At 37.1% G+C, this 72,089-nt stretch overlaps 1 protein-coding gene across 22 annotated transcripts; it reads right to left on the reverse strand.

The window, feature by feature from the left end:
* Positions 1 to 25,725: 25,725 nt before the first annotated feature.
* TPM1 (tropomyosin 1) lies at positions 25,726 to 56,026 on the reverse strand. 22 transcript variants are annotated; one of them, XM_074294918.1, is made up of 10 exons: positions 55,515 to 55,868; positions 54,414 to 54,539; positions 54,080 to 54,205; positions 39,710 to 39,843; positions 38,365 to 38,482; positions 37,370 to 37,440; positions 36,478 to 36,553; positions 35,948 to 36,010; positions 35,563 to 35,632; positions 25,726 to 26,663 (listed from the first exon to the last, which is right to left on the reverse strand). In XM_074294918.1, exons 1-10 carry the CDS (start codon positions 55,626 to 55,628, stop codon positions 26,581 to 26,583), a joined length of 981 nt encoding a protein of 326 aa, XP_074151019.1. In that variant the 5' UTR covers positions 55,629 to 55,868; the 3' UTR covers positions 25,726 to 26,580. The 22 variants fall into 22 exon arrangements, with proteins under 22 accessions (XP_074151019.1, XP_074151005.1, XP_074151006.1 ...); XM_074294906.1 differs by lacking the exons at positions 25,726 to 26,663; positions 54,414 to 54,539 and adding exons at positions 32,707 to 32,929; positions 34,260 to 34,338 and having other exon boundaries at positions 55,515 to 56,026; XM_074294910.1 differs by lacking the exons at positions 25,726 to 26,663; positions 36,478 to 36,553; positions 54,414 to 54,539 and adding exons at positions 32,707 to 32,929; positions 34,260 to 34,338; positions 37,034 to 37,109 and having other exon boundaries at positions 55,515 to 56,026.
* Positions 56,027 to 72,089: the final 16,063 nt, after the last annotated feature.

Below are 72,089 nucleotides of genomic sequence, written 5' to 3' on the forward strand. Positions count from 1 at the left end.
GGGGATATGGATCAATAACATTGGAATACCACTATTTCTCAAGGGTTTCTCAATAGCCCTGAGGGGAAAGATGTAGTTGCTCCTTATGGACTTCTCTTGCTACTGTGAGTTGGAATCAGAGATCCCATAATTTGGGGTTCCACCAGCTATCCTTGAATGAATAATTCAGACACTACCCTAACTTACATGCTCTCCTTCCAGAATCAGTGACCTCAGATAGTATATATAGTTTAAAGGATTTGATTATGAGTCTAGGTTCAAATACACCTGTGTATACACAGACATACACAAGCCCCATGCAGCTTTTTGGGAGGTGCATTTTCTGTCTGACTACCTTTATGAAGGTTGAACACAGACTTTCATAGAGGTCATTTGTCATTGCCAAATCCATTATTCCACATTTGCCACCAAAAGGTAGACTTTTCTCTGGAGTAGCACCATGAAAAACAAAGGCACTTTGAGGAGTGGAGAGCAAAAGTTTGTTTAGTTTTGTAAACCTAGAGCCCATTTTATGCTGCTGCAGGTTTTATTTACTTTTGCTTTTTGGCCTCTACTTCAGGTACACTGAAACCAATATCAATGTACACATGAAACAGAGGCACGTGTTCCCATTGAGCTGCTTATCCACAAAACACCCTGCCTCCCCAAGGCCAAACACCCAACACCAGCCTGCTTTAAAGGCCAGCTCCTCCAAATTTAACATTTTAATGACAGGTTCACCCATTCAGAAGCCACCCCAGAAAGCACAGCAGAGCTGAGAAGAGAAAGCCCCATTCTTCCCACCTCTTAAACTTGGCCTCCCAGGAACTTGTCCTACGGGAAATGAATTTAATTGTAGCCTTGTCTGTTTTTCTCTCCCACAGCTTCTCAATCAGGAAAGAGGGAGTGGTTTCATGGCAAGTGAATCAAGCCCAGAAAGGGGCTGGCAATCTCTGCTTCCCCAAGGAGGGAGAAATCAGGAACCCCCAGTTAGAAAAATATTATTGGGGGGGGGAGAAAGAGAATCTTGGGTATGATAGGCAAAGTGAAAGATAGCAATATCCTGAGAAAAGAAGCATGGGATCCCAGAGTTGAAAATCATCTAATCCAACCTGTGTCTGAACAAGAATTTCCTCCCAGAGTTCCACACTCCACTTTGGGTGGCTCCAGTGGACATCTAGCTAGTGCAGTTAAGATAATGCTGGGTGGTTGAGATAATGAAGATTCCTCTTCATGAGTTCAAATCCTACCTCAGAAACTTACTAGTTTTATGACCCTGGACAAGTCACTTTACTCTGCTTGTCTCAGTTTTCTTATCTGTCAAATGAGCTGGAGAAGGAAATGGCAAACTACTCCAGTGTTTTTGCCAAGAAAATCCCAAATGGGGTCATGAAGAATCGGATGCAATTGAACAACAGCAACAAACTGTTAAGAAAAAAAAAAATTAGGTCTAAATCTGCCTCTATGCACCTTCCACTCTTGGTTCCTCCTGATAGAATTAAACAGAATAAATCCAATCTACCTTTCATACCTTTCTGACATCTGGAGGAAGTTTTCATGTCCTCCCAAAGTCTGCTCTTTTCCAGGTTAAGCTTTCTTAAATTTCATGAATGTCATGTCCTTCACCATTCTGTGTGTTTCATAGTTTATCAATGCCCTTCCTAAAATGGGGGGCTCAGAACTGAAAACAATATTCCAAATGTGGACTAAACAGGGCAAAGAACAGCAGGTTGACCACCTTAAAGTCCTAGAAATATGCCTCTTTTAATGCTGTCTAATATTGCATTAACTGAGGGAGGTAGCTAGACTGGCAGAATGGTTTGATCACTGAACCTGAAGTTAGGGAGATGTTTGTTCACATGTTGCAGATGCTAGCTGTGTGATTCTGGGCAAGTCAGTTAATCTCTGTTTACCCAGTTTCCTAATCTATAAAATAGGAATAATGATAATATCCAAATCCCAGATGTTGTGTGACCCAAATGAGATAATATTTATAAAGTGCTTTGTAAAGCTTAAAAGTGCTACATAAATGCTAATTATTATTATTATTATTGACTGCCATCTCATATTGTTGATTGTTCTATATGTTTGTCAGAACAATTGTTTCCTAGTTGTTTTTTTTTTTTTTTTTCCTGAGGCTGGGGTTAAGTGACTTGCCCAGAGTCACACAGCTAGGAAGTGTTAAGTGCCTGAGACCAGATTTGAACTCGGGTCTTCCTGAATTCAGGGCTGGTGCTCTCTCCACAGCACCACCTAGCTGCCCCCTGTTTCCTAATTTTTAAAAATTATTTTTTGAACTTAGATGGAAGAGTATAACAATAATAAATAAATAAGTATAATAATTTATTCCTATCAACTCATATTTTATCAGACTATGTCAAGGAATCCTATTTATCCTTTCTGTGAACTCTTTGAAATTCGTTCTCTAGGGGCAGTTAGGTAGTACAGTGATTAAAGCACTACCCCTAAAATCAGGAGGATCTGAATTCAAATGTGGCCTCAGACACTTAACACTCCCTAGTTGTGTGACCCTGAGCAAGTCGCTTAACCCCAAATGGCTCAGCCAAAAAAAAAAATTCTCAAAAAATCTAGGGTTCATTTTAGACAATATTCAGTGTATCTCCTCTTCTGTTATAAACTTTAAAATGGAAGGATTCCATCATCCTCAAGTTTTTTATCATTTCTGTTTCCTCCTCATTGCTAGGAATTTAATACAGAACAGTTTTTGTTTTTATTCATCTTTTGAAGAATGAAATTAAACCAAACTCAGGAATTAATGACTCGACTACTTTTGGCAAAGAAAGGATTGGATGTCTGAATGTTAAAGAAGTGATAACTAATATAAATAAGGTGCTAGTTAGAGAGCTCTTAGTTGTCTTCAATGAAATCAAGTCACTTGTTCCAGATAAGCTGCATCCTAGGTGGTCATAGAAAAAAACAATTGCTGAGACAATATAAGTGACATTTACAAGATCATGGAAATAATTTTTGAAGAGGCTGAAGAATTAGAAACCAAATTGCCAACATTTGTGGATTATGGAGAAAAGGAGTTCCAGAAAAGAGATACTTTTGTTTCATCTAAATCTTTGATTATATGGATAACAACCAAATGTGACATGTTCTCAAAGAGATGAGAATACCAGACCATATTATCTCCTAAGGAGCCCTTATGGAGGTCAAGAAGCAATAGTCAGAATTGAAAATGGAAAAGCTGATTGGTTTAAGACTGTGAAAGAAGTATAAGAAGACTATATCTAGTCCCCTTATTTCTTTAACTTATATGCAGAGTACAATGTGTGAAATACCAGAGTAGATGAATCAAAAGTCAGATTTAAGATGTGGGGGAGAAATATCAACAATATAATGCAAAGGATACTAGATAATCAGATATGAAGATGATATCAGCCTGATGGGAGAAAGTAAAGAATAATTAAGAAGCCTCTTGAGTCTGAAAGAGGAGAGTATAAAAGTTGTCTTGAAGTTTAACATGAAAAAGAAACTAAGATCCTGGCAACTGGAGGGCAAATAGAGGGAGAAGAAATGGAAGCAGTGTCAGATTTCATATTTTTGGACTCAAAGGTCACTGCTGATGGCAACTGCAGCCATAAAATTAAAAGATTCCTGCTCCTTGGAAGGAAAGCCATAGCAAATCCATCCAGGCTGCATACTAAAATCACCTTACCAACAAAGGTCTATATAGCCAAAGCTATGTTTTTTTTTTTTTTTTTTCCAGTAGTAATGTATGTCTGTGAGCTTTGGACTATAAGATAAACTAAGCACTGCAGCATTGACCATAGAATCGACACTTGATCTATGGTAGTAGGAAAGATTTTTGAGAATCCATTAGGAACAAGGAGATCCAATCAGTTGATACTTAAAGAAATTAATTCAAGCTATCTTTGGAAAAACAAATATTGAAGCTGAACCTTAAGTACTTGGGCCACATATTGAGAAGACAGGACTATTTGGAAAGGCTCCTGACATTGGAAAAAATTCAAGGCAAAAGGAGAAAGGGATGGCAGAAAATGAGATGGATACCTAGTGTCATGGAAACAACAAACATGATCATGAACAGACCTCAGAAAATAGTGGAAAATAGAAGAACTTGATGTGCTATGTATGATTCAAGGGATCACAAAGAGTTAGATGTGACTAAACAAGCAAACAACAACAAATAAGCATAATCTCCTGCTGGGCAATTGGCCATAACTCTGAATCTCTCAAGCTCCTGAGGTTGTTGCTGCCAAAGCTAGAAATGTCTATTTCTTGGAGTTACTGTTTGTTTGCATTTGTCATATTTATAATATTGTAATATTGCTCAGAGAAGGAAGGAGAAAGCCAAGAGACCAACGACTCAAGCTTACCCAGGTTCTTGCTGTCATGTGATTTTAGCTGCCATTGCTGTTGGGTGTTGGGGGAAAGGTGTTTTCTCTCCCTCTTGATGGAAATTCAATGGAAAGAAAACTTCAGAAGAAATTCCAAAGTGCCAGAACTGTTTCTTTTCAGCTTCTCTTATAGACCTAAAAGTAACATTGGAAAGACCTTGCTTCCAATAGTCACTTCTGATGTAGACTAAATAATTTCAGACAAGTCACTTCCCTCTCAGTGTCCCAGACAACTCTCTAAAGGTATGTTGCAGAACAGGTGCCAATATATATCAGTGAAGGGAATTTCCACACTTGTAGTTCCCTACTATGATAGAAACACAGGTTGGGACCAAACCCACTCCCAAGCAAAAAAAGTTCTCTGTGTACATGTATGTACATGGGCATATTCCAGACATATGCCTTTATTATATACATGTATCTTTCACATTTACACATATGCACACATATATAGATATAATTTTTGTTATTACTCTACTGATTAACAGTCTTAATTTAACTATCTTAAGACCTTTTAATCAAAATGACTTATCACTGTACTAATTTTTACTTGAATCTCCTTTGATAAGTAACATTGTCCCAATATTACAAATATGAATTATTTGAAAATTATATTGTATAGTACTTTGATTATTTCACAGTTATTATCCCCCTTGAGTTTTACTAGATTTGACCCTTTAAATAAGTCAGGAAGGTTATAATATTTCCATTTGACATATGAGGAAACTGAGGTACAGAGAAACTAAATTGGCAGGCTGAATTCAGGTTACAGTGCAAGTTATGGGCTACTGATATTACAAACTAGATAGCTCATGACTTTTACTCTGGTGCTTTTTCCATCAAGACATGAGGATCAATTTGTCTTTTTTCTGCCTCCAGGTTGACTCTTATCATTGTTTTTTTTTTTTTTTTTTTTTTTCCCTCAAGGAAGAGCTATACTTGATTTGCTTGTTTTTCGTAACCAAAGGAAAGCTCTGTGTGGATTTAGTCAATCAGTGCCTTCAGGGGAGCTCCGGACTGGGTTTCTTTTGCTTTTCCTAGACAAGGGAGCTTTTCTGCCTAATGTCAGCTTGATGTGACAGTTGCCCTGCTCTAGAGGTAAATGATGAAACCTCTGACCCACATGATACAAATTCCCCAGCCAGACTAATTAAAATGCTCAGTCTTGTCCACATGATGAATATATATTTAGTCTCACAACCAAATCTTTTAAAGAAAAACATTTCTAGTAGAGGAAACATATACAGAATCTGTGCAATCATATTTTTCTCTATAAAGGAGAAAATATCAGCATATTTTAAATATCTTAATTTAAGATGGTATTCCTTTAATAACTCAAATTAAATTTAAAAAATGTTTGATTTGCTTCTAACAGCTGAGTGTTAAGGACCTTTAGTAATGTAGAATTTACATTTTGGCATCTGGTTCTTTCTTTCCTTGGTTGTGGAGATGAATACTATTATTATTCCCATTTAACAGATGAGGAAACTGAGGCTGAGAGAAATTAAATGACTTGAAGAGGGTCACACAGTAAGTAAATGATTCAGGCAGGATTTGAACTCACGTCTTCTTGACTCCAAAACCAGCACTCTTATCCATTATGTTACTGTCATTTCATTATCTAGAATCAGTTTTTTCATCTGTAAAATGAGAGAATTGGAGCCATAGCATCATAGGGTTTAGACCTGGGAGGGATTGTAAATTTAATCTAGTCCAATCCTCTTAATTTTCCATTGAGGAATCCTTGAGGAATTCCATTGAGCAGGTTGAGTAGCAGAATTAAATTCAACCCCAAATTCTCTGATCCCCAAACTACTATCCCATTCTTTATTTTAACTTAATACTGAAGGCTATGAGCTTAATTCCTATGATTCTGTTATTCTAGGGAATTTCAGAGTAACACTTCATTAAAAAATATTGAAGGGGGTATCTTCAGTTTAACATATATTTACAATTATACTTTAATACTTTGTGTTATTAAAACACAGAGCTTACAAACTTCAACTCTTTCTGGTCAGAAAAAGCCAACACAGAAAGTTCTTTAAGTTATATTAACTTGCCCACAGGTCCCACCCTATGTAATAAGTTATCCATTTAAATTGCTTGATTAGAAATCCAGAGCACAATATTTGAGCAAAAGAATGAACAAATGGTACTATCAGAATTTTATCTTATGAGTCTCAAGAGTATTTACTCTGGATTATTATTTATTAATTAATTATTTATGAACCTGTAAGTCTATGCATTTGTCTAATGCAGAAGAGCGTATAGGAGTTGACATCCAGCAGTGACATCAATATTTTAAAAAACCCTTCTCAGTCACCTCTACCTCCTAGCCCTTTCTTGAAATTGACCAGTTATAAATCTAAAAGTTGATGGATAGGGTAAGTTTTGGGATAGCAGAGGCCAAAAAAAGACCAACCATATTAATTTACTGCTAACGTTGGCAGAGAAAGTATGTGGATTTTGCAGGCAAATTCTTACAAAGTGGGGTCAGGAGAACTAGACTAAATTATTTCCTTTTTTACTCTCTGGGAATGAGTCTGTCCCTCTTCTCAATTATAATCCAAGGAAGTCTGATTGAGCTGAGTTTGTTCTATGAGACTAAATATAGAAGGTAAACCCAAGGGCTTTAGCATGGAAAGTTATGAACAGTAAGATGAAATGTGAAAGATGTAGTGACTTTCCCATACAAATGGGCCCTACTTTAAGTAAACACAATTTTTGAAATTTAAGCTTTATATACCCTAAGTTAAGGAATGGCTATTTATTTTAAAAACAATAAAATTTATTTAGGAAGGAAAACCCTCAAGTATATTTAAAATACACTTCATATATACTTTTCTAGGAAATTTTCCCATCCTCCACCCTTCCCCATTTGAATTTTTCTTAAACCAAACCAGTTTTTCTTTCTAAGTGATGTGATTAAATATAACTCAAACAACCCCACTTGAAAAGTAGGTCTATGGAGGTAGTCTTTCTATTCAAAATTTGTTTCAGGTAAAACAATAAAAGCAGGTAAAGTTTTTAAAAATATATTTTTCTCAATTACATGTGAAAACAATTTTAAAATTCTTTTTTCAAATCTTGAATTTCAAATTCTTTCCTTCCCTCCTCTCCCCTCATTGAGAAGGCAAGCAATTTGATATAGGTTATACATATGTGGTCATACAATAAACGTTTTCATGTAAGTCATATTGTGAAAGAAAACATAGACCAAAAAAAAGAAAGACTCCTAAGAAAAATATAGTTAAAAACAAAAAGAAAAAATTATCTTCAATCTGTGTTCAGGTTCCACTCATTCTTTCTCTGGAAGCAGATATCACCTTTCATCCTAAATCCTTCAAAATTATTTTGGATCACTGTATTGCTGAGAATAATTAAGTTATTCATAGTAGATCATAACATAATATTGCTATTACTATGTAATGTTATCTTGATTCTGCTAATTTCATTTTGAACCATTTCATGTAAGTCTTTTCATGTCCTTCTGAGAGCACTCTGCTTATCATTTCTTATGGCACTAGGTATTCCATTACAATCACATGCAACAACTTATTTAGCCAATTCCCCAATTAGTATACATCCCTCAATTGGTGAAGTTGGTTTTTGAAGGGCTTTGCTTCTTTCTATAATATTTCTGATGTGGTTTTTATGAACTTGGTGATGATGGGAGTGAAGGTGGACTGAGCTGGGTTATGGATTGAAATTTTTTTTTTTTCCCAAGGATACAATTGCAGTGTTTTTGGTGAATATTTCCTCCTTCTTCCTTGGATGAAGAAATAGTTACTCAGTGCCATGTTGGAAGGTTGGTAGAATGCCAAACCCTCTAGTAACTAGAAAGCTTCCTAAATAGTTAAATTAGGTTGTTCCTGTATGTTATCAAATGACAATGATTGGTTCAGAGCAACCAGATAGGCCAAATCCAATTTGGTGGTGGTGGTGATAGTCCCAAATCAAAGAAAATGATGATTGATAATTATTGGTTTAAAGGAAAATGGATACAGTTGAAATTCTATTTAATAATGAACCAAGATAGGATACTCTCAAGGTTTCAGCCAATTTAAGCTGGCAGAGGAGGCAACTTCAAAAAGGAAAATTTGCCCCACCATCCCTTGGAGCACAGCATTCTCAAACCAATGACTGAACATAAGAAGTAGTTGAAACAATGTGTATAACTAATATGAAAGAGAATGTCCTTGTCCCCACCATAAGAAAGGACCACTGGAGCACTAGTAAGTAGGCACTGCCATCACTCAGACTCAATTTGCCATGCCATTTACAAAACATATTAAAACTAGTAGTCATCATGGAAGAGTAGGAAAAAACATATCCATTTACCACTTAATCTTTTGTTATGTCATGCAATCTGGCAATCTGGTAAAGTTTATGTACTCCTCAGAATTATGCTTTTAAATGAATATAAAAATTGCAGATACTAACAAAGATAATCAATTATGTTGAAAATGTAATTTCTCCCATGTATATTTATAACTTCCCAAAACCTATCCATGGATCCTCTAAGGCTAAAAATCATTGCTCTAAATCTTAGAATTGAAAGGTCATGTAATTGAACTTTCTTCTATCATCAATAAACTGAGGCTAATAGAGGTTTAAATGAACCATACTACAGCACACAGTTAAAAATAAAATCTGGACTAGAACCATGGTCTTCCAGTTCCCAATCTAGTGCTTTAGTTCAGAAGAGGAAATGCAAGTTTCAAAAGCACAGACCACTAAGATCCACAGGATCACTGGTGATACTAGGAGAAACTGGAATTCCAGAGAACCATTTTTTAAAAAAGAGAAATAAGATAAATCGACACTGGTATACTAATAGAAATGTTTGTTTGTTTTTTCAAGCCTTTCAAATCATCTGTGATGGTAAGATGTGCAAAACAGATGTTTGGTGGGATGCAACTTAAAATACTATAAAGCCAGCTGTAGGCTTTCTTTTTGTGAAGGGACAATGTGTGATACAGGTGCAATGAACAGCTTTGGAATGAAAGTTTTAGAGCCAGTGCTCTCGGTATTTTTAGAGCATCTGTTATTATCATTCCTGGGCACATTTTCAAGAATGCAATTTAAGTCCTAGGACAATACAGAAAGGAAGTCTCTTCTCTTATGTCATGGACCTCAGGCCACTCTGAGCCCAAGTGACTGTTTAAAGACAGGGCAAAACAGAAACTTGGCTTTCATTCCCAAGTGGCTGATTCAGGCCTTGCTTGCTTCCCCACATCCAGATAACCCTTCATGAGAAAGATCCTAAAGCATAATACTTAAAACTTCTATGAGTTGTGCTTCCTACAAAACAGGGGGCCTTAACTTGTTTTGTGTCATGGACCCTTGGTAGACTAATGAGGTCTATGGACCTTTCCTAATAACAATTGTTTTAAATATATAAAATAAATATAATACCTAGAATCACAAAGAAAAATAATTCCATTGAAATAATGAGAAAACATTTTTTAAAATGTTCATAGATCCAGGTTAAGCACTCATGCTCTAACATAGCCAAGACTGCTGTATCTGAGGACATCATTCTCTTTTCTACCTGCCTAACTTGTATGACAGCCCAAAATACAGTAACTATTGCACACACACATCAAAGAAAGTGATACTTCAACACTGCAGGCAGAAATGATTTCCCTCAAGACAGATATGACTGAACACAGACAACTGACATGTGCCTCACCTATCCTTTACATAATAACTCACAGGTGTACTAGATAACCTCATTGTACGTTATAAGAACTATCCTTGGGCTGATCAGAACAAGACTTGAGATAATCTTCATTGTTTCCATCAAGAAAAAGAGAAGCCAGGCTGTTTTGAAGGCTATATAACACATCAACCCTGTTAACTTAGACATACATTAGTGTGGATATACTTCTTTTTATATACAAAATATATATGGGTAATTTTTCAACAATGACCCTTGCAAAGCCTTCTGTTTCAACTTTTCCTCTCCTTTCCCCCACCCCCTCCCCAGATGACAGGTAGTCTATACATGTTAAATATGTTAGCAGGGGTTCTCAAACTACGGCCCTCGGGTTATGGCAAATGGGCTGAGGGGCGGAGACAGAGTATGAATTTTTGTTTTTACTATAGTTTGGCCCTCTAACAGTCTGAGGGACAGTGAACTGGCCCCGTATTTAAAAAGTTTGAGGACCACTGTAAGTATATGTTAAATACAATATATGTATACATGTTTATACAGTTATCTTGTTGCACAAGAAAGATTGGATTTAGAAAGAAGGTAAAAATAACCTGAGAAGAGAAAACAAAATGCAAGCAAACAATAACAGAAAGAGTAGAAATGTTATGTTGGGATCCATACTCATTTCCTAGTGTTCTTTCTCTGGGTGAAGCTGGTTCTGTTCATTACAGACCAGTTGGAACTGATTTGGATCCCCTCATTGTTGAAGAGAGCCACGGCCATCAGAATTGACCATCATACAGTATTGTTGTTAAAGTGTATAATGATCTCCTGGTTCTGCTCATTTCACTCAGCATCACTTTATGTAAGTCTCTCCAAGCCTTTCTGTTTTCATTCTGCTGGTCATTTCTTATAGAACAATAATATGTGGATATATTTTTGTACTCATGAAGGGATTATAACAATTTTTGAATGTTGTCCATTCAGGATCTTTAGATTTTCTTCACAACTTTTTCATTTCAACTCCCTTCACAAACTAGAATTGGTTAATTGGAAGACTCCTTCCTTCCTTCCTGGTTGATCTTGGGCATTAGTATTCTGACAGTTTCTGCCAATGTCCAAATTAATTTCATGTTCCTCTTCTTCAATGTTCTATTTCTCTTACATATATAATGGAACCCAGAAAAAAAACAAAGGTGGGGAGGGGGCTCTAGGAGGAGGAAAGTCTCAGGGATGCTGTGAAAATCCATGTTCTCTCTCTCATACATTTACTAGTTCTGCCTGGACATGTGATAAGAAATGACATACTGAGAGAGTATAATAGATTCTCTTGTATAGTATAATAGATTCACCTATCATCAAAATAATTGAGTCAATAGAGTTTTTCAAAGGCAGGCTATAAGGTTATGGAAAACTGCAAAGACAAGGTCATTGTCTTCACTAAGGACTTATAAAAACTGTTTCTCAGATTTCTTCCACAGAGAAAGTTTACTGAATTGAACACAACAAATACTGAATAAGAACTTTGTTATGCTCTATGCTAGATCCTATGCCTACAAAGACAAAAATGAAATAGTCCCTGCCCTCAATGAGAAGGTATATCCGGGAATGATATGTATATAATTATATACATACACACACAAACACATCATATATATATATATGTATGTATATATATATATGTATATACAAATACATATGTATAAAGAGGTTATACATGGTAATTTTAAATTTAAAAAATTAAAATTATTGTTGACACCTACAAAATAAGCATTTCCAGAAAGAGAAAACAGAGAAAGAGAATTATACATGAAATCACAAATCTATATTATATATAAAATTTGTTTTTCTTTTAAAATATGTCATGTTACTTGTGTCTCCCTCTGAATTACTTTCTATTCTCTTCTGGATATTTAAAAAACAATGCGTCATTGATGATCTTATAATTTTATCTTTTTTAAAAAATATATTTGAAGGGGGGATGGGGTGAAACTGTGTTCCCTTTTGATCTTGGAGCCTTAGGCCCTCTTGGGAATGCATATCCCCAAAGAAGCTAAGTGTTGTTATTCAGTTAGAAATCTTGGTCAAAAAGTACCCCATTGATCTTTTTGGGGATGCCAGACCCTTTTAAATTCCAGTTGGAGATCTGGGCCGGATATTGATAAGTACCTAGGTCTGGTGACTTTGGCTTTCTTTTCAACCTGAAATCTGAGCCTCAAAATTCCTTTTTAAAGGCAATTTCTGAACTCATTCTTTGCAGAATGTCCGAAGAGGACGGGTCCACTGAGAAGGCATTCTCTTCTCAGTGCCAGTCTCCATTTCCCTAATAGGACTTTGCCATAAAAGAAGTCAGTCTCTTAGCAAAACTAGCTTCCTATCCAACAATAAACTTCCATTTTTGCCATTAATATTTTGGGATTTGTGAATTCCTTCATGAAGAACCTGCACCTCCGACCAAAAAGGGGTTTCCACAACTCTCTGACTGCCACTAACCTCATCATATTGTCATCATGACTCCTCATCTCTTCTCACTAAATTAAAAAAAAAATCTATCTTATAATCGATAAGCATAGTCAAGCAAAACAACACAAAATGTATGTCTTATTCTGAATCTCTTGTCCATCATCTTTCTTTCAAGAGCTGGAACTGGATTTTGTTCTAAGTGACTTAGTTAAACAGGGTTCTTAAATCTTTCCAAGTTGTTTTTCTTTACAACATCATTGAATGCAAAGTCATTTTTAGAGAAAATATTAATAACATGATGGCATCAGGAATGTCCTCAAGTAATTGGTGATACCCAAGTTGTGACAAAACTAGGAATTCTATGAAGCGGAGGTTAGGAAAGAATGCATTCTAAATATGTGCACAAAGAGGCAGAAGAGATAAAATATTATTTATGTGAAACAGGTAACAGGCCAGTTTGACTGGAATGGGGAAAAGGAAGAGTAATATGAATTGAGCCTGGAAAGATGGGCAGAGGGGGTCACTGTGGAATACTTGAAATGCAGGTTGAAAATTGTGTATTTTATTCTAGAGGTAATGAACAACTATTGGAGATTTCTGAAACAAGGGATGATAGATCTGTCTTAGAAATGTTCATTTGACATTTATATGAAGGATGGACTAAGGATAGAAGTTAGAGGCAAGGTAATGATTAGGCAACTATTGTAATAATTCAGGTGAGAGATGATGAGAACCTGAACTTTGAGACTTTTTGATTAATTTTTTGAGAATGTGGAGAGAAGGCACAGAAAGGATGTGGAACTCATTTGCATCAAATCTCCTGCATGCCTGATCCAGTTTTTTTTTTGTTTGTTTTTAAACTAATGAAAGTTTCTATCCCTGAAATCTTAGGAGTTAGTGGTCATGGACAACCATATCTAATTATTCCATTCCATCTTCCAGAGAGGTTTTCTTACTGAAGTCTCTGACTGAGCCTATATTTTGGTACTTAATTAGATATTGTTTACATTATTATTTATGTCATATGTATAGATTACATCATCTCCAATAAAACTATAAACTTGAGGTAAATGAGGTTTTATACTTTTCTGAATTACCCATAATGACCAAGTTAATTGCATAGGCACACCTAAGACCATTTCTGCTCTCAAGAAGCTTATATTTTAATGAGGAGATGATTTGTGAACAAGTAGAATACAATGTAAGAAGCACACACAGGGCAAAGGAAAAATTCAGTTAAATTTTGCCAATACTTATTAGATGCCTACTACATACAAAAAACATTGTGCTAAGTGCTGGAGATATAAAAACAAAAAAACCATATAGTTATATTCTCTTAAAGAGTTACCCTCTACTGGATCCAAGTGCTATAAGAAAATTTGATGAAAGAAGAGAGTGTCAAGTAAGTATCATATTAAGAAAAGCTTTACAAAAGAGACAACAAATGAGGTGAACTTTGAAGGAAGGGAATAATTTTGCCAGATGGAGGTGAAAGGGAGTTTCAGATAATAGATGTAAAAGAGGGCTTATTTAGTTTAGTGAATGGTCAGTCCAGCTTGTCTGGAATGGATGATGGGGGGAACCCTGGAACTATCCTGACTTTGGGACTTGAGAACTCCTTGAAGGGGAGAAACTCTCAGAGAAACTCTCCCCTGAGAAAAACCTGCCCCAGGAAATCAAGATAAGTAGTTTCATTTTGTTACACTCTCCACCTTCTATTGAGTTAAAGATTAGTCCAGGGACACTCATTCAATTGGAAGATTTCAGTCTGATTTCAACTCAAACTGCCCCCAGCCAAGATAAAACAAGTTTCTATTCACTCAATTCTTTGCAGAGGACCTAAAAGCGGGACCATGCCATGCCAAGGAACCTCTCTCTCTCTCTTTCCTTGGCATAACTGTCTTCAAGGAGCCCCTGCCCACTGAGGCACCCTTTTCTCAGCATTAACTCCTCTTTATCTTTCTGACAGGATTTCTCTACACCCCTTATTTATGTTTCTGCCAGGACTCCTCTATTAGACCTTTACTTTTCTGTCGGGACCATGTCACTGAGCCTTCTAGCAAAAGCTTTCTTCCCTGTGCCAATAAAGTTCTTTTTGCCAGTCTAACTTTTTGGGTTCATAAATTCTTTTACAAAGGACCTGCGCCAACCAGAAGGGGTTCCCACAACTCTCTGCCCTGCACCAAACCTCAACATTTGGTTCCCTGACCAGGAATTGAGGGGATCAGAACTTCATCATGGAGAATGAATAAAGGGAGAGAAGATGAAATAAATCTGGAAAGATAGGTTGAAGAGCCAAATAGGGAAAACCTTCAATCTTACAGTAACCCAGTTATGAGTCTTAAGGAAAAGAGATACACTCATAAACAATTCAAATCAAATTCTGTAGAGTTTATAAGCAATTTTTAAGTCATTAGCAGTGAATAGGAAAAGGATACAGATATTATACAAGCAAGCCAATTTTTCAGCTGTCCTGGTCCTTGAGAAAAAAGTAGTTGGTTTAGGAAGTCCAGAATTATAGCCAAATTTGAGACTCACATCTGTCAGAGGTAGTAAAATTTTATACTTTATTGGGTAAAGACAGCTCAAGTTTTTCAAATTAGCAGACTCCAGGTAACTATTGACCACACTAATTTCAAATTATTTAGTTAAGTTGTGTATTAGAAATGATAGGGAGATATGTATGTGTGTGTGTTTATATTCTGCATATTTCTACTTACCTGTTTCTTCTTCCCTGTTGGGGAAAAGGCACTTCCTGGACAGTCTGCCATTTTAATCTGGAATTACTAAGATTTTTCTAAAGTTACTAAGAAATTACTAAGGTTTTTGAACTCAGGAGTGACATTGATGGGGTGCAGGGAGTTGAACTCTCAAATTTTATTGAGGTTTTCTGCCAGTGTCATGAAGTATTGATGAGGTTTAGACTTAGGGTTGTCAGGGAACCAAATGAAGAGATTAGATTTAGGGAAGCAAAATGAGATTAGGGTTCCTGGTGGTCAGAGAGTTAAATGATGAGGTCTAGTAGCAGGTTCAGGGTTCAGGGAACCAATGGAGAGGTTAGGCTCCTCTGTACCCCTTTGGGATTTGGTGCATGGTAGGGAGTTTTGGGAGCCCCCTTCTGGCGGCGCAGAGGTCCTTCATAAAGGAATTTATGAACCTGAAAACCTTGATTGATTGATTAAAAAAAGATTTATTATTGGCATTGGGAAGTCAGCCTTTCCTAACTTCCAGAAAGTCTGACTTCCTTAGTAGCAAACTCCCAATAGAAAGTAAAGTAGTGGAGGAATCCTGGCAGAGAAGTAAAGTTTCTAGTAGAGAGATCCTGATAGGGGGATAGAGGGGCATAACTCTTGTTAGGGAAATAGGTGATGATAAAGAGAGGGTAACACTGGCAGAGGTTTCCTTGGCATAGCATGGCATAGCATGAAATGGCATGGCATGTTAGGACCTCTGCAAAGAGAGGGTTTTAGATTGGCTCTTTTATAAGCTTCTTTACAAGCTGGGAATTGCTCTTGATGAAGGAGATTTTCTCCTTCAAGGAGCTTCAAGTGCTTTACCTCATGGCTCATTCCCAAAGTTAGAGAGAGAGAGTTTTGGGGCTTCCCTCTTCAGTATCTCAAAAGAATTTGTAGGCTTGGAACATCTCCAAATCAAGAGACAAAGATTTTGCGTTGTTGGCATCGGACTAAATTCTAAAAGGGAGTTTAGATATTAATGAAGGGGAAGAAGCCATAACCAGAGAGAAGATGCCTAAGGAAGGCTAAGTTCCTAATGAACCAGGCACTGTAATACTTAGTAAATGAGCTAAGTTCCTAAAAGGAATTAGCAAAAAAGAGGGCTATGAGAGAAAAATAACCTCAAGGGCTTCTGTTAGGATATAGTAACTATGGAGTCAGGACAACTTTGCAATGCAAAGATTTTTACTAGGGCCTATTGCAACAAAGGACCACTTAAGGACAAGATAATGCTCCTCCCTGCTTGCCTCAGGGAGTAGTTGTGGGAATTTAACTGGAGCCTACTGCAATAAAGGCCAATTTAAATTCCACAAAAGTCTTTTTCAATGCCCCTCCATCTGGTCCACCTAGCTCCTAAGGATCTGGGGTCTTATTGACCCTGTCAACATGATTGATTAGGACATTCATTTTTCACATTGCAGAAGGTGAGTTTAGAGATCAAGAGTCTTAATTAGGAAACTATTATAATAGACTAAGTAAGGGGTGATAAGGACTTGAATTTAGTAGGTAAGGGCCTTATGAATTGAGAAAAAAGACCCAGGCTGAGGATATTGTGAAGGTAGAATTGATAGGGTTTGAATATGATTGGGTGGGAGACTAAGGACAACAAATAATCAAAGATTGATTCCAAAGTTTTGAACCTGAGAGAATGAGAGATCCCTGTTATGTCCATTAGGCAGCCAGACTGAGACTGGAGGTCAGAGGAAAGATAGGGCTGGAGAAATAGATTTGAATCACTTGCATGAGATTATATCTACTCACCTCTGTGCTTCAATTTTATTTTTTCAAGGTTTTTTTTAGCTAAGATTCAGGGGTGGACCTCCCAAGATCCCTTCCAGATTTAACTTTATAATCCTCTGACAATGAGGGAACAAATACAACCAAAGGGTTGGACTGGTATCTATGAAATATTAAAAAGAACCAGAAGAAAGCTTCTAGTGTTTGTCAGTATGTCAGATTTATGGGGAGACATTGTCAAGGACCGACAATAAGGAAGTTATTATAATAGACTAGGTATGGGGTGATAAGGACCTGAATTTAGTAGGTAAGGGCCTTCTCTAGTAGGATGAAATTTGTATTAGTAGACAAGAGTGGCTACATTGATGAGATCAAATTAAGTGTTATTCGCCAAAGAGGGGTTGACAGTTTCTCAGGCTCCAAGAAATCAGTCACCTTTGGATGTTCTTAGTATCACAGTTCCTTTTTGTGAATACATTTTCCCTCTTTTACTTGAGTTATTCCATTCTTGTCCCTACTGGATGTCATTGGAAGGTACAAGGCCATGTAATCTACTGTGTTAGTAGAATTTTGTATGAACAAGAGCTGTTTTTGGAGTAGAGAAATATTATTTCTTAATATTTCTTAAGCAGTGAGGTAGAGAAGAAAACTTAAGTTCAAATCCATCCTCAGACACTTACTATGTGAGCCTGGGCAAGTCGTTTACCCACCCTATCTGCCTTAGTTTCTATACTATAAAATTGGGATAACAATAATACCACCTAGTTCTTAGGGTTCTTATAAGAATAAAATGAGATAATATTTATAAAGTGATATGCAAGCTTGAAATAAACAGATATTAGCTATTACTATTAAAAGAGAACAAAAAGTTTTAATATGGTTTCATACTATCTAGCTTTTATATATACAATGTTTATAAAATATACATTTATTTTATATTTGTATATTATTTATATATAAAAATATTTATATAAATAATATACAATATATAAATATTAACATACAATGTATATGTTATATATAATACAAATGCAACTATATGTGTATATTTATTTACATATATGGGCATATTTTGTACAAGTGTGTGTATCTGTATCTATATCTTGATATAGATATATACATATTTTGTGGTTTTGAATTTGGTTTTATAATAGCAAATAATAAGTCTACACCTATTCCTCCCCAATTCATATCCTTAGGTAAAGGGATTAAGGAGAGTACCCAATTTTTTTTTTTTTTTTTTTTTTGGCAAGGCTATTGGAGTTATTTGACTTGCTTAGGGGCACACAGCTAGTAAGTGTTAAGTGTCTAAGACTGGATTTGAATTCAGGTTCTCCTGACTCCAGAACTGGTGTTCTATTCACTGCACTCCCTTCCCTGCCCCCCTCTCCCTTTTTCTGAGCACTAAATGTTTATTGAATTGAATTAAGTATATAAGATTTCACAGGGAAAAACTTAGTGCACAGATCATTAAGAAAGTTTCATAGGGGCAGGATACAATGTTTCAGTATTATGTAACTCTTTTGAAGGTTCTTAGTTGAATTTTTTATTAACTAAGGGTTACTTTGTTTTTGAAATTATACTTTATTATAATAGTTTCCTGAATTAGTAAAAATATTATGAATACAAGTGAATCCTTTTAAAATGTCAGTGTATCACCAACATCATTCTAAATATAAATTATCATTGTGGAAGTTTATAGACTGTCAACTTCATATTCATCAGCTTGCAAAAGTAACCAAAAAGAAAAATGACAATTGTTAATTGTTGAAAGGAATGTACACCAATGGAGGTCAATTTGGGAAGGAATTTGGAACCCCCTTAGTGACTCATTTATATCTATTGACCCAGCAGCATAGCTACTCAGATTATATCCCAAAGAGATACAAGAAAAAGGGAAAGGATCCATATGAACAAGAATATTAATAGTAGCACCAACTAGGTGCTTATCAACTGGAGATGAAAACAAAATATAGTATAATAATATGATAGAATACTATTGTCATAAGAAATGATAAAAGGAATAAATTCATAGAAATATGGGATGACTTGTATGAATTTGATGTAATAGGAACTGTGTCCCCCTGATCTTTGGGGGGGGAGGGGTGGGCCTGGATTAGAAAGGCCCACTTGACCTTTAGGAGTGGCTCCACCCTCCTGTTCCTAGGGGAAACTCCCATGGTGATCACCTACAATTCAATTGAAGATCTTGGCCTGGGACATAATTACCACCCATTATTGATTAGTCCCTCAAATTCATCTGGAGCCTGGGCCCATAGAAACCTAAATATAATCAAAGGCTGCATCCCAAACCTTGGCTAATTTCTGACCAGGATTTGGACCACTGGGAAGTTGTTTCTCAGTGTAAACCCATCTTTGCCAAAAACCTACTTTTGCTAATTCCTTTCTGTATTTGGCCCTCTGGGAAGTTTTTTTTCCCAGTGTAATAAATCCATTTTTTTTTTTTTTTTTTTTTTTGGCCAAAAACCTGCCTGCAGATAGGGACTGTGAATTCTTACACAAAAACCTGCAACACCTGCCTGGGGACTCCATAGCTATTAGGATATTTCTCAGGCCTCAATAAATTGATATAGAATGAACTAAGCAGAAATCGAGGAAACAATTTACATAATGACTACACATTGTAAAGAAAAACAACTTTGAAAGCCTTTAGAATTCTGACCAATACAATGACCAATAATTCTACAAAATAAAGATGAGACATGCTTTCTAACTCTTGAATAGAAGGTAATAGATTACAGGTCTAGAATTAGATATTTTTTTTTAAGACATGGCCAATATAAAGATTTGGAGTACTCAGAATTTTTATTTTTTTATAATAGCCTTTTTAATTTTTCCAAATACATGCAAAAATAGCTTTCATCATTCACTTTTGCAAAACCTTGTGTTCTAAATTTTTCTCCCTCCCTTCCTCCTACTCCTTTCCCTAGATAGCAAGAATCTATTATTGGTTAAACATGTGCAATTCTAAACATATTTCTATATTTGTCATGTTGCACAGAAAAAAATAAGACCAAAAGGGGAGAGGGGAAACATGAGAAAGAGAAAAAAAACAAACAATTAAACAAACACCATCACCATCAAAAGACTTCATTCAGTCTCCATAGTTCTTTGGATGCAAGTAGCTCTTTTCATCACAAGTCTATTGGAATTGCCTTAATCACTTCCTTGTTGAAAAGAGCCAAGTCTGTCACAGCTGATCATCCTATAATCTTGTTGCTTTGTACAATGTTCTCTTGGTTCTACTTACTTCGCTTAGCATCAGTTTATGTAAATCTTCCCAGGCTTTTCTGCATTACTCTGCTCATCATTTGTTATAGAACAATAATATTCTATTATATTCACATACCATAACTTATTCAGCCATTCCCCAACTAATGGGCATCCACTCAGTTTCCAGTTCCTTGCCACTACAAAAAGGGTTGCTACATATGGTTATTTTCCTTTTTTGATGAGCTCTTCAGAAAACAGACACTGCTGGACCAAAGCGTGTGTACATAATTCCAAATTGCTCTCCAGAATGGTTTAGTTCACAACTCTACCAAGAATGTATTAATGTCTCAGTTTTCCTACATCATCTCCAACATTCATTGTCTTTTCCTGTCATCTTGGTCAACCTGTGAGGTGTGAAGTAAGTTCCCACACTTTTAACAAAAAATTCTTAACATAGCTTCTCTCTCACACACCTGCAGGTGCTTGGAATCTTCTCCATTGAGAAAGAATTAAAATATCAGTGGAAGGGAGGAAGTCTGTTAGGGGAATGAATAGTGGGGAAATGGGATAGTGATTTAGTCAACTCTACTTGAATATTAACCTAAACGGTGTTGTAATATATCTATTCCTTGTTCAAGATTTTAATAGGTCATCTAAAATTGTGTTATGGTAGTCATGTCAAATTATGGGGGTGAGGGAGATGGGGAGAGTGGCTAGTGTAATATGGACATCTCTCTCTCTTTGTTGGAACAAAATTATTTCTGGTAGACTTTTGCCAAGAAATGCAGAATATAGTATTGATGAGGTGGGAAATAGGGGGAGAGATCCCCTCTGCTCTGAGATGCAGATTTAATGTGAAAAATTTCACAAGCCTGAAAATCTGTGGCAAAAAGGGAATTTTATTGTTCACTAAAAAGGAACTTTCTTAGTGGGCAAAACTCATTAGGAATCTGGCAAAGGTGAATTAACACACCCCTGGTTATATGGGTAAATGTTGGCCTGGGGCTGGGAGCTGTCTGGGCTTATCAATAGAGGATCAGACAGAGATCTCCAATTGAATAAAATCACTTAACTGGGAGTTTGAAGGCTTTTCCCAGAGTCTGGGAACACCCTGAAGGGGATCCATCCCCACCCCCCAAAAGATCTGTTTCAATGGAGGGTGATTTGAACAAGACCTCTGATTGAATGAAACCACTTAACTTCGGAAGGGATTGTCTGGGAAAAGTTTGCTTTTCCCAGGGTCTCAGAATCTCCCCAAAGGGGATACAGTTTATTACATCCAGCCCCCCCCCAAGGTTATATCATTTCCCCCCAAAAGATCTCAGTGTACATCAGTATTACTAGAAATATTTATTTCTTTGACGGAGGTGTAGTGGATAGCATATTGAATTTGGAGTCAGGAAGCCTGGAGTTTAAGCCCTGTATCAGCAGTTATTTTGCTCTGTGATACTGGACATATGCCTCAGTTTCCTCATCTGTAAAATGTAGATAATAATTGTCCCTTTTGTTTTGATAAGGAACATGTTGCACAGTGAGCTTTTCCAGGACTGCTGAATGACCTGAATGCTCTAGACAGTGAGGATTAAACTATTTTATATCTAGGAATAAACAAAGGATGATGAAACCTTTAAAAATGCAGCCTTCTGGGTAAGTATATTTTGGACTTTGAATACCTCAATCGACAACTCTGGCTCTTTCTGTTTACTACTCTCTCTTCTCAAGAAAAAAAAAGTTGTCCTAATAAAATACAAAATACATCATTAAATAGACTACGGTGTTGAAAACCAAAGTGACAATATTGGGTTTACTAAATTTTAGCAGTCACATATGTAACCTATAAGTACTGAATAACTTCCATCACATTGGATAATCCATGCATAAAAGCATCATGTTATATTAACTCATTAATATATATTTATATTAATTTAGTTATGAAGTTTTCAATCATTACTTAGAAATTATTTTCATAGATAAAATATTGAAGTTAAGTTTGGTTTTAGAACCCACTGACATGGAATGTGGCAAATTAATGATTTCTTAGCACCTGTAGGAAAACTGGAGCAAAAACTCCTAAATGTTATTGATGCATCTAAGAGTGTTATAATGCATAACAGATTGGTCTTGAAGGTAGGAAGATCTGGGTTAAAATCTCACTTCTGGCACAGTGGATTGTGTAATTCTGGGCAAAGCACTTAAGCTCTCAAGGGTCCAGATAACTCTTTAAGACTGTAGAGAAAGGGTCAAACTATATTACTAGGAGTTTCTTCACCTGGAAGTTCCTTATACCAATAAAAATCACAGGTCAGCTCCCTATTCCTTTCTGAAGACTTTAGTTTTTTTTTTTTTTTAATTGTTGTTGTTTGTTGTTTTTTAATGAGCGTAAGTAAAACAACATCATTTACACTAATTGAAAAACAACTTTTTTAAATGTCTGAAAATAGTTGTCCTTATTAGGGGATAAAACAGTCAAAAAATATTAACTAAACTAATTCCCAACATTAGCCTGGGAGTAAGAAATAAATAGCAACACAACTGATTATTTTGCCAGGCTCAAGAATCACTATTTCCTCGACTTCCTTTCTCCTTGGCTGAATAAAAAATACTTTCAGGTTACATGTTAAATGTAACCTCCCTGTTCAGGAATGTCGAGCCAGTTCCTCTCAATTTTAGGCAATATCTCAGCTCCTCCACATCAGTAATGGCCACTCAGCAATAAGGTAAAACATCTCATCTGGCCTCAAATGTCACTTCACCCTTTGGGTCATTACCTTTCATCTTGAGAGATGGAAGATTTGACAACCATTCAATAAGTAATTTTCAGAAACTGTTTGTCCCTCTCAACGGGGCCTGAATTCCTTTAATTTCTGCTCTAGGGCAGCATTCTTCTTTCCCAGCCAGTTCTCAGCAAAGAAATACAAACAGGGGCTCAAAGGTGGGGCCACAGAAGTGATTTTTATCTCTGAGCCTTGTTTTTTCCCCTCTAAGCTAATTGCTATTGTTTAAACCTGAAACTAATTTCAAAGGTTCTCCACCTCCAGTGCCTAGCTCTCAAACAGAATTTATGTAATATCTCTAGGCTGTGGCCTGAAAGTTGAGGTTTGGGGCTTTTGCAATGAAGGGTTCTTTGGGGAAGAGGTACTAATCAGATCTTACAGTGTAATGGGGAAAACCAATCATGGGGGAAAAAAAAAATTAAAGTTTTCCCAGAGTCCCAGTGGAGAGAAAGCTGGATTGAATTTAGGCCATCAATTGTGGCAATGTCCAGGTAAGAATAAAAAATTTTCCTTTATTATTTTTATTCTTGGTGCTAAATACACATTACCTACCAACTGGCAAATTGACTCTCTCAGCAGCAGGAGCCAGCTTCATTCTTGAGAAATTATTTTCCTTTGTCACAATTCTGGCATAAATTACATTCACATTGGTGAACACTCAACAAAGCTTCACTCATTCAGTGTGACACACAAAATTTATGACATCTGTCTCAGGAATGTAGCTCTGAAAAGCCTCAGTGTCAAAAAATATGCAGAATGGAAGGAATGCTCCACACATTTCTAATTTCTTTCAAAACTCGAGTCTCTAATTTTGGAAGCAATAGCACGAAGCTTGTTTAACTCACTTAATACTTTAGCCCTTTTTGTTTTCGTTGGGACATTCCAAAGTCTCTCCCAGACAGCTGCAACCACTTCCTGTAGCTTGGGGGAAAACTCAGTAACCAAGGGAGATCTCAGGAGCCATTCTAAGGGTGAAGGAGACTTTTTGAAAGTTAAGATCTGAGCAGCTGTAGTTACAAAAGGCATGGAGATCCAGGGCATTTCTGGCAATCGTAGATAACCAAGTCCTGTGCAGTGTTATTGGTTTCGGAAGATCTGGGTTCAAATCCCATTTCGGGGAGTTAGGTGGTCCAGAGAATCCTGGGCATCTCTGAAACCTTTTGAAGGTCTATACATTTAGAATTAGTTTTTTTTCTAATATGATAAATACCTATAATACAACCCATATGGACAAAAATCTCCTTGGATACATTCTCAATAATTTTTAATAGTATTATAACACAGAACCCACTGCTATTGTGTAGAGCTTCTTTTTCCACTCATGACCCCTTTTCACTTGAAAAATTTTTGTGACCCTAGATATATAGGTACATAAATCAAACATTTAATGATAATAAACCATAATTTCATTATTCTAACCTTCAGTTATGGGACCCCATGGGATTGTGAACCATAGTTTAAGAAGCTGGACTATAGTGGATAGTGTTGGATTTGGAGGCAGAGTGACCTCACTTCAACTGTGTGGCCACTTAATCTCAGTTCCATCTGTAAAATGGAGATAACAATATCTTCCAGGTCTGTTATAAAGATCAAAGAGGATAAAGGATGCAAAATGCTTTGCAAATCCTAAAGCATTTTATAAATGCTGCTAAAGAGAGCCAGGTTTAGGAATAAGGAATTCCTGAGTTCAAATCTGATCTCAGACACTCAGTAGCTGTATAAGCCTGGGCAAGTCACTTAACCTCGATTGCCTCATTTGTCAAATGGACCAGAAAAGGAAGCGACAAATCACTTCAAGCATGGTCACAAATGGTAACACACAACTGAAAATCAACTATGTGTGTCCCTGTGTGACTTTGGGCAAGTCACTTACTTGAGAAAGTGAAGCTCAGCTTTCTCATTTGTAGAAATCTGAGAGTTGCACAAAATGACATGACCTATTCCATATAATCTATGATCATATGGAATATTGTGACTAATTATAAGTTTAATTCCTCTTTAGTTGCATCCTCTTAATTTGGATTAAATCTGAGAAAGAGGGTATTTTATATTCATATTTTGAATGATTCTGAATTTAGAAACACTCTCATGAAATCATATTCATCTTCTTCCCTCCTACATCCAATTTTGGGTGGCAAGTATTTATTTACCTTGTTTTGTAGACAAGTCAACTGAGGCCCAGAAAAGATCATAGATTTAGAGCTGAAAAGGTTCTCAAAAAGGACATTCTAGTTCAATCCCCTCCTTTTACAAATAAAGAAGTTAAAGCCCAGGGAGGTTAAGAATTTCAGCTCCAAGAAGAAAAGAGATATTAAAGTGAAACTCTTAAATAGATTCTAATGCCATTTGGAAAGCAAAAGAAATTTGATGCATTTCCTAAATTATAAAGTGTCTATTACAGGGTTAAAGACATTAATGTTTGCTGTCTGTAGGTAGGGGAAGAAAACAATTAGAAAATCCTGGAAATTTGTGTTAAAGATTGTCATTTATCGATGTTCTAATATGTACACGTATGATTAAGTGGCATCTCTGCCAACAGAATCACACACTGCATATGACTTTTTAAAAGTCATTTTCCCTTTTTTTGTTTTTTCAATAAATCATTACATTTATGCTGCCTTGACAAATTTCAACCTAGTTTTCAGTTGGGCTTTTCTTGTTTGTGCCTTGTTTTAGGGAAACAATGCAATAATGTACAGAAAAATTAAATAACACAATCCAGATTCACAAAAATGGAAACAAATGACAAGACTACCAAATTTAGAAAATGTCCTAAAATGTGCATTTTTATTCCATATCATTATACAATGTTTACATAGTTATAACTTTTAAAAACTGCTTGAGTGTGTAAAATAAAGTGAGGCAAATACCAATTTTTTAATTCCCCCCCCCCCAATACGGATAAGAAACATCTTTCTCTATGAATTTTATGTAGTGCCTAAATGAATCTTTCATTTTAACATGAAAAACTGAAGATAAAAAGAAGAGTGGAAATTCATTTTGAAATGCTGCCCTACAATTTGTAATGAGCTGCAAGTGTACAAGTTAGAAAAAAGACTCAAGTCGTAAAACAGTTGTGTGGCTTACAAATCTTTTGTTGATGTTTTCAATCGAATTCAGGCATAGAAAGTCCAAATCCTCATCTCTTAATAAAACTCAGACAAATAAATTACTGTACTGGACAGAATTCTAAATTGTATAATGTCAAACAAAAGACCACAGAAGTACCTTTTGCTCAAAGTAGCACCAGTCCACACCTGATTGTGTTTCCAACATTAATCTTGTTAAATACAGAGTTGGCACTTGAAGTGGAAATCATTCTGCTATAGTGAGCATTCCTGGACTGCACATACTGTGTTGCTATACTCTCTACAAAGTGTAGGCAACATTATACTGGGAAATGGCACATTTAAACCATCATCACGCTGACCTGTCTAAGGCTTGCCCTTTTTTGGTATTCCCCTAATGCCTGGCCGGTATTTTGCAGATGTTCCTGTGACAGTGGTAAAACAAAATAAAACAAAACAAATGAAAGGGGTTTCATGGCAAGCAGGTGTTTATAAAAAATAAAAAACACAAAAAAGGTAAGAATGTGGTCGCCACTAAGGAGGTTTTCACATGTTGTTTAACTCCAGTAAAGTCTGATCCAGCATCTGATGCATACTAAGGTTTTCTTCCTTGGCATGTGCCACTTTCTCTGTTGTGGGATTAGAAAATTAAGACATCAATAGCAGCTCTTTGGATACACTGACGCTCCATACATTAAAGCATGCAAATAGTCAATCATGAAGAGCAGATTTAGATGATTAGAACCAGGCATGATCACAGCACACTAGTCATGGTTTCCAAATTGACAAGGATCTTCTGGTGACTTATGCAAAACATAGTAGAGAAGTCCCCCAGGATGCCCCTACATTTGCAAACTATTCTGAGTAAATATAAGTCAGACTGCATAAAAGGTCACTAATTATTTACCATGGGAATCAAAACACAAAGAAGGAAAAACCCAACATAACTGATTTTGCTAGGTAAAATGAGATAAAGTCATTCTTCACTTAGTTGCTAGAAAGTAGCTAGGTTGGGATCTGAATTCAGGTCCTCTGATTTGGGGCCCCCAAAAGTTTTGGAAATGACACCATGACTCAACCTTTCAGAAAGTGTGGATGAAATAGTGAGGGTTCATAATGCAAAGTCAAATAAACCATTTTTCCCTGTTAAAAGATTCTCAACAATTAAAGAGTTATATTGCATGCACACTTCGTTAGAAATAGTCATAATACTCTTTGAGGACACTAAACATTAGCACAAAATTCTCATCAGACTTCCTGATTCCACCCATTCCACTGAAATAAGCATGTCTTTCAGCCAACTTGGGACCTTCACCTGGGCTCTTTTCAAAGCCTAGGTTGCCTGAATATGGATGGATTGAATATAATTCAAACAGGGCATGGTGAATGTGAAGCAGATTACCTCAGAGCTTTGGCTCTGAGAGCAAGAGGTGATACTCACACCTGCTCCTAGTTAACAGTAGATGATCTAGAGCCATGTTAAACTATTCATGGTCATGGAAATGTGCTGAACTGGCTGTAGCATATACAAGTAATTATATAGCTTTCTATGTATTTTAACAAAATATTAGAGTGGAATCTAAGTCAAGAGACATGAATTATCCTAGTAAGAGGAAAGGGTAGAGACATCAGCCTCTCAGATAGATTTCTCTCACTTGAATGTCTCTAGAACTGACCATTTTCAACCTCTCATAATGGTGGATACTGTAATCCATAGATTTCTTCAAATATGGACTATATTTCTAGAATTCAGCCTTAATGAAATGTTACAGTTTAATCTAAAAAGACTGACGTGTCTTTCTCACTCAAGGTTAATCCTCATTCAGGGCCAGCTTTAGTTCATTAGTTAGGCGGCGGTTTTGCTCAAGTTGCTGGTAGAGTTGATCTGTACAAGTCAGCAAGCAGGTTAGAAGAGAAAAAGAGGCAGAATGAATAGAGGGTTAGTCAAAGAAATAATGAGAACAAGAGTTAACAGAGAGAAAACAATCACATCCCAGACAGTTGAGCAACTGGTTATTTCTTTGGAAAAGAACACTTTACCTTCTGCCTTATCAGTCTTGGACGCCTGTATGGCTAATGATTAAAGACCATACAAAGTCCTGAGGAAGGACAGCTTTGACAAGGCTAGAAATGTCAGAGGGCCAGCTCTTGATCGAGGGAGAACAAGATACCAGGAGGAGAAAGAATGAACATCCATACCAAGAATGAACACTCATACACCTTGTCTTATTACATAAAAAGTCATATATGGTTTCTGAAAACAGACTCGGCCCCACTGTAGATATGCGGATTATGCTCATCAACCATATGTCTAGCAACTGAAGAGAATCTAGTTGGTCGCTTCTAATTTTTGTAAATATCTATCCACCAATTCTTCGTAGTGCAATACTTACCCTTTCTCTCATTACCTATGTTGACCCTCCATTCTGTCCAAGCCCAGGACATACTCTCCATTCAGGAAATGTTTTTTTTTTTTTTTTTAAAGAGTTGGAGTGTTTGCTTTTTTCTTCAAAAGAAAACCAGAAAAAACAAAAGCAACCTACATGACTCACCTTTTTCTACTAAAAGGACAGATAATGTAAACAATGTAGATGAAAGTAAAGGCATGGAAGAATGCAGTCCTTGTTAGCTCAAATAATGATTAATTATTCCTATTGCTATCTCCTATTGCAAGACAGTGGCTAGGAAGATTTTCTTTTCATGAAGATCTCAGAATTATGGAATGTTAGGATTGTATGGAACTTAAAGAGGCCATCCCCTCCACTTCTATATATGAGGAACAGAGCTAGCTTTGGAGCTTACATCCTTTCAATTTCAACCTCACTGCAGGAGTTGAGAGCACTTTTAAAAGATTATAGTCTTGAGGGTCCTCAACTAAGGCTCTTAGGGAATGTCATGTAGTTCCATTATCAGAGTTAAGGAGGATGTGGGAGGATGCAAGATTTCACTATAATCTTATCAGACTACACTGAGGATGCGGAAACATGTTGGCAAGAGTCTGGAATAGGACAAACTCTTCCTGAATGTTTCATGTACTTTCCCCCCCAGCACAAGATAGACAAGTAAAATTCTTGATAAATCAGCGCCAATTTCGTCTCCTGTCTCTATTTTGGGCTGAGTGTGTCTGTGTATGTGTCTTAAAATTGAGTTTTAAATTTATTATTATTATTATTATTTTGCTGAGGCATTTGGGGTTAGGTGACTTGCCCAGGGTCACACAGCTAGGAAGTGTTAAGTGTCTGAGACCAGATTTGAACTCGGGTCCTCCTGACTTCAGGGCTAGTGCTCTATCCACTGTGCTACTCAGCTACCCACTTGAGTTTTAAATTTAGATTTAAATGAAAGGAAAATTATAAATAGCCTTACGCAACAACAATCAAATTTAAAATAACATACAACTATCTCAAGTCTTGATATCTGTCTCCTTATTTTGGGGTGAGGGGGACAAATTATAATTGGTTTTAAGGAACAACCTGGGAATATAAATGTCTACCGCATCAATTTCCTCAGGAGAGATGGAAAAAGAAAACTAAGCTTTCCCATACCTCTGATTCTGTGCTTCCCTTCTATTCATCATTTTGATATTTTACAATGCCTTTTTTTAGAGAATATGTTATGTGGAAGTACTTCTATGTAACACCAAAGAGAAATTAAAAAATTGAATTGCTATCTCCAGGGCTTTGGGGGAAGATAGTTTGGGTAGGCTGCTGTTTTTTAAGTTGGAAGGCAGAGGACATTTTATACAGAACTGGACCAGAATCGAAACATTTTTTACTTTTAAGTAAAGATTTAAAATGCACACACACTTCACACTTTTATCCTAAACATGGATTTCATATTTATTGACTAACAGACATGTCAAATATGTGGGCAATTATCAATATCTCAATGACACTTGTTCTGGAACACCTGAACAGATGGGGTAGAATAAAAGTTTTACATTGCAACATAATGTACATGCTATTAATGCTACACAGTAGCTAAGTGGCACAGGGGGTAAGAGTGCTGGAATCATAGGTAGTAAGGTCTGAATTCAAATTCTGCCTCAGACACTTAATAGCTATGTCACCCTGGATAGATCACTTGTATGCCTCAGTTGTCTCATCTGTAAAAGTCTAACAATAATATATATATACACACACCTCACAGTGTTGTTATGAGTAATAAATGATATATGTAGTGCACTGTACAACCTTAGAATGCTATATAAATGCACCTTAATATTAATAAAATATTTAAAATAACCACACAATCATAATTACCAATTCATTCATAATAATTATTAAACTAATAGCTGCTAGAACCAGAATTTAACCTATGACATGATGAAGACTATCAGCATGTATGAGACTACATACCAAAATGGGAAATTGTGTTCAGCCCAGGAAAAATTGATTAATGTACCTATTTTTAATGAAGGAAAAGTTTGATGGTGAAAGTCAAGGAGCAGATATCCTACATAATCTTAAAACAATGGTAGTCCTGCCAATCAAGGAAAATGCTCAGTTGCCAAATCTAAGGCTTCAATAATGGTCCATGTAATCTGAATTTATGTGGGGGGAGGGAGAAAAGGGAAATTAATTTTATTAAAATTACCCCAAATCTGCTAAAATGCCACTCAGTGGTAGTCAGTTATATAATGGTAGAAACAGCAGGCAAGGAGTTAGACCTCCATTGGCTTCCTAGTTTGTGTGTGCTAGTTAATTATATAATTTATACCTGTTGTTACATATGAACCATTCTCTAACTTTCTGGATTCTAGTGGAAATAAGATTGGTTGCCTGGGAATCAAATTATATGTATTTGCACACAAGAGCACAAGGAAGTCATATTCTATAACAGAAAATAATCTTCTCCCAATTTTCAAGGAGGTGTTTGGGGAATAGTTATCAACCTGTAAGCAACCAAAACTTAGCTTGTCAATGATACCTTTAGGGGCAGTGCCAACTTAATTCTAAGAGGTCTATGAGGACATCTGTATAAACAGGAATTGAAATTTGGTCATATTGTCAAGTAGCTTTATGTATTATATAATTTTTTTTCCTTTGCTCCCCTTTTCACCAAGTCTTACTTTATATACCTAGTTGCATCTTGGGCTAACTTTTCAATCTTTTAGTGTCTCCTCTCCTCTCATAATACTTAAAGAACACTTTCAAAGTCTTGGGAACACCTTCCAAAAATAGATGCACCTCAAGTATAGCTTTAGATTTTGGAAAGTATTCAGGTATTATCTGGACATTAAATAAAGAAGGAGCTATTTTGTTTAAGGCAGGAAGTCACAAAGGTTATACTATTATTCTTCCTTTCAAAAGGAAGGGTGCATGGCCAGAAGAAGAACCGTAAACCTTTACAGAACAAACAAAGTTAAATATTCAAACTATAAATTTTCTTCTTCTCTGGAGGGAGATTGTTTAGATTCTAGATAAAAGAAAAACTTTCAATGCCATGGCCAGAGAAACCTTAATTCACAAGCGGTATTTTAAATAAATACTAAAAACCTGTATATCATATCCTTCCTGGAGTCTAAAGAGCAGCTGATGCTATTTCTGGAGTTATTCTTAAGTTAATAAATTATAATGATATCCACAAAAGTCTTCCTTTTAATACCTAATCAAAATATAGAGGTAATTGTTTTCTCATAGGCTAAGCTTGTGGAGAACAAATTCTGCTCAGTCCTACCAGGAGGAAAAAGTCTCAAGTATGGCTCAGATATAGACTCTGCCTACTGTCCAAAAATTAGTAGCACTAAATACAGAGAAACTCATTCTATCAAAAGTGGCCATTGGGAGAGGAATTCTTCATATCAGCTATTTTGGATCAATGAAAAAATGGTAAACATTTCACAAAACAGCTTGGGAATTAAAAAACAAAGGGGAGATACAGCCAGCATGGTGATGAGAAAATGCCCGGCATAAAAAAAAAAATTAGAAAATTGTGCTTTCAAAGTTCTAAATTTCTCTTTTAAAATTTATTTACTATCTATCTATCTATCTATCCATCTATATAAAATATATCTATTTTTTAAAAGATAGGATGGTTTAAATAACTGCTCAACTCAATGATAGCAAATGTAGAGCCTCTCTAGTCAAATATATTAAGTATAATCATGGATTTTCACTTCTAATTCAATATATTCAGAAAACTCAAAAGACATTTTCAGGATCAAAAAAAAAAAAAGACAACTGGGCAAAATAAGCACATTTTAAATGGCTTCCACTCTTCCTGCAGTGCAAGAATATTCAGTCTCTAACTTTGGAACTCATAATCCTTTGAAGTTAAATTCTATTTGACCAGTTCAAACATGGGTTTCTAAGATTTGGATTAAATTAGAAACTGCAGTGTCTGATATGTAGCAGGTGCTTAAAAAATGCTTGATGGTTGACTGAAACAGATTTTTCTTTATAGAATCTCAGTGACAAAGCTCAAACTAAATAAAAAGAGATTGAGATATTTAACCATAGGGCAGCTTAGCTCCTGCATAAACTAAAGTCTGTAGGCTAAAGAATAATATTTTATGATTTCCAAAAGGACTAATATATTATTCTGAGACAAAAGGAATGAGAAAAGGAGCAGCCCCAAATAAATCCCTTGTGGCAAGAGGCTGTTTTTCAGTTTTATTCAATATACTGCTCAGTCAATAAATAGGAGGTGTAAAAGGAATAGCAAAACAGATACAGCTTACACACAGGGTGTTTATTTTACATCAAAAGAAAGAGCTTCTGTACAATAGAGGGCACAGTGAAAGTCTTGCCCTGAGGCAGGATGCTAAAGGAAGATAGAATCAAGGTCAGCTGGAGGACACGACAATAAACCTGAGAAAAACTGCAGAGCTCAGACAGGTGGAACATCCAGCTTGATGAAGGAGTCTTGAGAGAGGTGAAGCAAAGAAATTTATCTGCATGAAGATAAAAAGGCGGGAGGGGGAAAAGAAAAGTGGCACAATGGAAAAAAAGAAAAACAAAACAAAACAAAAAAAAATAGCAATAATATGACAGAACTCAGCATGCAACGCCAGCCACACATTTGGCAGATTTTATAGCAGCATTCTAGCACAGATTCAAAATTGTCCTATTGTTAGATTGTTTAATCTTAATAAATACATACCTAGGACTATCAAAGAGAGTCTTTAGATAAAGAGCCATCTTATGGAATATTTACTCATTTTTATTTTTTTCAGTATCTTAGAATATTAGAGCTTAGCCCAGGGTTGGCATATAATAAGTGCTTGATAAGTGTTTGTTGATTGATTATAGCTGGGAGAGATTATTTTATTCAATCCCTTCATTTTACAGATACACAGAGCTGATGCACTGGTGTCTGTCTTCCAAATCAGTAATCAAGTCTCTCAGTCTTTAGAGACTCAGAGATTCTCTAACTCTTCCTTGAAGGTAGTTTACAATATAATGGAGTCTACTTCAATCTTCTAAAACATGATTCAACTTGGAAATCAAGAAGGTCAAGTTAATACTGTTGAAATTCTCAGTGTATAAAAAAGATCAAATCAATTTGTTAGTAATAGCATCTCATAAAATATAGTAGAATGGAATGAGGACTAGGTTTAAAGTTGGAGGATCTGGCTTGGAATCTGGATTGAGTTACTTGCTTACATGTGTGATCTTAGGCAAGATACTGTCCTTCTCTCAACCTCAACTTATCCATCTGTTAAATGAAAGGATTGCTGATTGCAAAGTTTTCTTATAGCTTTAAACCCTATGACTCCATGTTAAAAATTTTCCTCCTTTTTTTGGTAATGTGTCATAAAAAATTATCTTGTATAATGCAACTTTTAGTACATTTATTTTTCTTCTATTCTGGAAAAATTACTAATAAGTAGAACTGTTTTTATGGTTTATTTCTTGAGATAAACCTTATTCAATGATCTCACTTTTAAAAGATGCTAATAGCTTATTGCTGAGAAGCAAAAAGCAAGATTAAAATTCCTAAAAATAAAACCCATGACTAGAAGAAAATGCCCTATGATAGACCTAATTAAATTTATCTTTTACCATTAAAGAATGATACTTAAATTAAACTTCTAAATTTATGTAAACAGAAAGGTGATACTTAAACAAACAGAAGCAAGGAGGGATTACACACAAAACAACTTGAAGCTTGCAGATGAGATGGGGAATTATGGAGATCAAAGCAAATGGGGAGGGGCTAACAGCTAGCTTTCACCAACAGGAATTCACAGAAGCAGGCAGGCAGAGAAGAAGGTAATTTACATTGAAGTCATGTCATTGAGAGCGTGGTCCAGCTCTTCACTGATTGCTTTGTACTTCAGCTTCTGAGCGTACAGCTCATCTACGACCATGAAGTGGAAGGCAGAGATGCAAGGGCGTGGGAAGTGGAGGGTGATCAGATGGAGGGTGAAGGAAGTAGCATGGAGACCATCCAGAAACAGCAGCAAGAAAAAGACAATGCATGAAGGAAGAAATGGCAGCAGGTGGCCCGAAGAAGAGGAGGATTTAAAATAAAAACAACAAATAAGAACAAGTAACCATTAGAAAATAAAATGAGAATGGTTTGATATGATAAATCATAATCAAATATGTTGTCAGTAAGCCGCATGAAAACTTAAACAAAACAGAAAGGATACTGAGTGGATAATGGAACATTCTTTTAGAGAACTGTATTTTAATTATACCAAAATAGCTACCAGTCTGTAGCCAGAGATACTGGTGGGAAGATTTCCAAAGACAATGCTTAGGTGGGACTCTTTGTAATTATAGTCTGTCATCCTTATCTTTCCCTACTTAAAGTCATAAACTTCCTGAATGAACTAGAGTTATGGGGGTATGGATTTCTTGAAGTGTCATTTAAACTACCCATCTCTGCCCATTCTACTGTCTGTCCAAATCTGTTGGGCATCATTCCTGCTCCAGAAGGGTGGAGCTGCTTATTCATTTTATAGCAGTGCAGTTTGTTGTGACTTAAACTTTTACTCTTCAACTTTTTGACTGAATGAAGCTGTCTCAAAGTTTGACGCAAGATAATTTTGCAATTGTCACTTATTCTGCTTCAGTGCTTTGCTATATTTCTTGTTCTTTGTCCTATCCCGTTTCAAATACCTATATTTTCTTCCCTAAGAGTCCTACTTTCTCTGCTTCTCTTTTTCTTTCTGTGTATTTCTCTTTCCTTCCTTCCCTTCCTCTCCATATACACAAACATATATGTACACACACATACATACACACAAACACTCTACTATAAATAATAGATTTAAAATTGACCCATCATCTTTCAAATCTCAACATCAACTTTTCACACACAAAGACCAAACAGTTCTAAATGAATTTGAAGTAAGTGGATCCAAAAGTTTAAAAGCAATAGTCTGAAAATATCAGGAGGAAAAGAGTAGCAAGAGCAAAATAACTGCCCACCTAAACAATGAATTAAGATTTATAAATTTGGGCTGCAAAAGAAATTTTTGCCAAGTCAACTTTCAATTAAAAAGATAAACATTCCCCCCTCCTTGCTCCCAACTCCCACACTTAAGCATGAAGTAAAAAACTAATAAAGTCTTACCTTCTAAGTCATCAATGCTCTTTTCCAATTTGGTTACTGACCTCTCAGCAAATTCAGCACGAGTCTCAGCCTGGAATGATTCAGTTGATGTAAATTAACAAAATTTAACTTTTATGTAATTAATTGCAAATATGAGGACAACTAGAGTATGAATATCAGGTAGCATAAAGTAGGGTATAAAGGTGTTAGCTAGTATCATGTACACTGTTAAGGTGATCACTGATGGGAAGACATTGCAATGACTCTCAGGCACCTGACAAGTATAAACAGTGATAAATACTACGTTTCTGTACATGCTTTTGTATCTTACAATTTTAAAATAAATATTTGGTGCCCACACATCTCTATTAGTTCAGTAAATGAATTTAATTCATATTATTTTTACCTCTTTTAGTTTGTCAGAAAGGACCTTGATTTCCTCTTCATATTTGTCTTCCTTTTGTGAGTACTGTAATTAGAAAGATTATCCCATATATCAGGCCAAAGTGCATTATGAACATATGTTTTCCCCATACAAAGAACATATCTCTGCCCTCCCTAAAGCTATCAAGGACCACTCAGATATATGTATATTCGAACTTCAAGTACTAACAGTCAAGTGCAATAAAGCTCTCTTTTGAGTCACTTTGTTTTACATGGAAAACTAGCAACTGGTCATCATTTTTCCACATGGAATTTTTTTAAAAAAAACTCTTTACAGAATATAACTCACAAATCTAACATAATATTTTCATTTGAAAGAAGAATCAAACTTGTTATAGTCCCCTAGTGGTAGATTCAGAATTTAGCTGTTTCTTGAAACATCTGCTGAATTGTTGCTTTAAGTCTGTGGGGACACTAAAGAGACATGTGGGGCTACTGTTTTGAATAAGTTTTTAAGAATGCTTTTCCCCCCACATCATGCTTCTGGCCTACCTTCTCAGCCTGAGCCTCCAGTGACTTCAGGTTGTTCGTCACAGTTTTCAACTCTTCTTCAAGCTCGGCACATTTGCTATTATTTCAGAACAGAGGCAGGAAGGGTGGGGAGGGCAGGAGACCAAATCAAGCCAAAGAAAGGATAGAGGGGAAAAAAAGGAGAGAGATGGAGAAAAATGAAAATTGAGTTCTAGAGACAAAGAGCAGCTTTAAAGTAGCCAAACCATCACAGATTAAAATGCTCCAATTCTTCAAAGTCATTCATTGCCCCCAACTTGGTAATAAAAGTAAGGTAGGGCTTAGTGTGAAATAATTAAAATAGCTTTTAAGTGCGATGATTCAGCTTCTTTTATGCTGCACCAAAGATTGTTTATGAAAGAAAAATAAAGAATCAAAAAAGGACCAAAAAGAAAGCACTTTAAAGCAAGATTTAAGAGACAGCAAAGGGTGTAGTGGAAGTGAAGTCATTACTACCAAATGAACCAGTAGGCGATGAAAGCTGAAAGATTTTTTGGGTGGCAGTTAAACCTAAGAACCATACAATAGCCATCAGTACCTTATCCTCTGCAGCCATTAATGCTTTCAAAGTCTGATCCATAATTCTTAATTGTTCTTCCAGCTGTCGGACTTGGCTGTTAGTGGACACATGAAATGCACAAGGCCATTCACAAAATCAGTGTGCAAGTAAATGCATGCAGTGATCTATGCAGTCATACAGACACCCCACACACATGTTTTCCTGGATTCCACGCTCGTGGTTCATCCCAGTTAAATGAGCAAACAGGGAGCTTCGAGCTGAAAACAAGTAAACGTGTAACTGCCAGTAGGTCATGCTGTTTAGTCACTGCTTGGCAGCACCCCACACACATCCTATGGCTCTGGGGTCACTTACCCTTCTGAGAGCTCGGCACGCTCTTCTGCCCGCTCCAAGTCGCTCTCAATGATGACCAGTTTCCGAGCCACCTGTGGCAAGACAAAGCCCAATCCCCCATCACACACACATCAGGCACAGACAGACCAGGGTGGCAAAGCTTTTGGCTTTTAGTCCTTTGGTGTCCTGTGTCATACTAAGTGGAGTTCAAGAACAATTTATTCTTCCCTCACTGGTAAGAAGCAAATGAAACGAGCATAGAAGTATTGTTTATGATTAAATGCTCTAGAATCTTCAGTATCTGGCACAGGTAAAACTTGGGTGATAACAGAGCAGACAGTCCAAAGTGGGGTGGGCAAAAGGGACGCCAAATTCACAATACTGAAAACAGAAAGTAGGGAAGTTGTAAGCTATGCATTTCCTACAGATTACTATGTAAAAAGTAAGAGAGTTTTTGTCAGGAAGACCAAAATATGAAGAGAAGATATTAAGAGGGATTATCTGGGTATCTTAATATACAAGATAATTAAAAAGTCACATCTGTGTGTGGAAGACAGCAATCTAAGAGAAAGGTGATACTTTGAAGGGAAGAGAAAGAACCAAATCATGCACTCTGGGAACTGGTGTTAAACAGAAAAATTAGGCTCAATGCTTCTCTGGATTCTTCACAATAAAAGCAGCAATTGACAAAAATAAAGTGAGATGCTAAGAACACCGTGGTTTCACTTTGCAAAATGTTGGCTAAGGTGCTTTTAAATACCATATGCTTATATTTTATGGGATATGATTTGGCCCACACTTCTGAATGCACATAGATTATTTCATTATATGGGACATTAAAGCTCTATAGTATAAACATATAGGAGGAGAAAAAAAAAGGACTGTCTGCTTGTCATCTGCTGGTGGCACAGTTATTTAGATGCAGTTTTATAACTAGATTCAGCGGAAGCATAGATGATGTGGGAGAGAAGCTATTGTCCTCAGTCCTTACAGCCTGGTGATCAATGGACACTGACCTCTTCATACTTGCGGTCGGCATCTTCAGCAATGTGCTTAGCCTCTTTAAGCTGAATCTCCTGAATTTCCATTTTCTCCTCATCCTTTTGGGCTCTGCTTTCAATGACCTTCATTCCTCTGAGAGGAAAATAATGAAAGCCCAGATTTAGATTTTGTGTGCTTAGTTTAATAAGTAGGAGACTAAAGAAAAGTTCTGGACTACTATTTTCCCTCTCAAATGATGAGGGATGACTTTCTAGGAATTAAAAGCTGTTCAGGATTAGAAGAGTGGAAGAAAGGAAGGAAGATGACAGGAAAAAAAAAAAAGAAAAATATAAAAATGATACAAAATGCTTTTAGTTCACTGGGTATAGAGATCAAATTGTCCAATTAAGGGGTCAAAGTCACTATGCATAAACTCAATCTATATAGAAAAATGATGGGAAGATATATTTTGTTTCTTAAATGTGTGTTGGGGACAGTTGTGGTGGTACATACATATAATCACAAATCCTAGGGAACCTGAGGCTGGTGGATGGCTTGAGCCCAGGGATTCAAAGCTTCAGTGGGCTAAACTGATGATTGTCTATATTAAATTTTGTATAAATATGGTGTGTGTGTGTGTGTGTGTGTGTGTGTGTGTGAATACCAGAATTGTCTAGCGGAGGGGCAAACCAGCCCAGGCTGGAAGAAGAACAAGCCAAAGCTCCCATGCTGATTGGTGGTGGGACTGGATTGAGAGTGGCTGCTGGATTTTTAGCCTAAGCTGGATAGGGTGAACCAGTTTTAAATAAATAAAAAAATGAATTAATCAACATATATATGTGCTAGATATTCAAAAGAGAGTATTTCCTCTTTAGGAAGGAGATATGGTGCCCTCATTTAAGTCATTGTACTAAACATGCCATTATATACTGGAACCTCTTTATATTGTTGGTATATTAAAAAATATAAACATTAGTTTTTATGTACTATGTATAACAAAAGAGGTAGTTGCTACATGTAATTGTTTAGGGAACATTAGATGATTTATTGTATACACAAATCTATGTAAAAATAAGCCATACAGTGAGTTCTAGTATGCAAAAACTGGGAAAAAACTAGGATTCTTTCAGGTCTATGAGCACAAAGTCAAAAAGTAATTTTGCATCCTGGAATCCTTTTAAAAAAGTAAGAAATCCCATTGATGGGCCTGTAACCATACCTGGAATGTAAAGATAATAAATAATAAAAAAAGCTCATCTGACCCCCAATTTAAAAGACTCTTAATTATCTATCCACCCCTTAATAATATCAACATCTAGGCTGTGTTGCTCTATTAGGCAAGAGACCTGTGGTAAAAGGACCTGGATTAGATGTTCCCACCTCTCACTCTCATCTGCTGCCTTTTCAGCCTCCTCCAATTTCTGCAGGGCAGTTGCCAGGCGCTCCTGAGCTCTGTCCAACTCTTCCTCAACCAGCTGGATACGTCTGTTCAAAGAAGCTACATCAGCTTCAGCCTAGGCAAGGAAAAAAGAGAATGAAATATATGACTACAAAAGTGGAGAAAACATTTAAGAGACAACCTACATCAATAATAATTGTAGAACTGAATTTGTAGGCTAATCTGATAGGTTGATATTTAGCATCTTTACAAACCCTCTTATAACTGTTAAGTTTTCTAGATTATGTTTATAATAAAATGAGGTGAAAAGTGCTAATCACTTCACTTACAGCTAAATAGGTAAATTTATGATAAAGAAGCTCAGTAAAATAACTGGCAAGTGACAGAATTGGGAAACACAAGCTCTTAGCTTCTTTCATTCAAAGAGAAAATGTCTAATCTCACTGATACCAAAAACCATCTTTCTCCCTATTTCATTAACTGGGAAAGCAAGAGAAATAACTTGCCCAGGCAAAAGCACCTGGGAGTGACAACTTATTCTTTTCCTTGTCAGCCTCTCAAAAAAGATTGCTACCTTTTGAAGAAACCACAATTAATCCTTATATTCAAATATAAATAACTATGCTATACACACCCATACATTATCAAAATGAGAGACTAAGTGCTTTGTTTAAAATAGAAAAAATTATTCTTTGAAATCAAGCACTTTTTTAGTTAAAAAAAAAAAAGCAAATAAGACACTTGTCTCATAAATGTCATCTTTCATTCTTCTCACAAGTTCTGACATACAAGCAGATGGCAAGCACATACCTGTTGAAATGATGGACATAAGCTCACAGGTTTTAGGACCAGAGAGGAGATAATTTAGTCCAATGCCTGATTTTAAGGATAAAGAAATGTGAAGTCCAATAGAAGAAAGAACACTGACTTTCAAATCAGAGGGTTTGGATAATACCTTTGATTCTTACTACCTATGGGACTTTGAGTCATAAATCACTTAAATCTCCCTGGGTCCTCTCTCAACTGTAAAATGAGAGAGTTGCTGGATATCATGTTATATTCCCATACTTTCTACTATTAGAGAGGTTGAGGCTGATAGGTCATTAGAGCTTGAGAGTTCTGAGTTGCAAAAAAGCTAAAGTCAATCTAGTGTCAGCACTAAATCTGGCAGCCATCTGGTTAGCTCCTTAGAAGCGGGAGAAGATGGACCACCAAGTTGCCTGAAAAGGAGAATCAGCCCACGTCAGAAACAGCAGGTCAAAGCTTCCTTGCCTACTGGCAGTGGAATCCTGCTCATGAATGGCTAGTTGCTTTACTTGCAGTCTAAGTGAGGAAAGAAACTCACTCTCAAAAACAAACAAATTAAAACAAAACAAAACAAAACAAAACAAAAAAACAATTAGTTTACATCAGAGGTTTTTAACCTGGGGTCTGGGAATTAAATTTTTTAAAAAAATTATTTCAATATGATTTATTTCCTCTTAAATTTAATATTGTTAATTTTGAGCATTTTAGAAATTTTTTTAATTAGAGAAAGAATTCATAGATTTCAGACTGTCTAAAGGAACCAAGATGAAAAAAAGTTAAAAAAACCAAAAAAATCCTTGTTCCAGATGGCCTCTGAATTCCCTCTCAATTCCAGAGCTATTTTGCTCTGTAGTAATAGTAGTTATGATAACTAAAAGTAGTAGTAATAGTAATATGATGGCAATCTCAAAAGGGTTTTTGGATTCAACAAGGGAGAACCCAGTGATTGCCACCAATAGGCCTGAGTCAGTCTTCAGAGAAGGATTTTAAAAGAGCTTAATGAAAACCATTTAAGTAAAGACTGCTTTGGGAAAATGTCAGGAAAAGTTTCAAAGGATTAAGAAGAAAGTCATCTTTTCAAATATTAAGGTTTTGCGTATTATCTCTCAGAGATAACATATTGCTTAACCTGGCACTATTGCTGTCTAGGAGTTGAGAATTCTGACATTTACATGAGTGTTTAGCTTGGGCTGCATGTTCAGATTTGTGGCTATTTTAATATTCATGGACCCAAAGAAATGGAAATCATATCATATTTGTCAAGTATCTGTTTTACATACACAGTATCTTAACAAGGTGATGGGAAGTTTTGGAGCATGAATTCTTATTTAAAAACTCAAAGTATGGGACAGCTAGGTAATAAAATGGATAGAGCACCAGCCCAGAAGTCAGAAGGACCTGAGTTCAAATTTGGCCTCAGACACTCAACACTTCCTAGCTGTGTGACCCATGTCACACAATTTAACCCCAATTGCCTAAGCAAAAAACAAAAAAAACAAAAACCCCAAAATTTCAAAGTACATATTTAAAAATCTAAATTCATCTGTCTATAAAGGGCTCTACTATTCTTATCTAACACCTATGAACCTATTCAATTCAATAAGAAGTTACTAAGTACCTAATATGTTCTAGACTGTGTTACTTGCTAAAATAAAGCAGTTGAACTAGATTAGAAGTTCATAACCATCTGTGAATTTTTGAGAACAAATTTTTATATCTCAAAGTTATTATTTTCTTTTTGATCTTATATACCGTATTTCATACACTGAAATGAAATAATTATTCTAAGATAAGATAAGGGCTTCAGGCTTTTACCTCCTGAGTCAGAGAAGAAAATATGGGAAAAAGATCAGATCTTCTTACATTCAATTTTTTTTTTTTTTGTAAACACACCGACTCTACTTATTTAAAAGTTATATTTGATATATAAACTATATCAAATTGTTTACCATCTCAGAGAAGGGTGGGAGGGATAGAATTTGGAACTCAAAACTTTAAAATTATTTTAATATGTAATTGGGGAAATGAAAATATTTATATATATGTAAATATAAAAAAGTTAGGTTAGATTCTCAGAAGGAAGTATGGTTACAATTAGCAAACTCTCTTAACACTTCCTAGCTGTATGACCCTGGGCAAGTCACTTAACCCCAGCCTTGGGGGGAAAAAAAAATTAGCAAACTCTGCCCCATTCTGCTGTACTCCAAGGTGTCTCCAATTATTCAAAATGGGGGGGGGGGAAGGAACGTGAAAATCTTTAAAATATCAAGAGACAACTTTAGATTAACTTAAAGTAAAAATGTTCCATGCAGATATTTTGAAAAATGGAGCAGGAGTTTGTTAAAATACACACACACACACACACACACACACGTAAATACCTAAAAACATTAGGGAACAAAGAATGACCTTTTATGACCTTTTACCAAGGGTCATAAGGTACAGAGTAGTTTAAAATGGAACCCAGAACCTAAGAGTGGATAAAAAGTTCTGGTTTTATTTCAGCTCATTTTGGGGGGCCACAAAGGGGGTACCGGGCTAGAGAGAACAAATTCTCTAAAAATAGATAATTGTCTCTTTTAAAAATAATTCAGTTGTGTACTACTGGCCATCCATTTTTTTTTTTTTTTTTTTGGCTGAAGCAGATCAATATCGTAGTTACAAGACCTATAGCAAGTTAAAAGGAAAGTGTCAACCATGATTTTCAGTAGCAGTTGTAGTCACCAAAAACCAAACTCCCTTCAAAGCCTAGGGCAAAGTTAGGAGAGAAAACCTCTTTTTATTTACTTTAGGAAGATGATTTATATTAAACTGATGAGAAATTTCAGGGATAACATTTAGTCACTTAGAACCCCCCATCTAGCTCAAGATGACAAATTAGTGAGTAAGATGAGTATCTTTTGTTATTTACTTCCCTCTATCTTTGGGTCTTGGGACATCCCATTCTCCAAGTCAAAAGGTCTTCTCACCAACTTTGTGCTTCTTTAAAGATCTGGCCAAAGAGTGACCTCTTGGAGTAAGTTTTGCTTGATTAAGCCCACCTTAGTCACTTACCATTCTTTCTCTCCCCTCAGACCTTACATCCTATTCACTTTAACAGAAATGACAGGCATTGAACATTGAAGACTCAAGGCACAGTAATATGATTCCATATTTAAATTTAGAAGGACTTTGATTAAAAACAAAAGAAAACAACAAAACCCCAAGAAGGCCAAAAAATGAACCTTCTTGATTTGCCCTTCCCAGATTTTTCTACAGCTTACATTAATTCCAGAGGTTCTCTCCAGGTTCCAACCACTCAACAAACATTAATTAACCGAGGGCTATGTGCCAAGTACCATGCGAACACTGGGGTTACAGAAAGAGGCAAAACACAATCCTTGCCCTCAAGGAGCTTATGATTTAAAGCTGACACAAGTAGTAGCAGATCACTTGTATCCAAGCAGCAAATGGAAGGATTCTTTGGGGTAAGAATGCCTTCAGATTCTCGGGAAAAATGGTGGAAACAAGGCAGCATAAGTGGGGGGTTTTGTACTGAGCAAATAGTGAAACAACTGGAGAATGAGATACTTTCCATAGCTCCACAGAGGAGGAAATTTTAAGACAAGTGTAGGATATGACAAGGTCAGACCTGGGACTGGGGGAGGGGAATGAAGTTGGAACTCACCCTGAGGGCAAAATACAGCTAAGTTACAGCTCTTCTGTTGGGAGAGGCCTGGCACTGTTATCTCAGGACACAGAGGTTGCCTAATTTACTTAAGTCCAGGCTCAGTTTGGTTCCCTTAGTGGGAATAGAACACACATTTTATCCCATAACTTAAAGGTAATTTCTTTCTCATTCCATTCCCTACCCTGTCCAGCTCTGTAAGGAACTTTGTCACTTCCCTTCTGATTCCTGAAAGTCTATTACCCCTCAGTCGTGGTCATGAATCCTTAATTCTGATGCTTTTTAATAAGGTCTGAGGTCCCTTTCTAAAGTTCCCTTTACCATAATACTTAAGTTTTATCTCAGTTAGCAAGATAGCTAATCCTATGCCTGTTATTTAAACACAGCTAGAGAAAGCAAAACAAAGTCAAGTACTTCCTTCCAACCCCAAGCAAATTATTTCCAGTCATGTAAATCACCTTTAGTTTACTGGGTTAACTTCCTTCTAACATTGGCATCCAATGTTAGTGTGTGCTGATGGGGCGCCTGCTAAGTCTTTCCCTTAGAGATACTAGTTGCTTTTACTTCAGTGTTACTATGTATCACCTTGTAATGAGTTACTTTGAGAAGGTGCTGCTGCATAGATTAGCATCCTACCACAGCTCTGCCATTCAAGTAAGTGTGCGATCAGAGCCCTCACAGCATGCTCTAAAGCTCTTTGATATGAATAAAGGGTGGACATGTATAAAACATAAAGCATGACCCTAAATAGCTAGGGGTTACTCCAAATCTCATCAATCTTCTAAGGGAAAGAGGATGAAAATTCAGCAAGATCTAGGTTTTACTATAAGCCAATTAAAAAGCAAACAAGAAAAAGCATTCACTTAAAAAAAATTCTAGTTATAGCCAAGTATAAGAATTTATTACTGGTTAAAAAAAAAAAAACCCAAAAAAAGGTAGTTTCAATTTGTAACTGAAATCATTCTTCTAATAAGACTGAAGTCCTTCTAGAAAGCCCTTGAGTGTGAAGACAGAGCACAAGATGATCAAAGGTCAGGTCTTTGTTACTTATGTGTAGTTAGTTACACCAGGAAAGTTTCACCCAACTTGCTGTACATAGCCTAAGTGATTCGACAGCCAAGAAAAACGTCTGTCCTTATATGGTAAGGAAAGGGGAAAAAACACTGATGACATTAAGGGGCACTCCCATGGATAACAGATAAACACAACCTTCCCCAACTGTGCCAAAGCCTCTAATTTATGAGACATATTTGTATAATTAGGGAAAGACAAGAACAGAGCATTGTAATGCCTTTGTCCCACTTATTTATGAAAAAAGGAAATTGAGATTATACATTTCTATTAGTGCCATACTGAAAATGCAACAGTCCTCAACAAAGGTCACTCTCATTTTCTCTCAGTATCAAAAATATTTACCAACTTTGGGGGTAGGGGGTGGGGAAGGAGGGATAGAGGAATAGTTCAGAATGTGAGCAAACTGCCTACTTCCCACGATCTAAAATAGTGAAGCAATGTCCTCTGAGTCACAGCATTATCGATTTAAAAGCTATTTGACTATATGGATCCTCATTAGTAGAATTTAGAATTAGTAGGAAGTTGTACCTCACTGGCATATGTGTTGTGTGTTTTTAAAGTCTTTATTTTCACTAAACTCTAACTGAAATTTAACATTTTCTTTAATCATTTAAAAACATTATTCTGAGGAGGATGTAAGCTTCAGACAACTACAGAAGTCCACGACACATAACAATCCTCTGACCTAGAGTTAACCACTATGCCAAATAAAGCTGTCTCCCTCAAGCTCTTGGATAAGTTGCACATCTGGAAGGGAAGGTGGGGTTGTCAGTGAAACCAAGTCTATGAAAGCAGGGGGAGGATGAAGAAGTAAAAAAAAAAAAAAGACTTTTCCCCCTGAAGAACCCTTTTCCCACTTAATAACCATTTCCTATAATGGCTTGTAAGAAAAAAACATTATATATTGCTATTTTTGTGGTCAGAGAAACACTTGTTACCCAGAGTCTAATGAACATGTGGTATAAGCTATAAAATATATGAAGATATATCCCATATTTAATGCCTTTTATCCATAATGATGGATTGTTCCATTTGTCTATAAGTACCAACATCTATGAGATATATTTCTGATTACCACCAAGGAAGAACCTCCAACTCGCTACTTAAGGTTCAGCTTTAGAGATAATGGAGGCGGATGGTCTCAGTCCCCAAAATTCTATTCTGTTGGCCTAAACCCTATTGTTACTAGTATGGGGAAAGCAACATGTAAGATAGATCATAAATATAGATCTGAAAGGAACTTGAGAGTTCCTTTAATTTTAGTATCTTATTTTATAGATGAGGAAACTAAACTAAGGTCTAGGGAGTGACTAAACAGAGACTTGAATAAAATGATATCAATAAAAATTACTAATAGCTGAGCTAGAATTAAAAATGAGACACAATCAACCTTATTTCCACCATACCACATGATAGCAGGGAAGGACTTAACTCTTCTAGGTTTCTCAATGGGGAGGTTAGGTTAAATGATCTCTGAGTCACAGAAAAACCTATCAGTTCTGAGATATACCTATTATCCAAGGGAACAATGGCTTTACAATCAAATGACCCAAGTTTTAATTCATGTCCTATTATCTGTGTCAATGACTCCAGTGGCAATTCATTTCCCCACTGACCCTTAGTTTTCTTTATTCACAAAGTAGGCTGGACTGAAAGGCACCTAAAGCTTCCTTCTAGTTCTAAATTCTATGATTTTCACAATCCTGAATACATTCACATAGACCAACTTACCTTAAAATTATACTGTGCATTTTATTGATTTTAAGAGATTTGAAACTACTTTGAAAAATATAGTGATTGGGGCAACTAGGTGGAGCAGATAGAGCACCACCCCTAAAGACAGAGGACCTGAGTTCAAATCTGGCCTCAGACACTTAACATTTCCTAGCTGTGTGACCTTGGGCAAGTCACTTAACTCCAAATGCCTCAGTTAAAAAAAAGAAAGAAAAAGATAAAATGATCTGTGGACAAATTTATTAAAAGTACATTTATCTGTGAAAAAGTATGTGGTGGTACTTATAAACAGAACAGGGCAGTCATTGTGAATAAAATGCACAAAACTTGGTAAAAATATAGATTAAGGTGACATATAATATTTCAAAAAATATACTACTTTCTCCACTGGCATGCAAAAGCATCACTATGCTAAGGGAGCAATCATAGAAACCTCCCTTATGGTATTGTAAATTCCCTTTTTAGTGTGGAAGGGGTTTCAACATCAACTGGTAATGTTTGCAGAAGATTGGACTTCCACCCCCAAATGCCAATCTGTGTTTTTAGTTTATTCATATTCTCTCTGAATGAAGATTTAAGTAGGTTCTTTAAAGACAAATTTATTGGCAAAATTAATAGTTCTTTTTGCAGAAGGATACCTGATATGAAACAAAGGAAAACAAGGAATCCTGGAGTGCAAAGTACTATTAAGTTTAAAGTTTCAGTGCTCCAATAAGAGGACCACCTTGTGGTAAGGTCTTGGGTGACTGCTAGATACAGTAAGGGATGGAAATTTACCACTTAGTTACCTGAAAGATCCATGTTGTCATAACTTTTTAACCTAATGTAGAAAAAAACCCACCTGTCTGATTTCCCTTACATCAATACTTCAACAGATGCTCCATTTCAGTTTGTTCCATATCTTAGAAGACTATTTCATGAGTTGGTTATAGCAATAACCAAAAAAAAATCTATCATCTGGTAGGCATTCAACCAACCAATGATCCTTCTTAAATTCAAGTAGTCTAGTCTTCTTATGAATGCCAGGTCTGTATTTAAAGTTTTCTAGTTTGGCAGTACCTACCAGATAGAGTTTTAGTCTTCAGAGGCACGTATATTGAGAAATCAGGGTAACCTCTGTTAGAAGATTTATTTTTTTTTTGAGAAGCCAAAGTAAATTTTTTTAGGATTTTCCTTATTAACTTTTTAATGCAAAAAAGTCCTGAAGCTTGACTTTTCTGCTAACTTAGTCCACACAAATTTCTGTTTATAGTCACAGTTATTTAAAAGGAACTTGATACAGACTAGTCTGATACATACAGCCCAGCTGGATGTCACATTCACTTTCATCGAAATCATTTCTAAAGTACTTAAAAAAATTTCCTGATCCACAAAACACACAGAACCAACAAAATGCAATCAACCTTAAGTGCCTCTAAGAAATCCTATTCATATTTGCCTTAGGAGAAAGGAATGAAGCCTGGTATTACATTTAAGTGGGTGGTGGTGGGGTAAATGCACCTAATAAATGTTGGCACTCATCTAAAGTTACCCAATACATCAAGCCTCGGTAACAATGGGATATCTGTATAAGAAGACTTCATGGGGGTGGGGGGAGGAGGAAAGAAAGGGGCACAAGGGAGGCATAAGAAGGACTGCATATGGTAATTTCCCCATTAAACACTGGATGCTGCACATCTTTAATCAAACGCCACCCAGAAATATGGCCCAATAATTTCTGGGTCAATAGGGATGATAGGTTTAGCATCACTAGGCCTTTATAATGTCATCATCCTCTTAAAGGCCAAAGGCCTGTTGCTTTCTTCTCTATACCTCTCTACCCAAAAGGATACCTGCTGCCTTCTCCCCTCCCTCAATAAGGACATAAGATTGCACGAGGGGAGGAGGACTGGGCTCAGAGAAGTCTTGATCTGGGGTAGAAGTGAAGACCACCTTAGAAAAAAATGGAAGAATTCTTTCCAGAATATTCTGAACCCCTCTCTTGCTTCCCCTGCAAGACATAGTTTTTTTCTTTTTCCTCCATCAATACCGGGGGAATGACGGGCAAAGAGGAAAGGGGGGGGCGGCTCCCTCCTTTTAGGCCTTTCTTACTCTGCTCCTGACAGCAAAGTACGTCTGGATAAGCAACATGGGTACAGAAGGGGACAGGAACAGGTGGGGGGAGGGGGTCCCAGAAAGCACCCAGAAAGGAGGAGGGCAGCAGAAGCCAGTGGAGGCAGAGGTGAAGGGCCGCACCTGGGGACAGCAGCAGGAGGAGAGCGGACACGAGGTTGGGGGCAGGGGGGGGGGGGGAAAGGACACGACAAGCTCCCTTACAGTTTCCCTCAGTTTCCTCTCCTGGTCCAGTTCCCTCTGCAGGCTCCCCGCTCGCTCCTCGGCAGAGTCAGCCTGCTCCTGCAAGCTCCGGATCTTCCTTCTCACCGCCTCCAAAGAGCTCATGCCCGCCATCGTTACCCGCAGCGCGGAGGGAGGAGACGGGGCAGAGAGGCAGCCTCGGGAGGATACTGGAAGGGCTGGCCGCAAGCCTCCAGCACGGGCGCGGCTGCTCCCGCCGTTCCTCCCCGGGCTCCGCTGTGCACTGGCCTGCGCCGCCGCCTCCCCAGCTCCCTCTCGTTCTCCTCGTCCTCTCCTCCCCCTGGCTCAGCCCCGGAAGTCCCCCCGCCTCTCCGGGCTAGGCTGAGTAGCCACGGCTCGCAGAACAAACCAACCGCAGGCGGGTGCGCGGAGCGCGGGGATGCGGGGCCGGGGAGGCGGACGGAGCCCGGAGCCGGGGGCTGGGTCCCAGGAGGGCGCGATGCGCTGGCACACGACGCGGGGCTTTCCGGCGCAACGCAGAGTCCCGGCGGGGGGCTCTCTACACAGCTGAGGCTGGGGTGGGAAAGGGTACCTGGGGCTGCCCAGCTCAGCTGGAGGGCGCTCAGTGACTATATGGGTTTGGGTTTGGAGGGAGGTGTTCGTCTCCCCTCCCCAAAACACACCTTCCCCCCTCCCCCAGTAATTAAGTTGTGCAGCAGCCCAACCTTTCCTCCCCACCCCTGCCTAGACTAGTGGGAGGGGTGGGGGTGGGGGGGAAAGGATAACGGGACCTGGCAGAGAAGAGCTGGGGCGCCCCCTCGTGGTCATGAGCAGAAAGAGCCACTTTTAAGCGCACGGTCCAAGAGGATGGAGAAGCTAGAGCATTCCTCTTGGGGATAAAAATGAAATGTTTAATCAGGAAATTAGGTGAAGAGCTTTCCTCCTAAAAAAGGAAAGGGATACAGGCCAAATCAGGGCTAGCGTCCCCTTTCCCCTTTCCGACCCCTCCTGCAGGTCTACTAGGCACTTGGTAACTTCACCTCCCTTGATCAGAGGATTATGGATTTAGAATTGAAAGAGACGTTACTGGTCCTCTGGTTCAACCTTTCATTTTACAGGGGAGGAAACTGAGGCACATACAGCTAGAGGTCAGAGGCAGTGCTTGTTTTCATGTCTTGTGGACTCCAAGACTTGACAGACCTTAAACCGGGGGCATTTGCCAACAAGTGTTTGTCCAAGAGCAAATAATAGTAACAGTGTTAAACGTGGAAGCCACATGCTAAGAGGAAATCTTCCTGGACTTCTTTTCCCACTATACAGAAATACTACTTTAAAAGCAAAAAACAACAACAACAACAAAAAAAAACAAACAAACAAACAAACAAACAAACAAACAAACGAGGGGCTAGGTGGCGCAGTGGATAGAGCCCCAGCCTTGAATTCAGGAGGACCCGAGTTCAAATCTGGTCTCAGACACTTAACACTTCCTAGCTGTGTGACCCTGGGCAAGTCACTTAACCCCAGCCTCAGGGAAAAAAAAAAAAAAAAAAAAAAAAGCAAAAAACCGCTAGATCTGAGATCCTGGTTCAAGTCCTCAAAAAAAAAAAAAAAAAGAGGAAGGACAGTCAGTCATCTAATCAAAGAGCCTAATGAGTAGAGAGCTATTTTGAGTCAGCAGGAACTGAGTCTTTTCTCTGACAAATAATTACAAATAATTCTTTAAAACTATACGTTAGTGGGGCAGCTAGCTGGTGTAGGGGTAGAGCAACAGCCCTTTAGTCAGGAATTCAAATCTCTGGACAAGTCACTTAATCCCAATTGCCTCAGGGGGAAAAAAGACTATATATTGGAGAGAAAGCACTGCTCTTCATTAGCATATTTCCCTCATTCAATGAAAGCATCCATCCAGTCCCAATCCTAACCTCTCTCTAAGATGAACAGCACTAGAGATGTTCACTCCAGGGTGACAGGAAAAAAAGGGTTTAAAGTGAACACATTCCAGCTTAAACAATAATACATTATAGAAGGTGAAATGCCTACCACTATTTTGGGGGGGGACGACTCATATTTCTTAAGCTTCCTTGGTAGGAAGTTCTTTAAAAATATTTTGGGAGAGGAGCACTGTGAAAGGAAAAGAAAACTTGGGAGTGGGGATAGAAATCTACCAATAAAAAACCCAACAAGTATGAATGAAGTAGAGCACAGGATGATGGAGGTAAGAAGACTTAATTATACTGCTTTTCTAAATCATTTTCAATAAAGCTTCTGGAGATTCTGCAGGCCTGACAAAGGAAACAGGGCCCGGGAATTTCACACCACGTAGGCCTCATTTCTCACTTTGTTCTATACTATTCATCAGCTCTATTTGTGAAGACTCCAACTCCTCCCCTAAACTCACACAGAGTACTCAGACCTCCTTCATTGTGAATTCTTTTTTGGGATTGAAGGATGGAAGAGGAGTTTAGGTAATACAGAGGAGAAGAAAAGGAACTTTTTGAAGATTTATAAGTGCTGTATGTTACTTAAATAGTTAATTTATTTCTCTAAGGACATTTGTCCCTTTCCTCTGAGTCTTAAGATGATTTTCTCTAGTGAGTAAATCACTTTAAATTTAACACTATCGTAATTAACTCAGTAACATTAAAAAAAATCACTCTCTCAACCCTTGTATACTAATCTAAAAATCAGAATAATAATGGCACTTTCCTCATAGGATTGTTGAATGGAAAAATTGAGATAATATATATCTAATTGTAAATGTTAAAATATTATATGGGCTTCAATCTCATCTATAAAATTGGAGGGGAGGGTTGAGGTGTTCAATTGGGTGACTTTTCAAAGTCCCTTCCAGTTCTCACATTCTATCATTTCTTGACAAAATATTTTAATCCCCCACCTCCTTATTTAGTTTAAAAATAACACTAAAAGATTAAGGGATATAAATTAATACACTTTAGCAGCAAACAGTTTTTCCTGGGAGAAAATGAATTGAGTCTCAAGAGCCATCCCTGTGTGTCTTTTCCCCTTTTGTCCCCCCCATTCCCCAGCTGACTTAAAATCTCATCTGCTCAACTCCTGCCCCACCTCATTCCACAGCTCCTTTAAATGAGGCTTTTTAATAAAGGGGCATGGCAGTCAGCACACAGCAGTTACAACAATTATCTTTTTTCCTCTTAAGAACTCAAGTAGCATTTTTCTCCCTCTCCTGCCTTCACTCTAGCTGAGCTGTTTCCAAATACTCCACATTCTTTTCCTTATAAGGAATATCTCCCCTTCATCTATCAGCGGCTCTTTTGAACAAGTTAAATAAACGTCCTGCTGGAGAATCTGGGGTTAGACATGCCTGCATCCCTTTAGCCATATACAGAGAAAGACATCTGATCCATATTACATTCATACAGTCACAGACACATACTTTTTCAGGTTCACTTTCTAAAACTGGATAGTATAAAGCTTAATTCTTATGATCCAGCTAGGACAGTCAACCCCCTTCTCTCCCAATAATTGAAAAAAAAATTTTTTTTATAGTTGAGAATTTGCCTTTGTTCAAGGATTTTCCATTTGAAAAAGCATAGCCCTGAATTTTTTTTTTTTTTTCTAAATAGGCTTTTCATTTTAAAGCAGTCTAAAATTCTGCTTTGCCATGATGGACCATCTTATATTTCTGTTCTCTGGCACACAAAAATCTGCTTTTCTAGTCAACGGTCAACTTAAAAAGCAATTTTCCTCAATCATAAATACAGGAAATCATTATTAACATTGTAAGTATTTTCTTAATTAATCCACATCCTAAAAATTACTTTCCTAATTAGGCATCTATCTTGGGAAATGAACTAATTGAAAGGAAAATCAATCTTTTGGAAGTCCAATGCTTGGACTTGATTTCACAAGAAAGAGGAAGCATCACTTATGTGGAATTGTAATGTACAGTAATATTAGAGGGATCTGAAGGCAAACTAATCTGAGCTTTGAGATGTTAACTGTTCATTACACACATAAAACTATGTGATGTTTGTCAGAAGGCTGACAGGTGGGGCTGGGGGGTTGGAGTAAGGAGGGAGCAGGGGTGCAGATCACACACTATACCATATAAAGTACTGAGCTATATATAACTTCCAGCTTACTTTCTGGATCTAACTCCTACAGACTGCAGACCCAAGCAAGTATCATCTTCCTAGCTGCTCCTTGGGTAGAGAGCTATAGCTTTCTTAGGCTGGATCACTGGCATCAAGTGTCTCTTCCATGGAAAGTCTAGAAGCAAACTTCCTAATCCAAAGCTGTAGTCATTTCGTCTTTTTAAAGTAAAGCACTGGTTTTAAGCATTCCCAGTCCTACATTTTAAAGATCTGTGTCCTAGACCCTCAAAATAAAAAGGCAGAAAGTCCAGGAAAGCACAGTCTTCTGTATACAAAGCCTGAATATGTAAACTATAATTTCCACCAGTAGGGCTGTATGCCTCAGAAGCAGCCTTAAGCTGTCTTGTTTTCCACTCATTTTTCCCCTTCCCCCCAAAAGACAGAAAATAGAGAGAGAAAAGAATGATGAAATAAAATGAACATGTGCACCAGCAAGTAGGAGGCAGCATCCAGTGAGCTATGCCAGTGGTGAGGTGGGTGTGTAGATACCCAGCCAAGAGTAGGTAAAGTGTTTTCCTTTCTCCCCACACCCAGTGGCACCATGGGGGTGCTGGGCAGTTGGTACAGAGATGTGACCTGGAGCTCTGAGAGAAGGAGAGAGCAGCTGGGGGTGGTAGTGGTATGTGTGTGACACTTACATCTGTCGCCTTTTTCTCCGCCAGCTCCAATTTCTCTTGGGCGTCTTTGAGGGCCTCAGAATACTTGTCCAGCTCATCTTCAGTGCCCTTCAGCTTCTTTTGCAGGGAGACCAGCTCGTCCTCCAGCTGGGAGATGGGCGGTGGGGGAGGGCGGGAGGGTCGTGGGACGGAGGGGGGGGGAGTGCAGCAGGCAGCGTGTTCGCGCACGGGAGAGATGTGGGTGCACAGAAACAGAGGAAGGCCAAAGACAGAAAGAGAAGAAGAGGGACAGGGAAGGGGAGAGAGAAAGAGAGAAAGTTAGATACTTTTGCGCTAGGTGCCCGGCCTCCGGTACCTTGGCGGCTGTTTCATCTGCCGTGAGGAGGCTGTCCTCCGCCTTATGCAGCTCCTCCAGCACCCGGTCCCGCTCATCCTCCGCCACGCGCAGCAGCTTCTCTTTAGCCGAAATGTCTTCCTCGAGCTGGGGACGCCGGGAGCGGGGAGCGCGGTTGAGGAGGATGGGAATGTAGAGATACACAAAGACACACACACACAGGCGACAGAGTTGGCTTCAGCTTCTAGGCTGATATGCCATTGCCCGCGTCGGGGGGGTGGGTTGGGAGGTTGAGTATTCTGAAGTTAGAAGGATGGGATGTACGCGGTGTGTGTGTGGACAGGACAAACTGTGGGGAGCTACAGTTTTCTGTTTCTCTATTCTCTCCCGGCTTACAAGGATCCCTGACCTGCGGAAGTCACATTTTTCGGGCACTGGGATCTCTTCCTTTCCCCCTCAAATGGCTAGAGAATTCTTTCGTAGTCTCAATGCTCCCTTCTCCCTGTTAGGCTGTCTTTCTCATTCTATCTCACCTTTCCCCTTTGAAAACAATCCACCCACCCACTGCTGGGGTTAAAAATAAATAAATCAAATACAAATTTAAAAACCAAAATAAACCAAGACATTACGAAAAGAAAGCGCACCAAACTCCAACTACTTCATGCTAGCTTAATAATTACATCTTCAAGTTCAGTAGAACTTTTAAGAGTCTAGTCCCCGACTTTCTCCTCTCCCACCATCCGTCTCCCTCGGGTTGTTAAACTCTTATACCATCCCCAGTGCCTCAGTTTAAAATGCAAAGGTGTTTCCAAGGCTGAACATCAATTTCCTTCAGCACTTGGACTGTTCTAAGAACGCGAGAGATGGAGGTAGTAGGGAAGAGTTCAACTAGGGAACTAAGAAGTGTGCCGGGCTTGCTTTTTGTCTCCCCATGCGAAGTCTAACTGTCCCGGGATGACTCCCTGAGAGACTAGAGGGGTGACAGGGGTGAAGTGGAGGGGTCAGTAGGACTCGGGTCCCAGAGCAAGTGGGCTGAGGCAGCTGCCACCGGAGTCACTAGGGCTGGGGTGAAGGGGAAGAAGCGATGATGGGGAGGAGGGAGAACGAAGGATAACTGCAGACCTGCTTGCTGCGGTCCTCCGCCGCCTTCTTATCGGCCTCCGCTTGCTCAGCCCGGTCCAAGGCATTCTCCTTGTCCAGCTTCAGCATCTGCATCTTCTTCTTGATGGCATCCATGGTGGCGGTGTGGTAAGGGCCTGGGGTAGGGACAGCGCACGGAAGGAGCTGGAGCCGGGGACTGAGCCGGAGCTAGGGAGCAGCCGAGGAGGAGGAGGTGCGGCAGCACCAAGGGGGCTGGGGCTGAAGGAGGAGGAGGAGGAGGACGAGGAGGAGGAGGCAGGTCTGTGCTGGGACAGGCAGCCGAGCCGGAGTGGGAGCGCTGAGCCGCCAGCTGCTCTCAGATATGTACTTTCCCAAGGGGGCGACCGCATTCCTCTAGACAGCCAATACTTTTTTGGAAAAGTTTTTTTTTCCCCTTCCCCCTTTTCCCTTCCCCTCCCTCCTCCTGATCCCTTCCCCTTCTCCCTCCCCTCTCCGCCCTCAGGGGCTGCTTGCTTATTCGCTGCCGCCTGCCATTTGACGGTGGAAATGACTATATATGGGGCCCGGAGGAGTGGGGGCGGCGGAGCTTTGGTTTGCGTTCCTATTTCCAAACCTGCTCTCTCCCCGGCCAGGGGAAAAGGGACCCAAGAGAGGATTCTGGACTTCCCTGGCTCCGGCCCCGGGGAGAGCTTGAGTTCGAATTGAGGATGAAGTCCTATGCGATCGAACTCGTCTTGTGGGCAGCCATGGTCTCTACTTCACGCCCCTCCCGCAGCAATTATTCTCTGGAGGGAATTAGGAAAAAGGACTCAGAGTGGGAAAAGAAGTTAGGAATTATTGAGTTTAGGCACTAGGCGTACACACTTGCACACCCAATTTTCCAGTCCTGACTTTGTTTAGTTGAGGCTCCTGGCATTCGTTTCTCCCCACACCCAGAGCCGAGGGGGAGGGGGAAACTTCTACGGTGTACCTGGTACTGCAAAGGGAATGTCTCTTTCTCGAAACCAAACTATGTAGTTCCCCCTACCTCCCGCCCCCAATCCTAGGAGTTAAGAAAATCTTTGAGTTCCTTAAAATTTATTTTCCCCCTTCTTTAGGTCCTCGGAGAAATTGGTATTCTATTACTGCATCTGGGATGAGCTAAAACTCAGACGATGTTTGGAAATCTATAGGGTTAGGAATCTATAATCCGACTTGCCTAATTTTGCAAGCAACTAAGAGGAAGTGGCATATGACTATAGGGGTGTAATTTAAGAAGTCAGCATCTTTCCTTTTTAGGCATCCAGGAGCCACTTGGCTTAAAAAATGGGATAAATGTAATCCAAGATAACGCATTTTGCCCACAAGGTATAACGTGGAGAAGTATAACATTGCAACCTGCACAGTGAGATCTGTGTCAAAGTAGAGCGATGGTGTTAGTAAACATGGGGTATTTCCCCTCTTCATTCATTATTGTTAATTTTATACCTCCCCAGGGGGAAGAGTGAAATTTTTTCCTATGCTTCAGTGTAAGAGGAGGAAAAGGGGGCTGCCCTGGAGATCCTGGCTGAGGTTGAAAGTAGTTGTGGCTAAGTTAGAGAAGGGTCTTGTTAAGAGTCCCTATAGAATAATTCACAACCTGTACTACAAGAGATACTGAATATTCCCTGGACAGTATCTGAGTAGATTAGAAATGCCAAACAACTTGTAAACCCTTCAGAGAATGATCAGGTTTCCTGGTCAGAATTTTATCAGGTTTCTTTCATTAACCTGACAGCCCAATAGAAAACTAATGACCAAAAACATTCTTCTATATTTTAATGGGGCCTTATGGGAAAAATTTACCAGATGATGCTGTCCTGGCACAGCAAAAAGGGTTGAATTTGACATCAGGGGACTTGGACTTAAATATCAACTCTGTCACTTACATTTGTGTGACATTGGCTAAACTCCTTCACTTCACTCAATTTCCTCATCTATAAAATTAAGGTATTGGATTGTTGTTCAGTCATGTTGGACTCTTTGTGAACTATGGTATGCCAAAATTGTCCTTGGGATTTTCTTGGTAGAGATATAGGAGTGGTCTGCCAATTTCTTCTCCTGTGGATTGAGGCAAATAGAGGTCAATTGACTTGTCCAGGTTCACACAACTAATAAGTGTCTGAAGTTGGATTGAACTCAGGTCTTTCTGACTCCAGGCATAATGAATTATCTAGCTGTCTCTGTTGGACTAGTACATCTCAAATCAATTTTGAAATGTATGAGCAATTGAATCTTGAATAATTTTTTTATATATAAAATTAGAGAATTGGATTAAGTTATCCCCTAAACCCCTCCTAAAACTGGATCTAGGAATGCCTTCTCATTGTTAGCAATCAGTCAATAAACTCTGATTAGTACATCCATTATGTATGTTGCTTGACACATTAGGGATACAAAGAAATAAAATATGGTTTCTGTCCTCAAGGAATTTACAATTTGCCTGGAAAATCTGTTTCAGTCTAATTTATTTCATTCAAACTTGTGCAGATCACTTTGCTAAGATCTGGGGGTTACATAAAATAAGACACCCCATCCTACTTTTGTATGATTTATTACCTAATAGGAAGATATATTATGTACATAAGTAATAACAATAAAAATGAAACATAAAGAGTACATAAAATATTTTAAAAATTAGTATAACAAAACATAAATTAAAATGCAAGTCCCTACATTCAAATTAAAAAAAAAAAAGGAAAAATCAATGTACATTGATGAAGATGTGCCTGATATTATAGAATTTCATGAAAAAGGTGCACCTCTAAAAAAATATTTCACAACATAAATTATGACTACAGGACAATAAAGTTCTTGAGGTCAGAGAAATTTTTTTTTTTTTTCCTCTCCAACACTTTGGTGTGTACTGTATGTACCAACACATTTTTGGTGAATAAAACAATGACTAAGTCAACAATAGTCATAGCATATAGAACTTAAATAACATATGGAATAGCTTGCAAATCTTTTAAGAGATATATAAATACTAGCTGTTATTATTGTGGCCTGGGGAGCATAAAAAGAAGAAAAAAACCTTCCCAAGGAAGATATGTTTGAACTTGCCTTGAAAGATAAGGAAGAGTTAGGTAGAGATGATGGAGGAGGGGAATTCTGAACAGGGGGAATGGCAGAAACAAATACCAAAAGTGGGAACAGGCAAGAAACATTTAGGGGATGATAAATAGGTCTTTCTCTTTTTCTCCCTGCTCTATCTTCCAACTCTGTGCACCCATATGTGCCCTCATCTTTGCCCCCCAGCTTCCTTTCAGTCTCAGATAAATTTCCTCATACTCAATCCACTTTTCCTGTCATCCTTAATTCTAGTACCTTCCCTTTGAAATGACTTCCAATTTATCCTATATATATAAGGATATATGTTTGTTTGTATCTAGTTTTTTGCACATTTCTCCTCCTGTTAGACTGTGACATCCTTAAGAGCAGAAATTGGGTTTTCCCCCATTTTTTTTTTTTTTTTAATCTCCAACACTTAGCAACATTCCTGGCACATTATTATTCAGTCTTTTTTTTTTTTTTTTTCCCAATTGTACCTGATTCTTTTTTTATTGTAATTGGGGTTTTCTTGGCAGAGATTCTGGAGTGCCAGTTCCTTTTCCAGCTCATTTTACAATGGCAAAACAGAGTTAAGTGACATTCCTAGGGTCACATAGGTAAGTGTCTGAAATGAGATTTGAACCCAAGAAGATGGATTCTGACTTTCATTGCCTCACCTAGGTGTTCCTAGTACATAGTAGGTGCTTAATAAAGGCCTGTGGACTTGACTTGCCTGGTACAGGGAAGATTCTCTATGGGAGTATTGGGAGAAAAGGTTGAAGAGGTAGATTTAATTCAGATTATGATGACTTTAAATTTCATATTAAGGAATTTGGACTTTATCCTAAAGTTTGAAATGATCCTTTTCTATTTCCTTGTTCACCCCAAACATATACAGAATTTATACAAGTCTTAGTTTTAAGTTATAGGAACTTTTGGAATGACTTATTTACTGTATATTTGGGATCTGAATCTGTTATATCTAAAGCTGGAATTGGAGGTAATGGGGTGGTGGGAGTGGAATATAGTCTCAGTATCACCTGGTCATAAATCATTGATTATCAGCTAGATGAGTTGACAGTATTCTGAGCAAGGTTCCTGGAGTTAGTCATTTTCACTCTTAAAACTGATGAGATTGTCTCTCATTTACATCCTAGCTATAAAGGGAACAGCAAAGATCTGTGAGACCAAACAATGAATTCTCTGTTAATAAAATGCATTAGCTCAGGAGCTCAAACTACAAAGTACAACTCTAAATACTCTAGTGCTCTTCCTTGGCTCTGTAGTTTGGAGTTTCTGTGTGCAAACTCTAACTTTCTAGGAATATTTCTATGATTTCTTGGCAATGTACGTAAAAGGAGATATGGCCCGGTAAAGGAAAACTGTCAAATGGAAATAGCCCAAGAGATCTTGTTTTGATCTCAATATGTTGGAACTTTTATTACTGAGAAATAACTACTCTGTCAGAATAGATATGAATAGCATTATCAATGTGTGCTCTCCAAAAATGGCTTTTCTTGAGACCATTTAAATTAGGATCTGAAGTGTTTCATTGTCCTTGCGGTAAGATTGAATCCCCCTGAAGTAAACAGTCCAGAGATTTAAATAAATAAAGAATAACGATGAATATGTAATTAAAGTGAGACAGTTGATTGTCCACTATTTCTTTGGAATGTGAGATAAAACAATACTTACGGTTCTTTGTTACACAGAACAAGCTATAACACGATCTGGCAACAACAAAGGAGTTTTCTTTCTCCTGTGCTTTTTACAAAGTTGGGAGTTAGGCCTGATGGAAATTAGTTCCTGTCTCTAAAGGAATATCTGGAGGATGAACTTCAGATTCTAGAAAAGCAAGGCAAATTTCTTTATTTGTTATTTTGAATTGCATTATTGCCTCTAAAGCTTATCAAAGATCATTATATGCTCTTGGAATATAGTTTATTTTGGTATTATTTTTTATTAAAGCAAACAAAATATATGCATAGGTAATTTTTCAACAATGACCCTTGCAAAACCTTCTGTTCCAAAATTTCCCCTCCTTTCCCCTCACCTCCTCCCCTAGATGGTAGGTAGTCCAATACATGTTAAATATGTTAAAATATATGTTAAATCCAATATACGTATACATATTTATACAATTATCTGCACAAGAAAAATCGGATCTAGAAAGAAAAAAAAAACCTGAGGAGGATAACAAAATGCAAGCAAACATCAACAAGCCACATCCATCAGAATTGATCATCGGGTAGTCTTGGTGCTGTGTATAATGATCTCCTGATTCTGCTCATTTATTTCACTTAGCATCAGTTCTTGTAAGTCTCTCCAGGCCTCTCTGAAATCATCTTGTTGTTCTTTTCTTACAGAGCAATAATATTTAGAATATAGTTTATTAATTATCCTTATGAAATGAAGCCCAAAACTTTCTCTGCGTCAAAAAGACGCATGATTTTTGTACCTTGCAGCTTTTAATGCTGTGTCTTGTGAACATCATCGCATATGAGGGTTTAAAAAAATTCATAGAGAAATAGCAAGGGAGATTTTTTTCCTGTTTAAAAAAATAAATTCTATCTTCTACTAGAAACCTTTCCGGATTCCCCCTTATATAGCTGGTGTCTTCCCTCTGTGGATTATTTCCAGTTTATCCAGTATATATCTTAATTGTTTTTTGTTTTATTTTTAAAACTTTTTTATTTTCAAAACATATGCATGGATAATTTTTCAACATTGACCTTTGCATAGTCTTGTGTTTCAGATTTTTCCCTTCTCCCCACCTTTTCCCCCAAATGGCAAGCAATCCAGTATATGTTACATATGTTAAAATTTTATATATATATATGTGTGTGTGTGTGTGTGTGTGTGTGTGTGTGTGTGTGTGTGTATGTGTATACATATTGTAAAATTGTTTACATATTGTAAAATTAGATTGTGAGCTCCTAGAGAGCAGGAACTGCTTCATGATTTTCTTTTTATCCTCAGGTATTGTTGTGGAGACAACAAGTCAACCACTTGTTGACTAAGAGGTCAAGTACCAGCAAATATGCCCATAATCATCATATTTTTCTGTATGTGAAAAAGTGACATTACTGATTATAAAATTATGGACATTAACAGATGAGGTTCAAAGATTGGATCCTATACTATTTTCATATTAAGAAAATAGTTAGCTCTGTTGATTATAACTGGATACTTTTATCTGGTACTATATGGTGAATTTGTAATGACCATTTCTTTTTTCTTTCTGAATTTATTTAGTATTTAATTTTTCTCTCACAAAAACAATTTTCAACATTCATTTTTAAAACTTTGAATTCCAAATTCTCTCCCTTCCTCTTGCCCCCCCCCCCCCTTATTGAAAAGACAAGCAATTCGATAATAGGTTGTACATGTGTTGTTATACAAAAGTATTTCCATATTAGTCATGTTGTAAAAGAAAACCTAGATAAAAAAATAAAGTTTAAAAAAAGTATGCTTCAATCTGTATTAAGACACAATTCATTTTTTCCCAATGGGGAAGCATTTTTAATGGGGATAGCATTTTTAAAATCATAAGTCCTTTAGAGTGGTCTTGGATCATGTGATATCTATTTCCAATAGGTTTTAAAAATTACAGAATTCATTATCTGCCTCCTACTCATACTAATTTCTGTCAAAGACACCACAATGGTTAGAGTCAATCAAGTTCACAATTTCAGAATCAAACTAAACTCTTCATTCTCTTTTGCTCCCTTTACCCCCCATATCCAATCAGTTCACAAATCAGTTCACTCCTTCCCTCACAATATCTCATCTATTCCTTTTTTTCTACTCACATACCTACCATCCTAAGTTAGGCTTTCATCATTTCTTGCTTGTTTTTTTTTGCAATAAACCCATAAATATTTTCCTTGATTAAAATCTCTCCCTTTCTCAGATATGGAGAAATAGGGACACATATACTATTGGTGGATTTGGGAACTGTTCCAACCAATATGGATAAAAAATTTGGAACTATACTCAAAAAGCATTTGTATCTCAAAGAGAGAAAAGAAAAGGGAAAAAAATATGTACAAAAATATTTATAGCAGCTCTCTTTTTGTAGTAGCAAAGAATCGGATAAGGAGATGCTATCGGTTTCAGAATGGCTGTATAAGGTGTGCTATGACTGTGATGGAATAGCATCACATTATTATTAATATAACATCATTATTGTGCAATAAGAGATAATATATAAGATGGTTTCAGAAAAAACCTGGGACTATTTATATAACTTGATGCAAATTAAAGTGAAGAGAACCAGAAGAACATTATACATAGTAACAGTAATATTGTAATGATATTCGACTGGGAGAGGGGCAGCTAGGTGGCCCAGTGGATAGAGCACCAGCCTTGAATTCAGGAGGACCTGAGTTCAAATCCGTTCTCAGACACTTAACACTTCCTAGCTGTGTGACCCTGGGCAAGTCACTTAACCCCAGACTCAAAAAAAAAAAAAAAAAAAAAAAAAAACCAAAGAAATGTGAATAGATCTAAGAGAACATTGTATTTAGTATTAATTTATATAATATTATCATTAAAGTACATTATTTTTTAAAGACAACTTTAATTCAAGATAATTCCAAAGGACCTCTGATGAAAAATATCTCCTTCAAGAGAGAGAACTGATGAACTTTGAGTGTAGATTGAAGTATAATTTGTTTCACTTTTTAAATTTTTTCTTGCATTTTTCTGCAATGTGGCTAATATGGAAATATGTTCTATATGAGTTCACATATTTAATTGATATAATATTACTTGTCTTCTCGATAGGTGGGGAAGGGACTGAAGGGAGGAAGAATTCAGAATTCAAAATTCTTTTTTTTTTTTAATTTTTTATTATATATATATTTTTTATAATATTATCCCTTGTATTCATTTTTCCAAATTATCCCCCCCTCCCTCTATTCCCTCCCCCCGATGACAGGCAATCCCATACATTTTACATGTGTTACAATATAGTCTAGGTACAATACATGTGTGTGAATATCATTTTCTTGTTGCACAATAAACATTAGAATCCGAAGGTACATGCAACCTGGGCAGACAGATATTAGTGCTAACAATTTACATTCACTTCCCAGTGTTACTTCTCTGGGTGTAGTTATTTCTGTCCATCATTGATCAACTGGAAGTGAGTTGGCTCTTCTTTATGTTGAAGATTTCCACTTCCATCAGAATACATCCTCATACAGCATTGTTGTTGAAGTGTACAGTGATCTTCTGGTTCTGCTCATTTCACTCAGCATCAGTTGATTTAAGTCTCTCCAGGCCTCTCTGTATTCCTCCTGCTGGTCATTTCTTACAGAGCAATAATATTCCATAACCTTCATATACCACAATTTACCCAACCATTCTCCAATTGATGGACATCCATTCATCTTCCAGTTTCTAGCTACAACAAAAAGAGCTGCCACAAACATTTTGGCACATATATGTCTCTTTCCGCTCTTTAGTATTTCTTTGGGATATAATCCCAGTAGTAGCGCTGCTGGGTCAAAGGGTATGTACAGTTTGATAACTTTTTGGGCATAATTCCAGATTGCTCTCCAGAATGGCTGGATTCTTTCACAACTCCACCAGCAATGTATCAGTGTCCCAGTTTTCCCACAGCCCCTCCAACATTTATCGTTATTTATTCCTGTCATCTTAGCCAATCTGACAGGTGTGTAGTGGTATCTCAGAGTGGTCTTAATTTGCATTTCTCTGATCAGTAGTGATTTGGAACACTCTTTCATGTGAGTGGATATAGTTTCAATTTCTTCCTCTGAGAATTGTCTGTTCATATCCTTTGACCATTTATCAATTGGAGAATGGTTCGGTTTCTTATAAATTAGGGTCAGTTCTCCATATATTTTGGAAATGAGACCTTTGTCAGAACCTTTGTTTTTAAAAATATTTTCCCAATTTGTTACTTCCCTTCTAATCTTGTTTGCATTAGTATTATTTGTACAGAAACTTTTTAGTTTGATGTAATCAAAATCTTCTATTTTGTGATCAATAATGATCTCTAGTTCTCCTCTGGTCATAAATTCCTTCCTCCTCCACAAGTCTGAGAGGTAGATTATCCTCTGTTCCTCTAATCTATTTATTATCTCCCTCTTTATGCCTAAATCATGGACCCATTTTGATCTTATCTTGGTATATGGTGTTAAGTGTGGATCCATATCTAATTTCTGCCATACTAATTTCCAGTTTTCCCAACAGTTTTTTCCGAATAATGAATTTTTACCCCTAATGTTGGAATCTTTGGGTTTGTCAAAGATTAGGTTGCTATATATGTACCCTTTTTTGTCCTTTGTATCTAATCTGTTCCACTGATCTACCGGTCTATTTCTTAGCCAATACCAAATGGTTTTGGTGACTGCTGCTATATAATATAGCTTCAGATCAGGTACACTTAGACCACCTTCCTCTGAGTTTTTTTTCATTAGTTCCCTTGCAATTCTCGACCTTTTATTCTTCCATATGAATTTTGTTGTTATTTTTTCTAGGTCATTGAAATAGTTTCTTGGGAGTCTGATTGGTATAGCACTAAATAAATAGATTAGTTTGGGGAGTATTGTCATCTTTATTATATTCGCTCGGCCTATCCAAGAGCACTGAATGTCTTTCCAGTTATTTAAATCTGATTTTATTTTTGTGGCAAGTGTTTTGTAATTTTTCTCATATAATTCCTGACTTTTCTTTGGTAGATGGATTCCCAAATACTTTATACTCTCAACATTTGTTTGGAATGGAATTTCTCTTTGTATCTCTTGCTGTTGCATTTTGTTAGTGATATATAAAAATGCCGAGGATTTATGTGGATTTATTTTGTATCCTGCCACTTTGCTGAAATTTTGAATTATTTCTAGTAGCTTTTTAGCAGAGTCTTGGGGGTTCTCTAAGTATACCATCATGTCATCTGCAAAAAGTGATAGTTTAATTTCCTCATTTCCTACTCTAATTCCTTGAATCTCTTTCTCGGCTCTTATTGCCGAGGCTAGCGTTTCTAGTACTATATTGAATAGTAATGGTGATAGTGGGCAACCTTGTTTCACTCCTGATCTTACTGGGAAAGGTTGCAGTTTATTTCTATTGCATATTATGCTTACTGAAGATCTTAAATATATGCTCCTGATTATTCTAAGGAATAGTCCATTTATTCCTATACTCTCAAGAGTTTTTAGTAGGAATGGATGTTGGATTTTGTCAAATGCTTTTTCTGCATCTATTGAGATGATCATATGGTTCTTATTAGTTTGATTATTAATATGGTCAATTATATTAATAGTTTTCCTAATATTAAACCAGCCCTGCATTCCTGGGATAAATCCTACTTGATCATAGTGTATTATCTTGGAGATGATTTTCTGAAGTCTTTCTGCTAATATCTTATTTAAGATTTTAGCATCAATATTCATTAAGGAGATTGGTCTATAATTTTCTTTCTCAGTTTTCGATCTACCTCAGAATTCAAAATTCTTAAAAAACAATGTGAAATGAATTGATTCTGAGTAAAGTAAGCAGAATGAGGAAAATACATAGCAACAAAAAGACTGTGTAATGATCAGCTGTGATAGATTTGGCTCTTCTCAGAAATTCAGTGATCCAAGGCAATTCCAATAAACTTTGGATGGAAAATGCCAACCACGTCCAGAGAAAGAATAGTGAAGACTAAATATGGAACAACACAAAACTATTTTCATTTTGTTTTTTCCTTTTTTTTTTTTTTTTTTTTTTTTTGGTGGTTTTCTCCTTTTGTTCTGATTTTTCTTTCCCAACATGACTCATATGGAAGTATGTAAAAAATGAATTTATGTGTATATTCTTTAAAAAAAAAGAATGTGAAAAATAAAAAACCCAAATTTTTTAAAAAGAAAAAAATGCAGACAGTACTTAAAAAAAAAGTCTCTCTCCTTTCGAAGTCATTCTTTCCATAGCTACCAAATTGACATTTCTAAAAACACATCTATGTTACTCCTCTGTTCAAGAAGTATCACTAACTCCCTCTTACTTCTAGAATAAAATATGAACTTCTTTAGTTTTTAAAATGCTGCAAAATATAACTCTCATATTTCTCATTGCCTATTATTATCTTTTATGTCATCAATGTTACAACTGAACAGGCTTATGTCTTATTCTCCAAATATTAAATTCCATATCCTATCTGAAGATCTCTACAGGCTGTCCCTAATGTCTGGAACATACTCCCTTGGAATCTCTGCCCTTAGAATTTTTAGCTTCTTGAAACAAGGTGGCTCCAGAGTTACTTCTCACATAAGGTCCATCTTGATCCTCTCAAGTGCTAATTCTCTTCCTCCAATACACATACTTTGTATTCATTTTGCATATATTTTATTTTGTGTATATTAAAATTGTGTATATTATTCTTTCCCCTTCACCCCAGAATGTATTCTCTATGAAAGCAATAACTACTTTCTTTTTATTTTTGTATTTCGAATATCTAGTTTATGTCTGGCACATACTAAGTGCTAAATAATTGTTTATTGAAGGAATGAATATGGCATTAATGAGGCTAGAGTAAGGTTTTTGTCTCATGGGCTAATATACTGCTCTGTGACATGACTAGACTAACTCCATCTAGTTATGTTCTAAATGGATGCCTTTGGTTAGTAGAGGATTCTAGTTAGAAAATATGGATGGTTCCTTCTGACCTGTTCTACTATTGTTCAAAGTTTTTATGTACTTGAAGGTGGCTCAGTAAAAATTCAATTTCAAATAAGAATAATGATGATAATAAACATGACATCTTTTGAAATTGAGTTTAGAAGGCTTATTCATTGTTATTTCTCTAGTAGTAGTTATCTGTTTGTACTAATTCATACATAGCCTTATCACCAGGGCAGCTTTTGGAACACTGGCAGAAATGTAAGCTATGGTTAAGGCAGCGAATCTGTTAACTTTGACACAGTAACAATTCATTGTTACTCTTATCCTCTGTCTCTTCTTGGCAATGTTAATTCTTAAAAGAATCTAGTTCATTTCTGATTGTGGGCTCATAAATCATGCTAGTCTTTTGCTTGTGTTATCCATCATTCTACAGCTATATTGAATTGCTTTAACTCATGTTTCAGTTAATCATTTAGCATTTAATAAGGACACTATGTTAAGTATTGGGTATGAGAAGAAAAAGCTAAAATAATATCTTGCTCCCAAAAAGCTTCTATTCTTATGATAGAAATGACATGATAATTATGTATAAACAAAATGCATAAAGAGTAAATGAGATGAAAGCTATCTGTTGGAGTAATAAGGAAAGTGGTATTAGGATGGTCTTGAAGGAAGCCAGGGATTCCAGAGGAAGTAAGGAAAAAGAGTATTTCAGGGAGGGGAAATAGAGATGGCAGGAATTATAAAATTCCTCATATAAATGAGACAAGTAGTCCAGTATGGCCAATTGAGTGGGCATCCAGTAGTAAAGTATAAAAAGTCCTAAGGATAATAAGGAGGCATTGGATATTAAAAGCAAGGTGGTATGATGTGTTCAGACTTAAACTTTAGAAAAATCACTTTGTGTTTGGGTGGAGAATGGGTTCGAATAAGAAAAGACTTGAGGCAGGGAGACTAATTAGAAGATTATTGTAATAATTAAGGCAAAAGGAGTGTTCTTATTGGGTTTCTCCTGCCTGTCCAGATTGTAGTCATCTGACCTCAGCTCTCCACACAGTAGTAGATGAAAAGATATTATATCACCCCTCCTCTCTACATGGCTTTTCCATCCCAGTAGAACTTTTCTGCAACTAACATTTTTTTCCAGGAGAATAGAATGGCCATGTTTTGGAATTGCCATTCAAGGAATAGCTGTCATTTGATGTCAAGAAGAAAAGAGAATTGTTCTTTGTACTTTTAAAGAGATGTTTTTCAAAACCTTCTCTTTGACAAAGGAATAATCAACAAAATCAAGAAAGATTAAATTTATTACTTTTGGGTCAAGGGCCAAGAACAATAGAATATCAATGTGGCATTGAGCTCTAAATAGGCCATGGTCAGAGAAAAGTGCTAGCTGGTAGCATCTACTTCCTTTATCATTACAAAATGCTGACCTACTGCAGATACAATGTCAGAAGCACAGAATGGTTTCAACAGTCACTTCCCTTCAGTTTCAAAGCTCTTTTCATATAGAATTTCATCTGCTTATTTTTATATTGTTACATATACACCTCTCATATTTCCACTATAATCCAGAATAGGAACACGGATAAAATGACTCTTAGAACCTTCTCAGTGGCAATTTTGATGTTCTTCTTCCCATTGTACAGATGCTAAAAACTGACAAGTAGGGATGACAAATAACTACAACTGGATCAAGGCCCTTGGGAAGGACTGCCATTTGAATCAAATCTCAAACTCAGGTTTTCTAAGCTCTCACTTTTGTGCTTAGGCAGTATTGTCCTCCTAGCAAATTCATTTCTACTTAATTAGTTTGTTTATAGGATCATAAGATTATCAATCTAGGGATGGAGGGATACTCAGAGGTCCTAATTAGTCCAATCCCTTATAGATGAGAAAACCAAGGACAAGAGAGTTTAAATGACTTGTCTGTACTCATATAGGTAGCAAATGTCAGAAATGGGATTTGAACCTATTTTCTAACTCTAACTCTATTTTCTAGCTCATTTTTTCCCCTAAGTTCTAATTACATGTCTCTTCCTCATAGAGACAATACTTTCCAATCATTGTTTACTGAGACCCCTTTAAGGTTTTTCTCAAGAGAAGTGACATCTCTTCTCTACAAATATCTTTATTTTCAATTTAAGGGATGCCCACTCAATCAATCTGGAAAACATATTTATATATAAGATTTTATAGGCTGGAGGTAATCAGCTCTTTCTAAAGTATGACAAGTCAGAGCTGAGAAAAGACATTTGAAGTGTTGCCATTCAAGGAGTGGCTGTCCGAAAAGTTCCAGAGGAGTGTGGGTATTTATAGCACAGCTTTCTTCACAACACGGCACCTGCCTCAATATGTAACCCAAGGGGCTGCTCAGATGCCAACTAAATACTTGAGGACAAGATGACTTGAGCTAATATCCCAAAATATCAACTAAGGGTAGATTTCCTTATGAGAACCATTTTATTCTAATTCCATTACTGCTCTTATTCGTCCCTGCACTATGATTCTGTGACAGTATTTTCTTGTCTGAGATGAGACATCAGCTGTGGAGAGAAGTGGAAAAGTTTAGGAAAATCTTTGGACTTGTCTCAATTTTTACTGACCTGTGATATTTGTGCTGGTCCAATCCACATTTATTAAAATCTCCTCCTGCTAATTTTGGCCAAGACTTTTTCTCCATGTATTTATTAAGTAAGTAATTACATTAAGTTACGTATTAAGCAAGAATCCTAGAATGTTAAAATAGAAGGGATTTCAGAGAGGTTGTTTAATTCAACCTTTAATTTTACATGTGAGGAAAATGAGCCCTGGGAAGAAGTAATGTGCCCTAGCTGGCAAGTATCAGAATCGGAATTTAAACAAAGTTTTTTGATTCCAAAGTCAATGTTCTTTCTAATATGCCAGGTCTTATTGTGCATCTCTCCACTATGGATCTAAGAGGTTCTTTTTAAAACCTTTTTAATACTTTTTTTTACTCGTGTCACCTTTGGAATGATGAGTTTTGTAAGGTCTTTTTTGTCCTAAAATTTGATTACCTTATGATGGTGGATTGGATTGTTAAGGGAGACCAGGATGCTGGTAATAGGCATTCTGGCTCAGAAAAGGAATGATGAATTAGATGATTTAGGGCAAAGTCTAACCTAGGGCCATGAACTTGTTTAAACACATGAACATATAAATATGCATGCGTTTGAATATAATTGGTTTCCTTTGTAATTCAGTACATTTAATTTTGTGCATTTAAAAACAATTATTCTGATAGTGGAAGGGATACATAGGCATCACCAGGATGGAGAAGAGGTTAATCTATATTAAAAAACTGAAAAATCACTTATCTACTTGTTGGTAACATATTCTAGAAAATAATAGAACATAGACTCCTGGGGCTGGAAGAGACCTTAAATCAAAAGTTCTTAACTTTTTTTTAGGTCACTTGACGTATTTCTTTATAGGCTTCTTACTCCCTGTTGGTTTTCCTTTAAATTATTAACAATGAATGGTCCACTTCCCATCAAACCTTTTGCTATTGGTATTGTTGAGTTTCATCAGATTCTTCATAACCCCATTTGGAGTTTTCTTGGCACAGAAACTGGACTAGTTTGCCATTTCCTTTTCCAGCTCATTTTATAAATGGGAAAAACAAAACAAAACCACAAAAAAATAAAAATAAAAAAAAAATTGAGGAAATAAAGTTAAAATGAGTTACCCAGGATCACCCAGCTAGTGTTTGAGGCCAGATTTGAACTCATGAAGAATGTCTTCCTGACACCAGAGAAAATCTCAAAAACATTGTGCTAGAACAAAGGCCCCAGGGAACACAGAACCCCTAACAGAAGGAACAGATGATGGCAGTGGAAATGTGATTAGCTAGGCCAATTTCTGGGGCCTTTGGAAGAAAATCAAGTCAGGCACGCGGAAGTCTGTCTTTTAGAAGATATGCAAATTCTATTGGTAGAAGCGCCCAGCTGTAAACACTAATTTATCCATGACTCCATTTTACTTACTCCTGAACTAAATTGCTTGTATGATCTTGGACAATTGATTTCACCTCACTGGGTCAGTTTCATCTGTAAAATGAAGGGGTTGGGATGGATCATCTGGTAATCATTCAGCTCTTCTCCTATCTGATTATTTCCTTTAGCTGTCCTCCATGCCTGAAATACTCTCATTCTTCATTTCCACCATTTGTTTTCTTCAACTTTCAGTTGAAGTCTCATTTTCTGTATGAAGCTCTCCCTAATCTTCCTTAATGTTAATGCCTTCCCTCTGGGATTTTAAAAAATCTGTCCTGTATATAAAGCCAATTGTACACAACTGCTTGAATGTTACCTCTTTCCATTAGATTATAAATTCCTGGGAAAAAAGTTTGGAACACAAGATTAACTTAACATAGTACCTGGTACATAGTAGACATTAATATTTTATATAATAATACCTTTTCCTTTTCTTTTAAACATTATTATTAAAGCTTTTTATTTTTAAAACATATGCATAATTTTCAACATTCATCCTTGCAAAATCTTGTGTTCCAAACTTTTTTCCCTCTTTTCTTCCCACTCTCTCCCCTACAGGGCAAGTAATACAATATATGTTAACCATGTGTAATCCTTCTATACATATTTCCACAATTATCATGCCGCACAAGAAAAAATCAGATTAAAAAGGAAAAAATGAAAAAGAAAACAAAATGCAAACAAATAACAACAAAAAGAGTGAAAATACTATGTTATGATCCACACTCAGACCCCACAGTTTTCTCTCTGGTACAGATGGCTCTCTCTATCACAAGACCATTGGAACTGGCCTGAATCACCTCACTGTTGAAAAGCTACATCCATTAGAATTGATCATTATATAATCTTGTTGTTGCCGTGTGCAATGATCTCCTGGTTC

This window comes from Sminthopsis crassicaudata, chromosome 2 (assembly GCF_048593235.1).
Source record: "Sminthopsis crassicaudata isolate SCR6 chromosome 2, ASM4859323v1, whole genome shotgun sequence".
Classification (NCBI taxonomy): Eukaryota; Metazoa; Chordata; class Mammalia; order Dasyuromorphia; family Dasyuridae; genus Sminthopsis; species Sminthopsis crassicaudata.

Bases quoted from the DNA above. Each gene is read 5' to 3' on its own strand.
- TPM1 (XM_074294918.1), bottom strand. From the start codon at position 55,628: ATGGATGCCATCAAGAAGAAGATGCAGATGCTGAAGCTGGACAAGGAG. The intron at 38,483-39,709 runs GTGGGAACATCT...TTTTCCTCTCAG, and splicing joins GCAGCAGATGAGAGTGAGAG to AGGAATGAAGGTCATTGAAA. The intron at 26,664-35,562 runs GTAAGACTTTAT...ATCCCACAACAG, and splicing joins GAGCATTGATGACTTAGAAG to AGAAAGTGGCACATGCCAAG.